The sequence below is a fragment of the Cryptomeria japonica genome, chromosome 4, assembly GCF_030272615.1.
Source record: "Cryptomeria japonica chromosome 4, Sugi_1.0, whole genome shotgun sequence".
Lineage (NCBI taxonomy): Eukaryota > Viridiplantae > Streptophyta > Pinopsida > Cupressales > Cupressaceae > Cryptomeria > Cryptomeria japonica.
Genome location: NC_081408.1, coordinates 708,001,636 through 708,073,724, shown reverse-complemented (window position 1 = coordinate 708,073,724; position 72,089 = coordinate 708,001,636). Strand labels below are relative to the sequence as shown.

At 35.9% G+C, this 72,089-nt stretch overlaps 1 protein-coding gene across 1 annotated transcript; it reads left to right on the top strand.

Moving 5' to 3' along the window:
* The first annotated feature begins 22,012 nt into the window (after positions 1 to 22,012).
* LOC131875339 (uncharacterized) lies at positions 22,013 to 59,504 on the top strand. Its single transcript, XM_059219434.1, has 4 exons — positions 22,013 to 22,342; positions 44,255 to 44,452; positions 58,998 to 59,138; positions 59,328 to 59,504. The coding sequence occupies exons 1-4, from the start codon at positions 22,013 to 22,015 to the stop codon at positions 59,502 to 59,504; spliced, it is 846 nt and encodes a 281-aa protein (XP_059075417.1).
* Positions 59,505 to 72,089: the final 12,585 nt, after the last annotated feature.

The following is a 72,089-nucleotide window of genomic DNA, read 5'->3' as shown; positions in this document are numbered from 1 at the left end:
TCCCATTTATCCTTGTTGAACTTATGACCCTCTTTCTTCATCATCTTGACTGCCTCATAATCTTTTCCTCAAGCAGTTTACCTTTTTGCACACAGAGGACCAATGCTTTGATACTAATTGTTAACAACATGAAGATCCGGTTAATACTAAGAGGGGGGGTGAACCAGTATTAACAAGAACTGAAACTTTAAACTCCAAAACAAACTTATCACAGATCTGAAAAACATTCAACACATAAACCAATTCTTTTAACAAATTTCTCAATTTCCTTATCAGATCTAGACAATCATTTCCCACTTATGCAAACTCATTAATCATATTAGCCATCAACTCAATATCAGATTGACAAACACTTTTACCAACTTATTAACTGATCATAATGCTTCATCAACCAATTTACCATCAATACCGATAATCACTTTAAGATTTATCATAAACAAACATAACTTGTCTTAACTGGTAATCAAAAATAAAACATGAAAAATATATGAAAAGCATTCCACACATGAACACCATAAATTTTTGATGTGGAAACCCAAATGTAAAAAATCATGGTGGGAGTTGGTACCCACTAAAACTTTTACTATTTTGAAGTACATTCTGTTAGGAGCTTAGCCCTATTAGGATCTTATGATATGCTTGGTTAGGAGCAGACCCTATTAGGAGTCACTCGGTTAAGGGATTTACCTATCACTCTAGCTAGGAGCTTAATGATCTGTTAGGATGAACCTAGTGATATGATTTACCACCCATTTTAAGAGCTTCCCTATTAGGGGACTTAAATGATTAAGGCATGTTAGGACCTATTCAATTAAGGGATTTAAGCTACTATAACTGTTAGGGAACAATAGTAAAAATTGATCTAAAACTTTGCACTTTTAGCTTGCTAAATCAGATCCAGTTATACTTCAAAATCTACAACACTCAGGAAGATCTCTCTCTTCTCCAGTACGAAATCACTCTCTTCTCTTAGATCACTAACACATAAACCATCAACTGTGTCATCCTAAATAGATATTTCAACTAGGTCAACCAATAAACCCTAATTACATCTTGAAATTACAATAAAAATCATATCAGATCTTCATACAAATTATTACAACAATTTACAATTCAATATTAATCATTGGTTGATCATAACTTATCATAAAAAATTGATCTATACCAAAGTCAAAACCTCAAAACACTCCACTAAGTTTTTCCCTATTTCCCAAGAATTGCTTCCTTGAATCATGCCAAAAGAACATTCAAATTATCTACGCGGGTTGTGCCATGTTACCTCTTCCATGTAGGCTCACCATCAATCACCATCATAACCAAACTCATTACCATTTGAGTGATTTTATCACCGGTCCTAATTAAACCCTACTAAAACCCTAGTGAAACTTAATCATAAATTGAAAACATGCCTTCTAGTAAACATCATAGGATGTTGTTTCGATCACATACTCCAATCCATCACACAAGCTTATACTTGAAACAACAAGTCATCAATCATCATCAATCATCTAATTCAATCAAAATATCTATGCATTACCAGTTAAAGTCCTAATTTATAGTCTTGTCGATTAAACCCTGTCAAATTGTCAAACTCCAACACCAGTATACCAAATCACTTAGCCAACAAATAAAACATCAAGAACCATCTATAAACATCAACATTGATCAGTTGACACTAGTTTCCATGAATGACAACACAAATAACTAATCATGTCAACTACTCACAAAATCTCAGTCTTCTTTCCTCTACTGGTACAGTCACCCATCATCATCTCATCTGCATCATTTATGCCAATCATGCCAATATTCTCCCCCTTTGGCATTGATGGCAACACCAATCAGATATACAATCAGAGTAATCATTATTATAGCCTATCATCTGCAACTTGTTTACCAGTAACACATAAACTGTCAATTCTCCTCCTTTTGTCTTCTCCCATATCTGATCTTGTTCTTCTCCCCCTTTCTGATAGACTCCTTTTCTTCTCCCCAAGGATGATTGTGAACTTCTCTCATATCTGATTTTATTTTCTTCTCCCCCTTTAACAACAATGGCAAAGGTGGAAATGCATCACTTATCTTCAATTCTTCTATTGCCACTTCCATCATCTTTGTTGAATAAATCATAACACCAAATTATTGCATTAGAGTACTAAATCAGGACTTTACTTGTATTAGAATTATATCATTTTATCATATTAGATTTATAAATCAGAACATCATATCAAACTTGCATCAAAGTTGTCCCCCCTATGGAGTAGCCTACATCTTCATCAAACCTTCGTGAAAGATAAACATGAAATCCACAAGATTGATGCATCTCCATAATCTCAATTTTTTGATGTAGGGGTCTAACACCTAATTTACCTCTAAGAAACTCAAAGGTTGTCTTTGGTAAGGTTTTAGTAAAGATATTAGCTAACTAATCTCTACTCTTCACATATTCCATCTTCACCTTCTTCTCCTGAACTCTTTCTCTTAAGAAATGATACTTCAACTCTATGTGCTTGGTTCTAGCATGAAGTACATGATTCTTAGAAATGTTTATTGCACTTGTATTATCGCAATAGATAGTCAATGGTTTAGACATATCTATCTTGAATCCTTCTAGCACATGTCTCATCCATATGGCCTGCGTGCAATTCATGGATGTGACTACATACTTAGCATCAACTGTAGATTGAGAAACACATTATTGTTTCTTGCTTGTCCATGCTACTAGTCTTCCTTGAATTAGAAAATCTCCACCGGTTTTTATTTTCCTATCATCCACATTACCTGCCAAATTTGCATCAGTAAAGACATCCAAAGTGAAATCTCCTTTGCAGGGATACCATAATCCATAGTCTAATTTCCCTTTGAGATATTGAAAAATTCTTTTTACAACCATTATGTGACTTTCCTTTGGTTCCTTTTAAAAACTAGCTACTAAGCCAACAACATCAGCAATATTTGGTCTACTATGAACAACATAATGTAGCTTTCCAATCATGGATGTGTACTCCTTTTCACTAACATCAGGGGAATCATTTGTCTTGGACAATTTACAGCATGTTACCATAGGTGCACCTACCAGTTTGCATTCTTCCATATCGAAAGTTTTCAAAAATTCTTTGATATACTTGATTTGAAAAATAAAGATACCATCATTTAGTTGTTGGACCTGTAAGCCATTAAAGAACTTTATTTCACCAATTAGAGATATTTCAAATTCCTTTTTCATCTCATCAAAAAAATTCATACACATATCATCATTACCACCAAAACTTATGTCATCTACAAATACTTCTGCAGTTAGCATCTTGTCTCCATTAGTATTCAAGTATATATTACTGTCCTCACTGGTACATTGAAATCCAATATTGATCAAATGTGCATGAAGTCTCTCATACCATGGTCTCGGTGCCTTCTTAAGACCATATGAAGCTTTATGTAATTTACACACCATGTCCTTATCATCAGTGAGGGAAAATCCATCTGGTTGTTCCATATATACCTCTTCTTATAGGATTCCATTCAAGAAGGATGACATGACATTGATTTGGTAGACTTTGAAACCTCTATATGAAACAAATGCTAGCATCATCCTTATAGCTTCTAATCTAGAAACTAGTGCAAATGTTTCACCATAATACTCAGCTTCTTCCAGTACATACCCTTTGTAGACTAACCTTGCTTCATTCCTTACAAATCTTCCTTCTTCATCCAATTTATTCCTAAAGACCCATTTTGTTCCAATGACATTCTTTTCATTGGGTCTAGGAACAATTGACCATGTCTGATTTTTCTCAATTTGATTTAATTGTTCATTCATTGCATTCACCCAATCATTATCTTTCAGTGCTTCCTTAATTGTCTTGGGTTCCATTGTAGAGATCAAACAAGAATTTTCTCTAATCTTTCTCCTAGTCTTCACACCTGCATTCTTATCATGAATTATCTTCACTTGTGAGTGATTTAATTTGACATATTTATGTATAGCCTGTGTCTGTTCTGCATCTTCCTCTTTTGATTCTCCATTTTCATCCTCATTGTCATCACTTATGGGTTGAGTACCTAATTCTGTGTTTGCCAGTTGATTGTTGTTTTGTGCTTCCAGTTTAATGATCACAAGTTTTTCCTCATTATCATCCTTTTTAGGTTCTAATCTACTTGTACCTTTAGACTTATTTGACAAATCAACCACCTTCACATTAGCACTTTCAACAATTTTCCTAGTTCTCTTATTGTAACAGTTATATATTCTTAGAGGAGTAACCAAGAAAAATACCTTCATCAAATTTTGTTCGCATTTTGGAGGAATTGATTATGTGTTGCATTGATGTTTTTTAATTGATGTCAACACTAGCTGTTATGGTTGGTTACTGACAGAAGATCTAATGTTACTGATAGAGGAGACTATCTGTTGGACACTTCCGACATGTTTGGATCAATGGAATGTGTTTGGTTACACGTGGTACATGCTTCTGGAGCATGTCTTGGTTAGATGGTATTGACTTGGTAATCATATGATATCATACACTCTTGTAAACCCTTACCAGCATAGGTTTAAGGCTCTACTGGTAGAGATTTCATTGAGAATTCTTGATAGGATGCATAAGTGGTGTTGGTGCGACTTTCAGGATGCTAAAGATGTTCTTTGATCGTGCTTCAATCAATTGGAGACATTGTTTTGGTGTGGTGGACTCATAATAGGTCTGATGCCTATCTAGGTTATGGACCGGTATCATGTTAACGTGTTTTCTACATGTTACAAGGATGTTTTATGGATTGGTCAATATTGTTTTGGTCTAAAGCCGATATGGAATATCATTGTAATATGAATATATGTAATGATCTTATTGTAATATCTTTTAGGTGGCCAACCTGATGGGTTTAGGTCTTAGGGTTGGTATAAATCAATGTAAGATCTCATTGTAGATCAGGTATCATGGTCATAAATTATAATATCATATGCAAAGGAGTTTAGGTTGATCATTAAGGATCAAATTAGGATTAATGAAGAGGTCAAAGGCCTCTGGTATTGAGCTTAACTGAGACTGTAATCAGACATGGTAGATACTATCTCTAGTAGTTCATTCTACTGGATTGTTGTTCAAATATCTTGAGGTGGTTTTAACCTCTATAGTCAGTGATACTCTTTTGTAATGAGTAGTGTGCTCTAGGCAGTGTGCCTTCCTGCATGTGCAGGCCCCTCATTGTAATAGATACTTTCTATAGAAGTATCATCTGATCGTGGGTAGGCTTCCCACCGTGGTTTTTCCCTTTACCATTTTTTCCATGTACAAATCTTGGTGTTATGTGGTATGGTTGCATTGCATTGATTATTTGTTTATTATTAAGTTGCATTGTTTACCGGTATCTGTGTCTACTAGCATATGTTTCTGCTTTACCGATATTTAAATGTTTATGTGCTCTGGTTTAAGGTTGTAATGTGAATTAATTGTTGTAATATGTTAACAAATGATTCACCCCCCCTCTCAGTTGTTCACCTATTATTCTAACAATTAGTATCAGAGAATTGGTCCTCTTTTGCAGAAGCTTAACCACTTGAGGTAGATGCTATGGCAACTAATCCACCAGCAACTATCTTTAGAAGAGAAATCCCTAAGCTTGATGAAACAAATTATGGGATATGGAAGATCCGAATGGAGACTCATCTTAGATGTCTTGGCAAGGATATTTGGGAGATCACTAAGAAAGGTTATACACCTTATAATCCAACATCTAGAAATCCTACTCTTGTAGACTTGGATAAGAATATTGAGATTGAGTGTAGAGCTAGACAAGCCCTCCTATGTGCACTTACTAATCAACAGATCATGGGATTAACTGATAAATCATCTGCAAATGTTATGTGGGATAAAATACAAACTCTGAATGAAGGTGACCCTACTGTCAAAATTTCTAAACTTGATGGCTACTAGGTGAGATATGAAAAATTGAAGATGGATGACAATGAAAGAATTGCTACATTTATGGAGAGAGGAAATGAGATTGTTATGAGAATTTAATGTTGTGGAGGATCTCTGAGTGAAGATGAAATAGTTTTCAAAGTCTTGAGAGCCCTTCCATTGGCTTACAAGATGAAGGCAACTGCAATTAATGAGTTGAGAACAATGGAAAATACTTCAGTTAATAGAGACATTTTGATTGGGAAGTTATCTACTTTGGAGCTTGAAGAATTTGGACATTCTGGAGCTGCAAAATCTAAACTTGCTTTTCATGCATCATCATCATCATCTACCAGAAAGAATGACTAGAAAAACCTATATGCAAAGGAACTAAAAGACATGAGGAAAGAAGATGAAGAATTTGAGCAACTTGAAGCCTTATTTGCTAGAAGAGTACCTAAAGGACCGACAGGAAGTAAGTATGAAGGAAAAACACCTTTTAAATGTTTTGCATGTCATAAGATTGGTCATTTTGCATCTAGATATTCTAAAAGGAATGCAAGATTTGAGGAAAGAGTTAAGAAATATTTTAAGCCTAATCAGAATAGATACAAATTCAAGAGAAACAAAAAATGCTTCATAGTGGATGAGGAAGGAGTAATTGATGACTCCGAGGATGAACCGATAGAAGAATCTGCTAGTGGATCTGACAATGGAAAGGAATGGGTGTTCTATGTCTTAAAAGAACATGAATTGGAACTGGCTATCTTGAATGAAGAGAAGGCCCTAGAAGAAAAAGTTGAAGATAAGGATGAATGGGTAATTGATAGTGGATGTTCACGTCATATGATTGGAGATAAAAGAATTTTTTTGTCCCTGCATGAATATAATGGCGGTCAAGTAAGATTTGGAGATGGCAAAGCATGTATGATCAGAGGTAAAGGCACTATCTCTCTAGATGGTAAGCATAATACTGACAATGTCTATTATGTAGAAGGTTTAAAGCATAATCTTTTGAGTGTTGGTCAGTTGGTGGATAAAGGATTCCAACTTCAATTCATGGATAGAAAATGCTAAATCATTAACAAGACTAGTTTGAAGATTTCTACTGGTACTCAGACTAGAGGTAATATGTTTCATTTGAACATTGGTAATAAGACATGTTTGATTGCTCATGTTGATGAGAGTTGGTTATGGAATAAAAGGTTGTGTCATGTTAATTTTGATTGCACTGTCAAGATCAGTTCAACAAAGGTAGTTAAAGATATACCTAAGATTATGAAGCCTCATTATTCGGTATGTAAGGAATGTCAATTGGGAAAGCAAGTGAGAACTAATTTTAAGAGCATACAAGATAAATCTAATGATGTTCTTGATTTGATTCATACTAACTTATGTGGTCTAGTAAGGATTAAAATCTTTCAAGGTGATAGGTACTTCATGCTGATAATTAATGATTATTCTAGAATGACATGGGTGACTTTTCTTACGGAGAAGTCTAAAGCTTTTGAGATATTCAAGATCTTTAAAGTAAAAGCTGAAATTGGATTGAAAATCAAATGTCTAAGATCAGATCAAGGTGGTGAGTTCACTTCTCATGAATTTGATAGTTATTGTGAGACAAATGGAATTAGAATACAATTATCTGCAACTAGGACTCCTCAGTAGAATGGAGTGGTGGAAAGAAAGAACAGAATGATTTTGGATGTAGCAAGAACCATGATGATGGAATCCCAATTGCCTCATATCTACTGGAGAGAAGCAGTGAGTACAACAGTCTACACATTCAATAGAGTTCACACCAAAGGTGAAACCAGTAAGACTCCTTATGAACTATGGTTTGGACATACACCTACTATTAAATATTTTAGAATTTTTGGAAGTAAATATATCAAAAGGGATGATTCAATTGGAAATTTTTATCCTAGATGTGATGAAGGAATATTTCTTGGTTTTTCTAATCAAAGCAAAGCATATAGATGTTATAACAAAAGATTGCAAAAAAAAGTGGAAAGTGCAAATGTGTAAGTGGATGAGCAATACAAAAATCAATCTATATCATATTATAGGGAATTGACAATGGAAATTATCATAACTAAACCGTGAATACCTCAACCAGTATAGGACACTGAAACTGTTACATTGGCATAGTCAGAAAACTCAGCTATGACTGATGATTAGATTAGCGAACCTGAAGTTCAAAAGAATCCAAGGTATGTAAGATTAAACCACTCTGAAGATCAAATCATTGGAGATAGGAACAAGGGAGTTATGACTAGAAGGAGACTAGAAAATGAAGAGGTATGTCTTATTTCTCAAGTTGAACTGACAACTATTATTGAAGCTTGTAAAGATAAACATTGGTTAAAGGCTATGGAAGATGAATTAGATCAGATAGAGAAGAATTAAACTTGGACTTTAGTTCCCTGACCTAAAAAGAAGAATGTTATTGGAACTAAGTGGGTTTTTAGGAATAAACTGAATGAGTATGGTCAAGTTATAAGAAAAAAAGCTAGATTGGTTTGTAAAGGTTATTCTCAAAAGGAAGGAATTGATTATGGTGAGACTTTTGCACTTGTAGCTAGAATTGAAGCTGTTAGGCTATTTCTTGCGTATGCAACATATAAGAACTATAATGTTTATCAAATGGATATTAAATGTGCATTTTTGAATGGTGAACTTGAAGAAGAGGTATACATTAAACAACCTAATGATAAGGATATGGTTTGTAGGTTAAAGAAAGAATTATATGGTTTTAAACATGCTCCCAGAGCTTGGTATGCTAGGTTGGATACATATCTTTTGAAGCTTGGTTTTACTAAAGGAAGTGCTGATAGTAACTTGTATTACAAAATTACTAATGATGTATTCTGATTATTGAAGTATTTGTTGATGATATCATTTTTGGAGGAGAAGATAAATTGTGCATGGAATTTTCTAACAACATGAAGAATGAATTTGAGACGTCCATGATTGGTGAAATGACATTTTTCTTAGGTTTGCAGATTACTCAAACTGATAAAGGCATCTTTATCTATCAAACAAAGTATTTGAGGGAATTGTTGAAGAAGTTTGGTATGGATAATTCCAAACCGATAAGTACTCCTATGGTGACAACTGATAAATTTTCTATCAAAGATACATCTACACCGGTAAATCCAACAAGGTAGAAGTCTATGATTGGTGGCTTGTTATATCTAACTCAGAATAGACCAGATATTATGAATGATGTGAGTATTGTTTCAAGATATCAAAGTAATCCTAAAGAAAATTATGCATGTGCAGTAAAGAGGATATTGCGGTATCTAAAAGGCACAACTAAATATGGCTTATGGTATTCTAGAGATGACAACTTCACTTTGTGTGCATATACAGATTCAGATTGGGCAGGAGATACTGATGACAAGAAGAGAACTTCTGATCAAGCTTTCTTTATTGAAAAGAAACTGGTTTCATGGATTAGCAAGAAACAACCATGCATTTCTTTGTCTACTACAGAAGTTGAATATGTTGTAGCAATAACTAATTGTACTCAAGTCCTGTGGATGAAGCAAATGTTGAAGGATATCAGGGTAAAATATAGTGAACTGGTAGTTATCTACTATGATAACTTTGCAACTATTGACATGTCTAAGAATCTGGTATTTCACTCTAAGACTAAGCATATATCAATAAAGTATAACTTTCTGAAGGATAAGGTAGAAGAAAAGGAAGTCAAATTGGTTTATGTGAACACTAAAGAGCAGATTGCAGATATATTCACTAAACCACTGGCTAAGGAATCATTTGAGTATTTGAGAGATGGGTTAGGGGTTTCTGCCCCTCCGACAAAGACTTGATTGATATAGTTTGGCATTAGTCCGACATGCATTATTAGGGATACTATTCATTCCAGTAGTGGTGAGTGGTGCTACTACTCAGGGGGAGTAGTCAGTTTTGAGTTTCAATGAATTACATTACTACTTTGATATTTTTGTCATATTTCTAGCATTGATGTCAAAGGGGGAGAGATATTGATGTGAAAAATATAAAAAAGGGAGTTGTATACATTAAGAGGAGAGATATTATTCAAAGGGAGAGTTTTTTTGGTTGTCTTCCATTGGGGGAGACTTGTTTGGCATTCTTTTTGGTACTTAGATGTTTTTCACATCTAGTGTTGCCATCAATGCCAAAGGGGGAGATTGTTAGCATTTTGGAGGAATTGATTATGTGTTACATTGATGTTTTGTCATTGATGTCAACACTAGTTTTTATGGTTGGCTATAGATAGAGAGGTTTTGGTTACCAATAGAAGATCTAGTGGTATCGGTAGAGGAGACTATCTGCTGGACACTTTTGGCATGTTTGGATCAATGGAATGTGTTTGGTTACATATAGTACATGCTTCTAGAGTATGTCTTGGTCAGATGGTATTGACTTGGTAATTGGATGATATCATACACTCTTGTAGACCCTTACCAGCACAGGTTTAAGGCTCTACCAGTAGAGCTTTCATTGAGAATTCTTGACAAGATGCATAAGTGGTGTTGGTGTGGCTTTTAGGATGCTGAAGAAGTTCTTTGATCATGCTTCAATTAGTTGGAGATGTCACTTTGGCATGGTGAACTTAGAATAGGTCTGGTGCCTATCTAGGTTATGGATCGGTATCATGTTAACGTATTCTCTACACATTACCAGGATGTTTTATGGATCAGTCAATATTGTTTTGGTCTAAAGTCGACATGGCATATCATTGTAATATGGATATATGTGTATGATCTTATTGCAATATCTTATAGGTGCCCGACCTAATTGGTTTAGGTCTTAGGGTTGGTATAAATCAATGTAAGATCTCATTGTAGATCAAGTATCGTGGTCATGAATTGTAATATCATATGTGAAGGAGTTTAGGTCAATCATTGAGGATCGAATTGGGATTAAGGAAGAGGTCAAAGGCCCTTGGTGTTGAGCTTAACCGAGACTATAATTAGGCATGGTAGATGCTATCTCTAATAGTTCATTCTACTGGATTGTTGTCCAAATATCTTGAGGTGGTTTTAACCTCTGTAGTCAGTGAGACTCTTTTGTAATGAGTAGTGCACTCTAGGATGTGTTCCTTCCTACATGTGTAGGCCCCTCATTGTAACACATACTTTCTGTAGAAGTATCATCTGATTGTGGGTAGGCTTCCCACCGTGGTTTTTCCCTTTACTGGGTTTTCAACGTACAAATCTTGGTGTTATGTGGTATGGTTGCATTGCATTGATTTTTTGTTTATTATTGAGTTGCATTGTTTATTGGTATCTATGTCTACCAACATCTATTTTTTGCTTTACCATTATTTAAATGTTTATATGCTCCAGTTTAAGGTTGTATTGTGGATTAATTGTTGTAATCTATTAACAACCGGTTCATCCTCCCCTCTCAGTTGTTCACTAGTTATCCTAATAGATTTTGCATCAAATTTCTCAGTATAGTTATCCTTCTTAATGAAACTTTCACTTCCATAGATTTTAAAATAACTTACACAAGGAGTTTTACCATACCATAGATCATAAGGGGTCTTATTGTTACCTTTCTGTACAAGTACTTGGTTTAATGTATATACTACAATATTGACCGCTTCTCTCTAAAACAACTTAGGTACATTACCCTATAATAATATTGTTCTAGCAACATCAACAATTGTTCTGTTAATCCTTTCTACTATGCCATTTTGTTGTGGTGTTCGTGGAGTAGACATTTGTCTCTTGATACCCTGTTCATCACAATACTTAACAAATTCATCAAATGTGAATTCACTACCTCGGTCTGACCTTAAACATTTAAAATTATTACCGGTCTCATTCTCAACTAGAGCTTTGAATGTTTTGAACTTACTAAAATCTTCAAATTTCTCTTTCAAAAATGTAACCCATGTCATCTTAGAATAGTAATTGATAAAAAGCATGAAATAACTATCACCATAATAACTTTTTTTTCTCATAGGGCCACAGAGATTGGTATGTACCAAGTCCAAAATATTCTCAGATGTACACTTATTGCTTTTGAAAGAAATAGAGGTCATCTTACCAATTTGACAATCTTTACAAATCACATTATTTTGTTTAACAATTTGTGGCAATCCTCTTACAATACTTGACTTGCTTACCTTCACCAAGTTTCAAAATTCACATGACAACATCTCCTGGGCCACAACTAGCTATCTTCCATTTTTGTAACCAGACAATTATTGACATTAGAATTCAAATGAAATAAGTTAGCTCTAGTTTGCTTCCCAATAGCAATTAGTTCACCATTACCTCCAAGAATTCTCTAGACTCCATCATTAAACTCAAGCCAATAACCTTTATAATTGAGTTGTCCAACACTTAACAGATTATGCTTTAGACCATCAACCCAAAATACATCATCACCATTACTCTTCCCATTTAAAGAAATAGCACCTTTACCTTTCATCATGAAGGGAGAGTCATTTCCAAATCTAACAACACGTCCATCAAATTCATTAAGAGTTATAAACTTACTTTTGTCTCCTGTCATGTGTTGTGACCAACCATTGTCTATAATCAATTCATCATTGTTTTCTACATGAGAAACCAATGCCTGCTCATCAAACAATTCCTCCTTCATGGCTACAAACACAATCTCTTCATTATCTTCACCATATTTAGACTCTTCATCAGTAGCACCTTTGTCCAATACAACATAACATTTCTTTTTCCCTTTTCCTTTATACCTTCTAAATTTCTCCTTTTTTGTCATTATTAGGGCAATTTGCAGCAATATGGCCAATTCTACTACAAGAGAAATATTTCAATGGTAGATTTCCTTTATACTTACCGGTGCCTCTTGAAAATTTCTTTGCCAACAGTGCCTCAAGCTCCATTGCATTATCTTCATTATCTTCACTTCCCTGATTACCTCCATGACTTGATCTGCATTCATGATTCTTACATACATCTTTAACTTTTCTAGTAGATGAACCAACAACAAAAGCTTTAAAGGCAGATTCACTAGGTTTAGTAACAATGTTATCGAGACTATTAAGCTCAAAAGTAGTTAGCTTATCGATTAAAGAATCAACAATTTGTCATGCCCAAAATTTAGGGCAAGATTGGGATAATTTTTTTTAAAAAACATTAAATCGACAAATATAAAATGCTACAACATGTTTTGTCTTAACTATGCTTAGATTAACTTTATCTACTAGCTCAAATATTCAAAAATAAATAAAATTAAATGTGGAATTCTAAGTGAGTAGTTTTATTGTCTACTCAAATTTAATAAATCAACTAATTTAGATAATTAATTGGTGAAGGCAAAATTAATCTCGGATAGACATTAATTGATTTTAGAAAACTAATTAAAATTATTCTCCTAGCATCCATTTAATCCATAATTAAAATGTGCTTTAATTTAATTAACTAAGATACAATTAAGCCCATGATGAAAAACGTCCCATGAGATTTGATTCCAAAACCTATATCCAAGTATGTTAATTAAATCTCTACCCCTTTTTTTTTTTTAAAGAAATACCCTTAGGTTGATTAAAAATCAATGTTTGCCCACTTGATTTTATATACTTTTAAGAATCTACAACACTAAATAAATATTAAAATCTAAAGATATGCTTTATTCTTTAATTTCCACAGCTTTGTATTTATATTTTCATATATGTGTATGTAAATATTTATATTTATATATAAATATATATATTTAATTACTATAACAGTTTCCCAAACTTTATAAAAATAAAGCCATCCAAACCCTAGTTAGGAATTTTGCATTATAAAACACCCATATTTTATAACTTTACTATTTTCTTATTATTACCCTAGCCCTACCCGGACTAGGGTTTAATATTTTTTTTTGGATTAAAATTTTTGGTGCAGGGCCGAATGGCAACCCCTGCGGCGGCCATGGCAGATAGGTGGATGCATTGTATGCTGGAAAGGGGGAGAGGAAGCGACGGTCTATCCCCGGTCAGCACTGCCCACTGTGTGACCACACAGTGGTGGTGACTTTACTATTTTCTTATTATTACCCTAGCCCTACCCGGACTAGGGTTTAATATTTTTTTTTTGATTAAAAATTTTGGTGCAGGGCTGAATGGGAACCCCGATAGTGGCCATGGAAGATAGGTGGATGCATTGTATGCTGGAGGGGGGGGGGAAGTGTCGGTCTATCCCTGGCTAGCGCCGCCCACTATGTGGCCACACAGTGGTGGTACCACGGGCGCCGCTCACTATGTGTTCACATAGTGGTGGTGCCGAGGGCACCGCCCACTATGTGCTCACATAGTGGCAGTGCCTTGGGCACCGCCCACTGCATGAAAGCACAGTGGGTTTCGGCCCAACTCACCCCCTCTTCTTTCTCCTTGCTTTTAATTATATATATATATATATGTATGTATGTATGTATGTATGTATGTATGTATGTATGTATGTATTTGCTTTCGTAGGTACTTATATAAATTTATTTTATATATATATATAAGTATATACATGAAATTTGCATGTATATAATTATATATTTCTTTATAAATATATTTTATATAACATAGATTATATAATGAATAGACCATAGTATTTTGATTTCAGGAATGTATAAGTTTCCTAAATGCAAAAATCAAATAGATGGATTATGAAAAATTCTAATTTACTTACAGCAAAAGTAAAGTAATTAAATTGTTTACTGTAGATGTTATTTTCTGCATATAAATAATGCCAATATTTAATTAATCCAAATTTCAACTATATAAATGACTAAATTTAATAAATTTACCAGCAACTAAATAAATCTAGATTTTATTTAAATAAAACTATAATAGATTATAATTTTCATTTTCTACAATAAATAAATTGACAGACTTTGCAAATTCTACAACAACTATTTAAATGACCAATTTTAATAAATTTAGCAGCAACTAAATATAGCTATAATTTATTAATCTAGAAACCTTAGAGATAGCTATAAATTCCTTTGCTCTTATTTTCTAAAATTAAAAAAAAATACAATCACAGAATTAAATAAAATGACTTTTACATTTTCCTGGATTGATCTAAATGCTTTTATTTTCAGCCTCCCACATGCATGCAAATCAAATTCATCACTTTCCTAATATTTGTGTTTGAATGCATAAAAGGAATAAATAAATCTCTTTCTTATCCAAATATCCTAAAACACAATAATGTTATCTTTCATAAATTTAGAAAACAAAACCAAAGTTACTTCTTTCTTTTCTACAGTATTGCATGAATAAATATTACATAACTTTAAACATATTCTCAAGTCTCTATAGTCACTTTACAAATAGGTCTCTCCTTTCAATTTAGTGAGGACTATCAAAGAACATTAATTACATTTACAACATTTTTCTACAACAACTAAATCCAGCCACATCTACTTGTCCTGCCATTTTCTTCTAACAACCTGCAATTAAATCAAAAGCTATGACCATGGAGTGCTCACCTCCCAGCCTAGGCTAACTAGTAGCCACCCCCGAGCTTGGAGAACCAAGCCCTAGACAGGTAACACACATGAAAACACAAAAGACAAGGGAAAAACAAACTCAACACAATCCCAACCAAGGCTACACTGCACCACACATTTGTGATGTCTTTTCTAGGGTGGTGGTGGACCAAGTACCCTGAGGAGACTGCAAGTATGGTAAAACATATAGCCACCTCATGGCAAACCAAAACATATATCCACCTCATGGCAAACCAAATACATCAAGTATAACAACCCCACACTCCTTATTCCCCCCAAGGCATTTATGCCTTATTTGCCTACTTATGACCCCCAATGCATAAAAAAGCCATACAGCAAGGGTCACATAAAATCCCTTGTGATCACTCTCATAATGAGAGCCTCTCACTCAAGGGCTGTCACTTCTACCACCCACAAGACCATCCTCTCTCCCAAGAGTAGGAGGCCTTGATTACTCCCAAAACACATAAATTGCATAAGCACAAACACTGAACAAATTTCCAAGGAATACATGCAAGAAGGAAAACTAGCCCTTTACACAAGCATTTCTTTCAATACAACATGCAATAAGAAAACATTACAAGAAAGGTGAAACCAACCTTCAACTACCCAAGGGTATGCTAGTTTTGTTGAGGATGAGCAGCCCAATTCCACAATCTTTGTTTCTCTACCCTTAGCCAAATTTTCTATACCAAATCTATTCTTTTCAAAACTGCATAGTCTCCAACAATGGAGAGTGGGTGATTACTCACAAAATATCTCATTCTTGGCTATATAGACTTCAATGAGAATTCTCATAGGTTTCTAAAATTGAAAAAGGAAAAAAAACAAGAAAAATAGGAAAAAGATCCAAAAAGAAAAGGAAAAAGGAAGAAAGCAATCCAAAAGGATTTCTCAACCAAAAGGGAAGGTTATCCAACCTAGATGGCACTTTCTAATTTTGAATTTTCGCACATCTTAGAAAATCCAATTTTTGAGGTGACTAAACAATCACATGTGAGTTGGCACATGCCTAAAAACACTCCTAACTCATAGATATACCTTATGGGCTTTATGAAACATCTTTAAACTACCCCTAGGAGTCCATTTAAGCCATTTTAAACCCATATGAAGTTAATTTTCGGGTCAAACCTAAGTTGAGTACCCCAAAGATTTTCTACCTAAGGCAATTATGGAATCACATTAAATTTAGTTGAAAAAGCTATAGTTAAACAATTCCCTCCAAGAGACAAATTTAAAAACTCAAACATAAATCAACACATGTGTCAAGTGACACCAAGAAAATACTTTTACAAAATTGCAAATGAAATCTTGTCTCTTGTTGGATTTAAATAAATCAAATAAATAACATTTAACACACATGCATCATTTACTATTACGAATAAAATATGACACAAATGGGGTGTTGTCTCTCCAAATAGACAAACCCTGGTTTTACGAACATACATAAGTCTAGGTTTGGTTCTCCATATTATTTCCATGGTCATTTGGATATCTTTTCTTGTGCCACTCAAATACACATTAGTAATTTCCAATAACCTCGTATAATATTAAACACACAAATTAGAATACACATCAAACACTTCATATACAATTTACATTTGAACAATTCAATATATCTCATATCCAAATAAATCCACATAAGCAATTATCATAATTCTCATAATTTTGATCCACACATAAAACATACATCCTAATTCTATCATCATAGTAAAGTCTTGCAAATCCAATAATGACATACATCATCTCCAATTTATCCTATTCTAGAATCATATAGAGTTCTATATCATAAAGCATATAAATGAAGCATCAACATACATCAATGTTATCCAAATCATGGAATCATATAAGTTCTAAATCCAGACATAGCTGACATACATTAAATGAAGATTATCCAATCAATGGATCTTTTAGGATTTCAAATTCATAACACATCAAAATATACACCACCAGGTGAAATAACTCTATAACTTGGTTCAATTTCTTTTCTCACAGATCTATTGGTCTAACACAGTCCATTGTATTGTATTATATAGCATTTATTAATAAGGTCAAACATGGTCAACTAAGTTAATCAAAGCTTGGTTTGGTGAAGGCCTTACACAATTACCTTATCCTTTGAAATAGATCTAAGTTCTTGGATTGTTGATACTCTAATAGCATAATAAGGTTGAAGGTTTCTGAGCATTTTACTTACCACTACATCATCATCTATTTTACCACCAAAACCTTTTATGCCGCCAACAACATCTTTGATTCTATGACCATATTGTCTAATATTCTCTCCTTCTTGTATTCTCATGTAATCAAATTTTCCTCTCAATCTTTCCTCTTTTGCTCTTTCTACATGCTCATCTCTTTCATATATTGCATCTAAATTTTCCCAAACCTCACCTGTAGTTTCCAATCCTTGAACATCAATATATACTAAATCAGATAAAGTAATTACAATAGCTTCTAAGTCTTGCATGTTCTCTTGTTTCTCTGTGAGTTCATTTAGTGTCAAGGGAGTAGTAGTAGGAGCAACATATTTTGTTTCAACTTGCTTCCAGTATTATGCACCAAGACCTTTAATGTAGATCTTCAATCTATCTTTCTACATCTTCTAGTTATCCTTGTTGAACTTATGACCCTTTTTCTTCATCATCTTGACTGCCTCATAATCTTTTCCTCAAGCGGTTAAGCTTTCTGTGCATAGAGGACCAATACTCTGATACCAATTGTTAACAAAATGAAGATCTGGTTAATACTAAGAGGGGGGGGGTGTGAATCAATATTAACAAGAACTGAAACTTTAAACTCAAAACTAAACTTATCAGAGATCTGAAAAACATTCAACACATAAACCAATTCTTTTTAACAGATTTCTTAGTTTCCTTATTAGATCTAGACAATCACTTCCCACTTATGCAAACTTATTAATCAGATTAGCCATCAACTCAATATCAAATTGAAAAACACTTTTACCAACTTATTAATTAATCAATGTTGCATCAACCAATTAACCATCAATACCGATAACCACTTTAAGATTTATGATAAACAAACATAACCTGTCTGAATCGGTAATAGAAAATAAAACATGAAAAACATATGAAAAGCATTTCACACATGAACACCATAAATTTTTTATGTGGAAACCCAAATGGGAAAAACCACAGTGGGAGTTGGTACCCACTAAAATTTGTACTCTTTTGAAGTACATCCTATTAGGAGCTTAGCCCTATTAGGATCTAACAATATGCTCGGTTAGGAGCAAACCATATTAGGAGTCACCCGGTTAAGGGATTTACCTATCACTCCAGCTAGGAGCTTAATGATCTGTTAGGATTAACCTCATGAGAGGATTAACCACCCTTTTTGAGAGCTACTCTGTTAGGGGACTTAAATGATGAAGGCCCGTTAGGACCTACCCGATTAAGGGATTTAATCTACTGTAACTGTTAGGGAACAACAACAAAAAGTGATTTGAAACTTTGCACTTTCAGCTTGCTAAATTGGATCCAGTTATACTTCACAATCTGCAACACTCAGGTAGATATCTCTCTTCTCCAATATGACATCACTTTCTTCTCTTAGATCATCGACACATAAAACATCAACTGTGTCATCCTAAATAGACATTTCAACTAGGTCAACAAATAAAACCTAATTACATCTTGAAATTAGTTGTTCAGATGAAGCCAATATTGATGCTTTGGCTGAGGAGGTTGAAAAACTGAATGGTGAAAATCTAAATCTGAGGAGAGAGCTAGAAAGTCTTACTATCCGCATGAGTCAGGAACTAGAAGCCAGAAGATATGTTGAAGATATTATCAAGGAAAGAGATCATGAGATTACCAAGATCAAGCAAGAAAATGCTACCTTACATGAACATTTGAATGCTGAAAGAGAAGAGAAGGAGAACCTACAGTTAGATCTTGAATTAGCATCATCTCTAAAAGAGAATCTATCAAACCGGGGTACTTAGAAAAATTTTGTAGATCCAGAAATAGAAAACTGATCAATTCTTCTAAGGATCAGAAAGGAAAGTAGAAAGTTAATGTTGAACAAACTAGAGAGGAAATGAATCGGATATGAAAGAAAAAGAGTGATGACTCACCTGGAGAGGAAATTGTTCCTTCACCAAGTGAAGAGAACCCTGCACCAGTGAATTAAGCCTTTTCATATGGCTAAGAGGATCTTAAATGGTAAATCCACCTCCAGACCCCTTGAGATAAATGAGTAGTAAGAAAATTTTGAATCATGAAATTTTGGTAACCTTTTGCCAATATGTTATCAACTGGTTTTACTCCTTGAGCGGTAAAATTAGGGTTTGCAACCCTAACCGGTGAGCATTTAATGCAGTAGGTAAAAATGATATAAGTGAGTTTTCACTTTTTTATTTTGACCCTAACGCATTCGAGAGAGAAATTTGGAGTGCTTACTAAGCTGAGAAAGATTGTTGGTTGATAATACTTGAAGTTGCATTGTTATTTGTAATCAAGCTGATTTAAAGGTAGCAAAAGATTGAACTGGTGTGCACTTGGGTAGTCAATCGACAAACGGGGCAGCGTGCATGAGAAAAGGTATTTCTTTGAAAATCCTTCTTTGAATCTTGTTCATCTGCAATGGCATCATCTTCAAAGTTTGTAGGGAGATTAATGATTACATCTGAGCCAATGGAATTTGTAGTGGCAGAATGAATTCTGTCATATAATGCATTATCATAGGTTCCTAGTGGAGTTTTGGTTAAAGGATATTTGTCAAGCTATATTGATTGTAAGATAGAGGATCTAGGATCTTTATATATTTACACTTAGTTAAAATCCCTTTGTGATGAGAATGAAAAGATTCAAACAGAGTATGCTAGGGTTTTTGAGAAGGGTTTTCATAATGCCACTTATTTTCTAGAAGATTTTGAGGAAGAGCATATCAAAATCATTTTGAGTCAGATTCATGGTGAGAACATGTACTTAGAGAGAACTCACACTATAACTAAGGAAGCCATTCAGGCTATAACTAGTTATTTCTCAACCGGTAAAGTACCTATGCTAAGGTGAATTTCAAAGGAGACGGTATTCTCTCTAACTAGTTTAACATCTGATAAACGTTCTTTTTCTGTTAACAATATCAGAGACCCAACAGTGAAACTGGTAGCAATGGTGATAGGCTATCGGGTATTTTACTCCAATAGACTAAATAGTGTTCCATCAGTAGTAGTACATACAACTCATAGGATGATAGCTGAAAATGCAGATTATGATCTTTGTGAGGCTATTAGAAGACAATTGTTTCTAAATCTACAATCTATCAAGAAGGACAACAATCAAAAGTTCAAGTATGGACAACTATTGGTTGGGTTGTTCTTTTATTTCCAAAATTTTCTACCAGGAATAGGTGATATTGAATGGTCAAAGGAACTACCGGTATCTTATCAAATCAAGAACAACATCAAGGCTGTAAGGAATACTTTTCTTGCTGCTATGAATAAGTATTTTAATGAGTTTTAGAAGAAAATGAGCATGAGAATGAGATTGCCTGAAGATGTGGTCAGACATTTGGTAAAAGAATTATTTTTCACAGTTACCACTGACTTCTGTTTGATGCAAGCAATTGAGCCAAGAAAAGAAGAAATGAAAGATATGAGTTATGAGGTAAACTATGAATTATCGGTTGGTTATGCTAATAACCTATTAGCATCTCCTGAAGATAAAAAGAAGGCAAAACTGGATATTGTGGTAGTCCAGGATGCACTAGTCGAAACCAGTATTGCTCCTGTCACAAGTGGGAAAGGAAAGAAAAAGAAAGATGAGGAAGAACCTCCGGTGATGAAGAATACAAGGGTGACTTAGACTATCCAAACCAAGAAGGAACTAGAACCTAAGGTCTATGCAAAGAAGGAGAATGTATCAAAGAAGAGAGGCCATAAATTAATTCTACAGGAAGAATCTGAGGGTACTGACACTGAGGAAGAACCCAAGAAGATGAAGGCAACTGAAAAAATAACTAAACAAGTGAAGGAAGTGCCAAAGGAAACTATACCTTTCGATGTATCTACCTACAAGCCTATAACCCATTTTGAAAGGACTATGAAGCAATTAGGAAGGAAGAGATTTGAATTGGTAAAAAAACATTTTGATTCTTTTAGTGAAGATGAGAAAGGGCAAGTTATTCAATAGGTAATCAATCATTTGTGCTTTTATATTAGATTACCTCAAGATATTGAAAAGGATATCTCAAATTATTTATATACTATTCTTGTAAATAAATGGGAGGAATCTGTAAAGTTGGAGAAAGAAATTATTGATTAGATTTTTGTAGAATATTTTCCCAACTTGTCTAAAGATGAAATTAGTGCTTTAATTGATCAATACAAAACTCAATTTTCTTTTAAAGGAAGAAGAATGAAGATTCTTAATGGAAAGAGGTCAATTGTTGAAATTAAGACCCATCAAATAGCTTGTGATATCAAAAGGATGGAAGAACTCATACAATCCTCTAAGAATGAGGACGATGTTGTTAATCGACCAGAAATGGATGAAGAAGAGATTGTACAAGCAGATGTGGTCTATCCTGTCAAGAAGAAGGATGACATCACTATTCATGTTGTTGATGATGTTTAGGACATAATTGATCTATCTGGAGATGTCACTGCACTAGATATGGAGCCACCTGAAATCATAGACTTACAGGTCAAATTAGTTGAGAAACAGACAACTCAACCAAAAGTGGACAATCCACCAGAAATAGAACAAACAAAGAAACCCCAATCTCCACCAGTCTTACATGATACTCAGAAGGAGTCTATGGAAAATGTTTTCACTCATACTTCTGAAAAGGAAACAAAGAAGAATCAAGAGAAAGAAATCATTAAGGTTGCATCCTTTGAACCAACAAAGAAACAACAAATTGATGAGGATGATGATGATTCATTGAGCATTTCAGGGCCTATTGATGATGAAAACATGAGTGCATCTAAAATGATGAATATTGTTAACATCATGCAATCTAGAGCGCATAAGAAGAGACTAAAAGAGCAAAGGATTGAAGCTGAAACAATTCAGAATGCAGTAGATATTCTATCTAGTTTGCTACTGGAAACTTCTACAACGCATATGTCAACCCCTATTAGAAAACTTGGTTAGTTAGTTGTAGATGCATCTGATCAAATCAAGTCACTTGAAGAAGTTGCTCATACCTATGCTGAGAAAACTAATAAGAAGTATGGAGAGAAACTTGTAAAGGACATTGATACTAGCAAAATGGCTCTATCATCTATTGAAACATGAGGAAAGTATCTTGCTTCTACCAATAATGTTTCTTTCTTTTATTCTAATATTTAAAAAAGGTGCACATAAATAGAGTAAGATCTAGAAAGGATATGTAATGCCTATGTCCCACTTAAGGACTCTATTTTTTCTTTCAGCAAATCTGTGGATGATTTGCATAACAGGTTGGATATTTATGATCATGAGAAGGCAAAGAGACTCTAGTCTCTAAAAGAACTCAAAAGTCTGCTCACTTCACAGGTGGACATACTATAAATAGCCTACTCCAATGCATAAGCTATCTTAGAAACTCCAAAAACTAGTACACTGGATTCAATGGAAGAGTTCCATTCACAGATAATGTCTACACTAGAGTACACTGAGAACGTGTTGGAGACATGGACAAATACTTTATCATAGTTGAATAGGAAATTCAATGCTATTTTCATGAGAATTGCTTATGCATGAATTTTGATTCAATTTTTTCAAGTTATTGTTGTATATGCTAAACACTTGGATACAAATTTTCTATATATATATATATATATATATATATATATATATATATATTGCTTTTTCAATTTGGCATTGTTGTCAAAGGGGGAGTAGAAATATGTATGTGTGTTTTTAAAAACTTTCTATAATGTATGTATTAAGGAGGAGCATGTGTATATGTGTAAAGTTATTTTGTATGCACACTTAGCGACATTATTGTAAAATTTTCTAAGTGTTGCCATCAATGCCAAAGGGGGAGATTGTTGGCTTGATGATGATTGTAATATATTCATCATATGTTGTCATTGATGAAACACATACACACACATATGTTCATATTATCTACCGGTGTAACTTCAAGGTGTTTACACTACAACCGGTATACTAAGAGGTTTATCTCTAACCGGTACTTTGTGACAATAGGTATATGCATAAGAGACAACCAATGGATATTCATTAATTGACATCAAGAAGAAGATCAAGTGGAGATTATGTTAGAAGATTCAAGGATAATGGTTTCTATATTTAACTCAAACTGGTATTGATTGTTCCAACTAATATTTGTTGATTGTGTGATGAGTTACCACAAATCGTGATGAGTTATCCCACCGAAAAAATTTTGGTGGTATTTTTATGATGAGTTATGATTACTTGATCAGATACACTGCACCTAGGAAATTGTGTTATGATTTCTTTAAGCCGACATGAAATCTAAATGCCTATATATTGACATCATTGTCAATTATTTTATATGATATGAGCGAAAGTAATTTGTTGTGTGCGAGAGACAGTGTGTTAAGTGAAGAGTATGTTGAACAACAATATTGAATATACTTAGAAGGATCCGATCAAGCGAGTATTTTTCTACTTGGGCAGATCAAACCATTCCTGTTGTCTTCTAACAATTACAAAATAATTCAAATCCCCTAACTGGGTAAGCTCTAAAAAGCTTCTATGTACAAATCCTCTAACAGGGTGATCCATTAGTTTGGATTCAGAAATCCTCCACCAAGGTTAAACCTAACAGGGTACTACCTTTCACAAGGTATAAGATTTTAATCAAGCTTTGGGATCTCTAACTAGATTCAATCCTAGCAGATAACTTTGTAGACCCTAACCGATCAATTATCTATTACTGTAGATAGTTAACTTGTGAGTTCCATCTCACCGTGGTTTTTACCTATTTGGGATTTCCACATATAAATATTTGTGTTATGGTGGATGTTTTACTTATAGTGGATACTATTATATCATTTTGGATTATATGCATTTTACTTAAAAGCTTTGTTAAGTTCATCTACCGGTTACTAGCTGAAGTAGTATCATTTTTGGTGTCACTGATTCACCCCCCCCTCAGTGCTTTTCAAGTCCATCACATCTCACTTTCCCCAAACCTCAGCTACAGTTTCCAATCCTTGAACATCAATATATTATAAATTAGATAAAGTACTTACAATATCTTCTAAGGCTTGTATGTTCTCTTTCTGCTCTTTGAGTTCATCCAATGTCACAAGAGTAGTAGTAGGAGCAACATATTTTGTTTCAACTTGCTTCCAGTATTATGCACCAAGACCTTTAATGGAGATCTTCATTCTGTTTTTCTAGATCTTGTAGTTATCCTTGTTTAACTTAGGACCCTCTTTTTTCATCATGTTGACTACCTCATAATCTTTTCCTCAAGTGGTTAAGCTTTTTGCGCATAGAGGACCAATGCGTTGATACCAATTGTTAACAAAATGAACCAATAAACCCTAATTACATCTTGAAATTACAATACAGATCATATCAGATCATCATCCAGAGTATTACAACAATTTACAATGCAATATCACTCATTGGTTGATCATAACTTATCACAAAAATTTGATATGTACCGAAGTCAAAACCTCAAAACACTCCACTAAGCGTTTCACTATTTCCCAAGAATTTCTTCCTTCAATCATGCCAAAACACATTCAAATCATCTATGCGGGTTGTGACGTGTTACTTCCTTCACGTAGACTCAACATCAATCACCATCATAACAAAAATCATTACCGATTGAGAGTGATTTTATCACCAATCCTTAAACCCTACTAAAACCCTAGCAAACCTTTATCAGAAATTCAAAACATGCCTTTCGGTAAACATCACAGGATGCGGTTCCAATCACATACTCAAATCCATCATACAATCTTATATGTCAAATTGCAAGTCATCAGTCATCACCGATCACCCGATTCAATCAAAACATCTGTGCTTTATTGGTTAAAGTCCCAATTCATAGTCTTGTCGGTAAAACCCTGTCAAACTATCAAACCACAACTTCGGTAGACCAAATCACTTAGCCAACAAATCAAGCATCAAGAACCATTTGCAAAAATCATGAATGATTAGTTGACACTAGTTTCCATGAATGACAACACAAATAATTGATCATGTTAACTACTCACAAAATCTCAGTCTTCTTTCATCTACTGGTACAGTCATCCATCATCATCTCATCTACATCAGTTATGCCAATCATGCAACATTGCTAAGGAAAACTTCTAGAGAAGGCACATAGTAAACAAAATAATGTTCAGAAGAGTAGATGAAGTAATTGAAGAGGGGAAAACAGATTTGAAAGGTAAACTGATCAAAACATAACGAAATAAACATGTAGAATGCTAAAATATCATTAAAAGACCATTTCACCTTGCTGTTTTACCTTCTCCTTCGGATTGAGCTTGATGAAGTGAAGGTGCCCCTTAATAATGTTCCACTTGATGTGCTCCTTTGATTGCTGGATATGGATGGCTCTCCAATATTGTGCACAAATGATAAGGATGAATGATAAAGATGAGATGATCAAGTTGCCAAGATGATTTCCTGGGCTCAAAAGCGTAGCATAAGCTTACTGGATTTCAAGATGTTCTGAATGAAGGGATGGAGCCCTATTTTATAGGAAGAGGAGAGGAAAATGAATGGTTAGGATGAATTCAAGATGAAGGGCTATGATTTACTTGTGAGCTCACACAAGCTCCAAGAGAGGGTGTGGAGACCAAGAAATATGCCCTAAAGGCATTTCGTATCTCTACACTCTACAAGATGCATTGGAGGAATTAAAAATTCTCCAAAAATAAATATTATGGGGATTAGAAGAATAAAAAGGAATTAAAAATTCTTTGGGAGAGGGAAATACCTAGAGGAATGTGAGATTTCAAAAATCTTATATTCATCTAGAAAAAAAGCATTTAAAGCTAGTGGCTGGATGAAAGGATAAAGAGTTGACTTTGTAGCTAATCATGATGATTAGCCATTAATGACTCATTAGGAGGGGGATTAGAGGAAATGTTAGGTGGGATTTATATTTGTAGGAGAATTTGACTAGGAGAGAGAATGAGTGGAGGGAAAAAAAATTAGAAGAATAATGTTAAGTGAGTTTAGGGAGTTTCTAGAAGAATTTATTAGGTTAATGATGAATTAAGAAGATGATTTGTAGGAATCATGTAGGTTAACTAATTAATTGAAATTAATTAGCTAAGAGGAAGATTTGTGAGGATTTGATTTTCTAGAAGAATAAAGAAGGGGATTGATTTATTAAATAAATCATATGCTATAGTGACAATATTAATTATATTTAATTAATATTGAGAATAATTTTAATTAACATAATTAATTAATTAAGTATGTGAGGAATTAAAAATAATTAAAATAATTATTTTTAAGTGTCTACATTTTGCCCCTCTTTGAAGCGAGGTGTGATGACACATTGATTCAAAGAATAATCTTGTTTTGATGTTGATATTGGTTTGATAGGATGCCCTAGCTCTTGATTTATAGATTACAGTATGGTGATGCCCCCTCGGGAGATCAATTAAGGTATTTGATCTTTGGAGTTTTGTGAAATTGATATCCTGATAGATTTGATTTGATTCAATTGATAAGATCTAGATTCAATTTGGCTTCAAGAAGAATTCATCCTATATAAGACAAAGATGATCAAAGTGTCTGGTTTCAGGAAGGATTCATCCTGTATAAGACATGATTGATCACAACGTCTGGTTTCAAGAAGGATTCATCCTATATGAGACATGATAAGAGCGTCTAGTTTCAGGAAGGATTCATCCTGTATAAGACATGATAAGAGCAGCTAGGTTCAGGAAGGATTCATCCTGTATAAGACATGATCGATCACGACGTCTGGTTTTAGGAAGGATTCATCCTATATAAGACATGATCAATCACAATGAATGTCTAGTTTCAGGAAGGATTCATCCTGTATAAGACATGATTAGAGTGTTTGGTTTCAGGAAGGATTCATCCTATATAAGACATGATCGATCACAACATCTGGTTTCAGGAAGGATACATCCTGTATAAGACATGATCGATCACAACGTCTGGTTTCAGGAAGGATTCATCCTATATAAGACATGATCAGATCATAACATCTGGTTTCAGGAAGGATACATCCTCTATAAGACATGATCAGATCACAACATCTGGTTTCAGGAAGGATACATCATGTATAAGACATGATTGATCATAATGTCTGGTTTCAGGAAGGATTCATCCTATATAAGACATGATCAGATCACAACGTCTGGTTTCAGGAAGGATACATCCTCTATAAGACATGAATCAGAATTAGAATTGATTATGTGAGGAAAAAAAAAAAAAAAATAGAGGAAGAAAAATTAGGGTGGAAGGGATAAATGAGGAAGATATATAAAGTAGTCATGAGGTATTTAGAAAGAAGAATAAGAGATGCAAGACCGCAGAGGAAAATGGGGGCAATTGAGAACTCCATGGGATTATTGAGTGTAGGATTTGATGGAATGATGGTGAGATTTTGTGCACAATAAATGTGGAGAGCCAACCTATTTTGATGTTGCCCTGAGTGACTTGCACCACTGATTATAGAAATTAGGATGCCATGAGAAACCTAGGGCATGGACTGACTCTGTAGACAAATGGGAATTTCTTGCACACAACAATGCAAGTGTTAAGAAACACTAATACAAAGTTGTGGGTTCATGCAACGAAATGCTCAAACACACCGATACCTCTTGTACACGAGAAGGTAAGTGTTAATAAACACTAGTACTAGGTCATCAGTTTATACAAGAAGGATCCAAAACATGCCATACTATGAAATATACCCTAGTATGCACCTATCACAACATACCTGGATATGGAAGAACCTAAGCAGTCATAAATAGTGGCAGTTGTAGGGCAAAAGATGCAAGCCTATATGAAAAAATCTAACAAGTCTTTTTCTTGTGACCAAATGATACCTCTTGCCAAGAGTAGAACTAGGATGGAGGATTAGGTTGCTAGGTGAGGGAAGGAGTCATCCCTAGGCAAATCTATATTGGGGAGTGGGAAATCATCTTTAGGACAAGCTTTATTTAGATCTCGGAAATCTATGGAGATGTGGATGCCCCCAACAGGTTTGCCGATAGGTACAATGTTTTGGGAAGAAGGATGATTAACTCCTTGGATGGTTATGACATCAACATGATTGTCTGCAGGTTCAATCAATGCGACCTACTAAAAAATCAAAACCGGTTATGCGATTAGTGTAGTCATAACCCATTGCGTTAGATGATGAGTATTTTCCTTTATCATGCTTCAGGAAAGGTTCCTGGTAAATTTTGAGTTTGTCATTGTTATTACCAGGTTTTGCATTTGCTACTTCAATCTCACCTCTATAAATGAGATCTTGTATGTAGATCTTCAATTTCATACACCTTCGTGTATCATGTCCCTTGATATGATGGTATTTACAATACTCATTTTCATTATACCATCTTGGTTTAGGTTGATTGGGGTCAAATGGGTGAGTGATTGGAAAAACCACTACACTTGCTTGGACAAGTTTTTGAAACACCACTTCAATAGGCTTAGCCAGAGGAGTGAAATCTCTTGGAGTCCTGTTATTCGATCAGGGTGGTCATCCCTGGATTGAGACATTGTTGTGAGGTTTTTGGGATTGATTTTGGTTGTTTAATTGTTGATTCTTGGTGGTGGATGTTGGGGGAGTGGCCACGGTTTGGACCCGCTTTGCATCAATTATACCATCAATGACCACGTTTTTGTTCTTAGCCCAGAATATTGGCTTGTCGTTATGATAAGAGGAAGAACTTTGTGATGACTTCTGGTAATGTTTCAAGGTTGTTCGAGGGTGAGGCCCTTATCGATCAATTTTTGGAAGGATTTGATACATTGAGATATTAAAGTTTTTGAAAGTTCAGGCACCAAGTTCTTTTGAAATAGTTCAATTTGATGTTGTTCTAGCATGTCCCACTAAATTTTTTTGATAAGATGTCACCATCTTTGTAGGAAATTGGCGAAGGTTTCTCTAGGCCTTTGTTTTGTATTACATAGGTCCATCATAGAAACATCATTACCCATGTTGTATGCATAGTGGGCCACAAATTTTTCTGCCAAGTCTAGAAAAGAGACAATGGAACCTTGTGGTAAAGATGAGAACCATGCCAAGACGTCTCCCATGAGACTCTTGGGAAAGAGTCTTTGAAGATAAAGGTCACTATAGGAGACTTCTTGGCATAAGATGTGGAATTTTCGGACATGGTCACGAGGGTCTGCTTTGCCTTCATACTTGGTGAATTTAGGGATCTCAAATCCTGGGGGATATGGTGCAACCGATATAGATGGGTCATAAGGACAAGGGAAAAACTCTTTGAATGAGTAAGATTTCCTTTTATTAGTCTTTTCTTTCATGTTTTTGATAATATTCTTCATGTCTTGAATTTCCTTGATGAGGGCTTGTTGTGGACTTTGATATTGATGAATTGTATTTGCCGCAAGAGTTGGATGAACCAAAGAAGGTGCACCACCACCAATATATTGATATGATGAGGAGGTGGGAATGTGGGATGTGATGACTGATGTCACTGGGGTTTGTGTGATAGTTGGTTGTGGTCTGCCAACTGTTGTGATGGGATTGAATGTGGTCTGGATTAAATTTGTGACATTATTGGGAGAAAGGGAAGTTTGTGGAATAGAAATATGTGGTTGAATAGAAGGAGGTGGTATAGAAGTTTGTTGGAGAATGGATGAGATTGCATTTGATAGTGTTATGGATGGTAAGGAGGAAGAAGGTGGGATGGAGACCGTGGTGGGAGGTGTCATGGGTGGCATTGATTGGGCTTAGATGATTGATGAGGCTGCAATTGATTGAGTTTGAATAGTAGGTTCAACACTTTGTGTGGGAGCGAGGTCTCCTTGTGGTTGTTGGATGAGAGTGGATCTATTAAATTCAGGTGGAAGTTGAGCTCCATGTTCAAGAAGAGTTTTCAGAAGTGCAGTAGGATTGTGTTTAATAAACTTTTCTATCATCTCGTGGTTATAAGAATCCGCTAGGAAAGTTTGCACTTTTAGACAAAGTTCATCTTGGTTAACCATGTCAAGATTTTGGCTTTGATCTTGATCGCTTGGTTGCCCACTTTGTGTATGATCTTGTGTGGAATCTTCATATAGGACACCAATGTTTGGCATGCCATATTGTTGATCAGCGATATTTTTCTTTTCGGATCAAGTTGCGACCATACACGATATTTGTGATGAAAAGACTTAGGAAAAATGTGATGAAATGACTTAGAAAATTTGTGATGGAAGGATTTTAGAAACTTGTGATGAAAGGACTTAAGAAATTTGAGGATGAAACGACATAAGAAATTTGTGATGAAAGGACTTAAGAAATTTGAGGATGAAAGGACTCAAGAAATTTGAGGATGAAAGGACTTAATAAATTTGTGATGAAAGGACTTAAGAAATTTGAGGATGAAAGGACTCAAGAAATTTGTGATGAAAGGACTTAAGAAATTTGAGGATGAAAGGATTTAAGAAATTTGAGGAGGACTTAAGAAATTTGTGATGAAAGGACTTAAGAAATTTGAGGATGAAAGGACTTGAGAAATTTGTGATGAAAGAAAGGATTTAAGAAATTTGAGATGAAAGGACTTAAGAAATTTGAGATGAAAGGATTTAAGAAATTTGAGGATGAAAGGACTTAAGAAATTTGAGGATGAAAGGATTTAAGAAATTTGAGGATGAAAGGACTAAGAAATTTGTGATGAAAGGACTTAAGAAATTTGAGGAGGACTTAAAAAATTTGTGATGAAAGGACTTAAGAACTTTGAGGATGAAAGGACTTGAGAAATTTGTGATGAAAGAAAGGATTTAAGAAATTTGTGATGAAAGGATTTAAGAAATTTGAGGATGAAAGGACTTATAAAATTTGTGATGAAAGGACTTAGGAAATTTGAGGATGAAACGACTTAAGAAATTTGAGGATGAAAGAATTTAAGAAATTTGAGATGAAAGGATTTAAGAAATTTGAGGATGAAAGGACTTAAGAAATTTGAGATGAAAGGATTTAAGAAATTTGAGGATGAAAGGATTTAAGAAATTTGAGGATGAAAGGACTTAAGAAATTTGTGATGAAAGGACTTAAAAAATTTAAGGAGGACTTAAAAAATTTGTGATAAAAGGACTTAAGAAATTTGAGGATGAAAGGACTTGAGAAATTTGTGATGAAAGAAAGGATTTAAGAAATTTATGATGAAAGGATTTAAGAAATTTGAGGATGAAAGGACTTAAAAAATTTGTGATGAAAGGACTTAGGAAATTTGAGGATGAAAGGACTTAAGAAATTTGTGATGAAAGGATTTAAGAAATTTGAGGATGATTGATGAAGAAGGTATGGTAGTGATGGTTTAGAAGAAAACTTGGTGACTAGGTTGTCTTTGGCATGAACATGAAGGATCTATTTAAATGGCAAGTTGTATGAAGGGATATGACCACCCTGATTTGGACGATAGTAGGTGTTCCAAAGGACAAACTTGAATGTTGATGTAGAGGATAAACTCTTAGCTTCTCTCTTAGGCTTATGAAAAATGGGACGGACGGAGTTTTGATGCAATTTTGGACTTGGTGTGGGTAATGACTTGGACAATTTGTTTGTGTCTTGACAAATATTTTTGCAAAGTGTTTGGGGATAGTGATGTGTTTTTAGTCTACTCTTGGCAAGTATGTATCAAACAAAGCAAACAGAATGATTAAATGCATATTATCTCAAAGACACTCATGCTCATATACAACATTCTTAAGGCTGGCAAGGACAATAGTCATTGAATCTTGATTGGTTTCCCATCTACGCTTACCTAGAGTGGACACTTAGATGCTTGACCCCACTGGCTCCCCTCCACGACACTCACTTCTTGGGGCAGCCAAGCATCAATTCCCATGAAAACTCCTCATGGTGAACTTTGTGTCTCTACTAAGGGCCGTAAGAATATGGGCCGCTTCAGAGGTCTGACCTCCTGCACCAATGACTAGAGGGTTTTTGGCCACTATGAACAAGGTGTTTAGTAAGTCTTCCTATTAGGAGCTACCCTTCGAAGTTGCGCAAGTGCAATTGAGGCCTATAGCCCAATGAAGCACCAAGAACTTAGTAGTCATGCAAGCATGATTGAGATCTCTAGGATCCTACTAAGCACCCAATGTGAGAGTGAACTCTCATATAGCCCCAACCATTAACCCTTTCATAGTCAATGCCCTATTTATTATAGTGAGTTGGGAACCCCAGGTTCAGGTGTACTCACTTGGGTTGTTCCCCTCTTACCTTCTCAAAGAGCAAGTTGGGAGGGTAGGCCCGCTAGAGGTAAACACACATTCAAACAAGAAAAGGCTGGAGGGTCTGGATTTCTGATCATCTAGTAAGATGAGAGCATACTTTCCTACCTTTACGCTTTTCTTAAAGACATATAAGATAATGGTTCATTCCATTTTAATTAATATCTACGTGCCTAATTTAAATAAATGCACAATATTTGGTTGAATCAGCTAGGCAACCTGCAAAACCACTTGATTAGTAGTTTGAAAAATGGAGTCTTCAAAAAACGTCCTCCAAAACAACTTGATTAGTAGTTTGGAAAAATAGTCTTCAACAAGCATCTTGCAAAAATCAACAAAATGACAAAAATATTAATTTTTTTTTAATTTTTTGGGAATGAATAGAAAAACATGAATAAAAACTTTTTTACTAATGACAAATGTGGATTTTAAGAAAGCGTTGATGGGTAAATGGGGTTTGACTAGGTTTTTACCACTTTTTAAGGGATAGGCAAGCGAAAAATGAGGATTTTGGAGGAGAGATGAAGGAATGGGAAAATTTGTCCAAGAGGGACAAAGAAGCAAAAGTTGAAGATGGATAATATGGGAAAAATTTGGAAGTGATTGGATGAAAAGGGAAGAAGTTATGGCAAAACCTAAAAATAGAGAAATATGGGATTTTGGGCTTCAAAAAGTAGATTTTTGAGATAAGGCCTCCAAGGAAGAAAATATGGAAAATGGCAATGCGGAGAATCTGGTGAAATTTGGAGGAAAATAAAGTCAAGAAAAAGAAGATTTAATGGGACAGAAACCCTAAATTTAACAGAACAAAAACCCTAAATTTAACAAAACAGAAACCCTAGATTTAACAGAGCAGACAAAAACCCTAGATTTAACAGAACAAACAATCGTGCTAAACAGAATAAAAATAAAAAATGTCAAAGGTCTGGATTTCTAATTGTCTAGATAGACGAGCATACTCTCCTACTTTCACACTTTCCTGCGGGCAGATAGATTATATTTAAACAGAGCAGATAACAGGAAATAAATAAATTAAATGCAGAGTACAGTTAGTACCTAAAAGTTTTCAGACAGATTAACAGAGCAGATAGTAGCACTACACAGATAGAAAAGTGTCAAAGGTCTAGATTTCTAATTGTCTAGATAGACAAGAGCATACTCTCCTATTTTCACACTTTCCTACAGTCAGAGCATACAGTTGTGCTAAACATAATAGAAAAGTGAAAGGTCTGGATTTTTGATTGTCTATTTAGACAAAAGCATACTCTCCTACTTTCACACAGATTATACTAAAACAGAACAGACAACAAATCAACTAACAAATTAGATAACAGATCTGTTGTGTTGCAACAGAAACAAAAACATAAAAAAAAGAAACATAACAGAATAAGGAGCTGTCACGCAGAAATGCAAAGCCATGATTCTGGAACCTATGAAAAAGATATATATATATATATATATATATATATTTCTGCAATCGCAATATTTTGGAACCTACATCTCACAACTCATGAAAACCTTAAAAAAAAACCAACATTAGTTCTCAGGGACGTGAGTCCCACCGGGCATGCCAAAATGAAGAGGGGAAAATAGATTCGAAAGGTAAACTGATCAAAACATAACGAAATAAACATGCAAAATGCTAAAATATCATTAAAAGACCATTTCACCTTGCTATTTTATCTTCTCCTTCGGATTGAGCTTGATGAAGTGAAGGTGCCCCTTAGTAATGCTCCACTTGATGTGCTCCTTTGATTGCTAGATGTGGATGGCTCTCTAATATTGTGCACAAATGATAAGGATGAATGATAAAGATGAGATGATCAAGTTGCCAAGATGATTTCCTGGGCTCAAAAGGGCAGCATAAGCTTACTGGATTTCAAGATGTTCTGAATGAAGGGATGGAGCCCTATTTTATAGGAAGAGGAGAGGAAAATGAATGGCTAGGATGAATTCGAGATGAAGGGCTATGATTTACTTGTGAGCTCACACAAGCTCCAAGAGAGGGTGTGGAGACCAAGAAATATGCCCTAAAGGCATTTCGTATCTCCACACTCTACAAGATACATTGGAGGAATTAAAAATTCTCCAAAAATGGATATTATGGGGATTAGAAGAATAAAAAGGAATTAAAAATTCTTTGGGAGAGGGAAATGCCTAGAGGAATGTGAGATTTCGAAAATCTTATATTCATCTAGAAAAAGAGCATTTAAAGCTAGTGGTTGGATGAAAGGACAAAGAGTTCACTTTGTGGCTAATCATGATGATTAGCCATTAACGACTCATTAGGAGGGGGATTAGAGGAAATGTTAGGTGGGATTTATATTTGTAGGAGAATTTGACTATGAGAGACAATGAGTGGAGGGAATAAAAAATTAGAAGAATAATGTTAAGTAAGTTTAGGGAGTCTCTAGAAGAATTTATTAGGTTAATGATGAATTAAGAAGATGATTTGTAGGAATCATGTAGGTTAACTAATTAATTGAAATTAATTAGCTAAGAGGAAGATTTGTGAGGATTTGAGTTTTTAGAAGAATAAAGAAAGGGATTGATTTATTATTAAATAAATCATATGCTATAGTGACAATATTAATTATATTTAATTAATATTGAGAATAATTTTAATTAACATAATTAATTAATTAATTATGTGAGGAATTAAAAATAATTAAAATAATTATTTTTAAGTGTCTACATTTTGCCCCTCTTTGAAGCGAGGTGTGATGACACATTGATTCAAAGAATAATCTTGTTTTGATGTTGATATTGGTTTGATAGGATGCCCTAGCTCTTGATTTATAGATTACGGTATGGTGATGCCCCCTCGGGAGATCAATTAAGGTATTTGATCTTTGGAGTTTTGTGAAATTGATATCCCGATAGATTTGATTTGATTCAATTGATAAGATCTAGATTCAATTTGGTTTCAAGAAGAAATCATCCTATATAAGACAAAGACGATCAAAGTGTTTGGTTTCAGGAAGGATTCATCCTGTATAAGACATGATTGATCACAACGTCTGGTTTCAAGAAGGATTCATCCTATATAAGACACGATAAGAGCGTCTGGTTTCAGGAAGGATTCATCCTATATAAGACATGCTAAGAGTATCTGGTTTCAAGAAGGATTCATCCTGTATAAGACATGATCGATCACAACGTCTGGCTTTAGGAAGGATTCATCCTATATAAGACATGATCAATCACAATGAATGTCTGGTTTCAGGAAGGATTCATCCTGTATAAGACATGATTAGAGTGTCTGGTTTCAGGAAGGATTCATCCTGTATAAGACATGATCGATCACAACATTTGGTTTCAGGAAGGATACATCCTATATAAGACATCATCGATCACAACATTTGGTTTCAGGAAGGATTCATCCTGTATAAGACATGATCAGATCACAACGTCTAGTTTCAGGAAGGATACATCCTCTATAAGACATGATCAGATCACAACATCTGGTTTCAGGAAGGATACATCATGTATAAGACATGATTGATCATAATGTCTAGTTTCAAGAAGGATTCATCCTGTATAAGACATGATCAGATCACAATGTCTGGTTTCAGGAAGGATACATCCTCTATAAGACATGAATCAGAATTAGAATTGATTATGTGAGGAAAAAAAAAAGAAAAATAAAGGAAGAAAAATTAGGGTGGAAGGGATAAATGAGGAATATATATAAAGTAGTCGTGAGGTATTTAGAAAGAAGAATAAGAGATGCAAGACCGCAGAGGAAAATGGGGGCAATTGAGAACTCCATGGGATTATTGAGTTTAGGATTTGATGGAATGATGGTGAGATTTTGTGCACAATAAATGTGGAGAGCCAACCTATTTTGATGTTTCCCTGAGTGACTTGCACCACTATTATAGAAATTAGGATGCCATGAGAAACCTAGGGCGTGGATTGACTCTGCAGACAAACGGGAATTTCTTGCACACAACAATGCAAGTGTTAAGAAACACTAATACAAAGTTGTGGGTTCGTGCAAGGAAACCCTCAAACACAATGATACCTCTTGTACACGAGAAGGTAAGTGTTAATAAACACTAGTACTAGGTCATCGGTTTATACAAGAAGGATCCAAAACATGCCATACTATGAAATATACCCTAGTATGCACCTATCACAACATACCTGGATATGGAAGAACCCAAGCAGTCATAAATAGTGGCAGTCATAGGGCAAAAGATGCAAGCCTATATGAAAAAATCTAACAAGTCTTTTTCTTGCGACCAAATGATACCTCTTGCCAAGAGTAGAACTAGGATGGAGGATTAGGTTGCTAGGTGAGGGAAGGAGTCATCCCTAGGCAAATCTATATTGGGGAGCGGGAAATCATCTTTAGGACAAGCTTTATTTAGATCTCAGAAATCTATGGAGATGTGGATGCCCCAAGCAGGTTTGCCGATAGGTACAATGTTTTGGGAAGAAGGATGATTAACTCCTTGGATGGTTATGACATCAACATGATTGTCTGCAGGTTCAATCAATGCAACCTACTAAAAAATCAAAACCGGTTATGTGATTAGTGTAGTCATAACCCATTGCGTTAGATGATGAGTCTTTTCCTTTATCATGCTTTAGGAAAGGTTCCTAGTAAATTTTGAGTTTGTCATTGTTATTACCAAGTTTTGCATTTGCTACTTCAATCTCACCTCTATCAATGAGATCTTGTATGTAGATCTTCAATTTCATACACCTTCGTGTATCATGTCCCTTGATATGATGGTATTCACAATACTCATTTTCATTATACCATCTTGGTTTAGGTTGATTGGGGTCAAATGGGTGAGTGATTGGAAAAACCACTACACTTGCTTGGACAAGTTTTTGAAACACCACTTCAATAGGCTCAGCCAGAGGAGTGAAATCTCTTGGAGTCCTGTTATTCGATCAGGGTGGTCGTCCCTAGATTGAGACATTGTTGTGAGGTTTTTGGGATTGATTTTGGTTGTTGAATTGATGATTCTTGGTGGTGGATTTTGGGGGAGCGGCCACGGTTTGGACCTGCTTTGCATCAATTATACCATCATTGACCACGTTTTTGTTCTTAGCCTAGAATTTTGGCTTGTCGTTATGATAAGAGGAAGAACTTTGTGATGACTTCTGGTAATGTTTTAAGGCTGTTCAAGGGCGAGGCCCTTATTGATCAATTTTTGGAAGGATTTGATCCATTGAGATATTAAAGGTCTTGAAAGTTCAGGCACCAAGTTCTTTTGAAATAGTTCAATTTGATGTTGTTCTGGCATGTCCCACTGAAATTTTTTGATAAGATGTCGCCATCTTTGTAAGAAATTGGTGAAGGTTTCTCTAGGCCTTTGTTTTGTATTACATAGGTCCATCATAGAAACATCATTACCCATGTTGTATGCATAGTGGGCCACAAATTTTTCTGCCAAGTCTGGAAAAGAGACAATGGAAACTTGTGGTAAAGATGAGAACCATGCCAAGATGTCTCCCATGAGACTCTTGGGAAAGAGTCTTTGAAGATAAAGGTCACTATAGGAGACTTCTTGGCATAACATGTGGAATTCTCGGACATGGTCACGAGGGTCTCCTTTGCCTTCATACTTGGTGAATTTAGGGATCTCAAATCCTGGGGGATATGGTGCAACTGATATAGATGGGTCGTAAGGACAAGGGAAAAAATCTTCGAATGAGTAAGATTTCCTTTTATTAGTCTTTTCTTTCATGTTTTTGATAATATTCTTCATGTCTTGAATTTCCTTGATGAGGGCTTGTTGTGGACTTTGATATTGATGAATTGTATTTGCCGCAAGAGTTGGATGAACCAAAGAAGGTGCACCACCACCAATATATTGATATGATGAGGAGGTTGGAATGTGGGATGTGATGACTGATGTCGCTGGGGTTTGTGTGATAGTTGGTTGTGGTCTGCCAACTGTTGTGATGGGATTGAATGTGGTCTGGATTAAATTTGTGACATTGTTGGGAGAAAGGGAAGTTTGTGGAATAGAAATATGTGGTTGAATAGAAGGAGGTGGTATAGAAGTTTGTTGGAGAATGGATGAGATTGCATTTGATAGTGTTATGGATGGTAAGGAGGAAGAAGGCGGGATGGAGACCATGGTGGGAGGTGTCACGAGTGGCATTGATTGGGCTTAGATGATTGATGGGGCTGCAATTGATTGAGTTTGAATAGTAGGTGCAACACTTTTTGTGGGAGCGAGGTCTCCTTGTGGTTGTTGGATTAGAGTGGATCTATTAAATTTAGGTGGAAGTTGAGCTCCATGTTCAAGAAGAGTTTTCAGAAGTGCAGTAGGATTGTGTTTAATAAACTTTTCTATCATCTCTTGGTTATAAGAATCCGCTAGGAAAGTTTTCACTTTCGGACAAAGTTCATCTTGGTTAACCATGTCAAGATTTTGGCTTTGATCTTGATCGCTTGGTTGCCCACTTTGTGTATGATCTTGCATGGAATCTTCATATAAGACACCAATGTTTGGCATGCCATATTGTTGATCAATGATATTTTTCTTTTGGGATCAAGTTGCGACCATACACGATATTTGTGATGAAAAGACTTAGGAAAAATGTGATGAAATGACTTAGAAAATTTGTGATGGAAGGATTTTAGAAACTTGTGATGAAAGGACTTAAGAAATTTGAGGATGAAAGGACATAAGAAATTTGTGATGAAAGGACTTAAGAAATTTGAGGATGAAAGGACTTAAGAAATTTGAGGATGAAAGGACTTAATAAATTTGTGATGAAAGGACTTAAGAAATTTGAGGATGAAAGGACTCAAGAAATTTATGATGAAAGGACTTAAGAAATTTGAGGATGAAAGGATTTAAGAAATTTGAGGAGGACTTAAGAAATTTGTGATGAAAGGACTTAAGAAATTTGAGGATGAAAGGACTTGAGAAATTTGTGATGAAAGAAAGGATTTAAGAAATTTGAGATGAAAGGACTTAAGAAATTTGAGATGAAAGGATTTAAGAAATTTGAGGATGAAAGGATTTAAGAAAGTTGAGGATGAAAGGATTTAAGAAATTTGAGGATGAAAGGACTAAGAAATTTGTGATGAAAGGACTTAAGAAATTTGAGGAGGACTTAAAAAATTTGTGATGAAAGGACTTAAGAACTTTGAGGATGAAAGGACTTGAGAAATTTGTGATGAAAGAAAGGATTTAAGAAATTTGTGATGAAAGGATTTGAGAAATTTGAGGATGAAAGGACTTATAAAATTTGTGATGAAAGGACTTAGGAAATTTCAGGATGAAACGACTTAAAAAATTTGAGGATGAAAGAATTTAAGAAATTTGAGATGAAAGGATTTAAGAAATTTGAGGATGAAAGGACTTAAGAAATTTGAGATGAAAGGATTTAAGAAATTTGAGGATGAAAGGACTTAAGAAATTTGTGATGAAAGGACTTAAGAAATTTGAGGAGGACTTAAAAAATTTGTGATAAAAGGACTTAAGAAATTTGAGGATGAAAGGACTTGAGAAATTTGTGATGAAAGAAAGGATTTAAGAAACTTATGATGAAAGGTTTTAAGAAATTTGAGGATGAAAGGACTTAAAAAATTTGTGATGAAAGCACTTAGGAAATTTGAGGATGAAAGGACTTAAGAAATTTGTGATGAAAGGATTTAAGAAATTTGAGGATGATTGATGAAGAAGGTATGGTAGTGATGGTTTAGAAGAAAACTTGGTGACTAGGTTGTCTTTGGCATGAACATGAAGGATCTATTTAAATGGCAAGTTGTATGAAGGGATATGACCACCCTGATTTGGATGATAGTAGGTGTTCCAAAGGACAAACTTGAATGTTGATGTAGAGGATAAACTCTTAGCTTCTCTCTTAGGCTTATGAAAAATGGGACGGACAGAGTTTTGATGCAATTTTGGACTTGGTGTGGGTAATGACTTGGACAATTTGTTTGTGTCTTGACAAATATTTTTGCAAAGTGTTTGGGGATAGTGATGTGTTTTTAGTCTACTCTTGGCAAGTATGTATCAAACAAAGCAAACAAAATGATTAAATGCATATTATCTCAAAGATACTCATGCTCATATACAACATTCTTAAGGCTAGCAAGAACAATAGTCATTGAATCTCGATTGGTTTCCCATCTACGCTTACCTAGAGCAGACACTTAGATGCTTGACCCCACTGGCTCCCCTCCACGACACTCACTTCTTGGGGCAGCCAAGCATCAATTCCCATGAAAACTCCTCATGGCGAACTTTGTGTCTCTACTAAGGGTCGTAAGAATATGGGCCGCTTCAGAGGTCTGACCTCCTGCACCAATGACTAGAGGGTTTTTGGCCACTATGAACAAGGTGTTTAGTAAGTCTTCCTGTTAGGAGCTACCCTTCAAAGTTGCACAAGTGCAATTGAGGCCTATAGCCCAACGAAGCACCAAGAACTTAGTAGTCATGCAAGCATGATTGAGATCTCTAGGATCCTACTAAGCACCCAATGTGAGAGTGAACTCTCATATAGCCCCAACCATTAACCCTTTCATAGTCAATGGCCTATTTATTATAGTGAGTTGGGAACCCCAGGTCCGGGTGTACTCACTTGGGTTGTTCCCCTCTTACCTTCTCAAAGAGCAAGTTGGGAGGGCAGGCCCGCTAGAGGTAAACACACATTCAAACAAGAAAAGGCTGGAGGGTCTGGATTTCTGATCATCTAGTAAGATGAGAGCATACTTTCCTACCTTTACGTTTTTCTTAAAGACATATAAGATAATGGTTCATTCCATTTTAATTAATATCTACGTGCCTAATTTAAATAAATGCACAATATTTGGTTGAATCAGCTAGGCAACCTGCAAAACCACTTGATTAGTAGTTTGAAAAATGGAGTCTTCAAAAAACGTCCTCCAAAACAACTTGATTAGTAGTTTGGAAAAATAGTCTTCAACAAGCATCTTGCAAAAATCAACAAAATGACAAAAATATTAATTTTTTTTTAATTTTTTGGGAATGAATAGAAAAACATGAATAAAAACTTTTTTACTAATGACAAATGTGGATTTTAAGAAAGCTTTGATGGGTAAATGGGGTTTGACTAGGTTTTTACCACTTTTTAAGGGATAGGCAAGCGAAAAATGAGGATTTTGGAGGAGAGATGAAGGAATGGGAAAATTTGTCCAAGAGGGACAAAGAAGCAAAAGTTGAAGATGGATAATATGGGAAAAATTTGGAAGTGATTGGATGAAAAGGGAAGAAGTTATGGCAAAACCTAAAAATAGAGAAATATGGGATTTTGGGCTTCAAAAAGTAGATTTTTGAGATAAGGCCTCCAAGGAAGAAAATATGGAAAATGGCAATGCGGAGAATCTGGTGAAATTTGAAGGAAAATGGAGTCAAGATAAAGAAGATTTAATGGGATAGAAACCCTAAATTTAATAGAATAGAGACCCTAAATTTAACAAAACAGAAACCCTAGATTTAATAGAGCAGACAGAAACCCTAGATTTAACAGAACAAACAATCGCACTAAACAGAATAAAAATAAAAAATGTCAAAGGTCTGGATTTCTAATTGTCTAGATAGATGAGCATACTCTCCTACTTTCACACTTTCCTGTGGGCAAACAGATTATATTTAAACAGAGCAGATAACAGGAAATAAATAAATTAAATGCAGAGTACAGTTAGCGCCTAAAAATTTTCAGATAGATTAACAGAGCAGATAGTAGCACTACACAAATAGAAAAGTGTCAAAGGTCTAGATTTCTGATTGTCTAGATAGACAAGAGCATACTCTCCTATTTTCACACTTTCCTACAGTCAGAGCATACAATCGTGCTAAACATAATAGAAAAGTGAAAGGTCTAGATTTCTGATTGTCTATTTAGACAAGAGCATACTTTCGTACTTTCACACAGATTATACTAAAATAGAACAGACAACAAATCGACTAACAAATTAGATAAAAGATATGTTGTGCTGCAAATGAAATAGAAACATAAAAAAAAGAAACATAACAGAATAAGGAGGAGCTGTCACGCAGAAATGCAAAGCCACGATTCTGGAACCTATGAAAAAGATATATATATATATATATATATATATATATATATATATATATATATATATATATATATATATATATATATATATATATATTTTGCAATCGCACTATTTTGGAACATACATCTCACAACTCACGAAAACCTAAAAAAAAAAAAAACATTAGTTCTCAGAGATGTGAGTCCCACCAGGCATGCCAAAATGAAGAGGGGAAAATAGATTCGAAAGGTAAACTGATCAAAACATAACGAAATAAACATGCAGAATGCTAAAATATCATTAAAAGACCATTTCACCTTGCTATTTTATCTTCTCCTTCAGATTGAGCTTGATGAAGTGAAGGCGCCCCTTAGTAATGCTCCACTTGATGTGCTCCTTTGATTGCTAGATGTGGATGGCTCTCTAATATTGTGCACAAATGATAAGGATGAATGATAAAGATGAGATGATCAAGTTGCCAAGATGATTTCCTGGGCTCAAAAGGGCAGCATAAGCTTACTGGATTTCAAGATGTTCTGAATAAAGGGATGGAGCCCTATTTTATAGGAAGATGAGAGGAAAATGAATGGCTAGGATGAATTTGAGATGAAGGGCTATGATTTACTTCTGAGCTCACACAAGCTCCAAGAGAGGGTGTGGACAACAAGAAATATGCCCTAAAGGCATTTCATATCTCCACACTCTACAAGATACATTGGAGGAATTAAAAATTCTCCAAAAATGGATATTATGGGGATTAGAAGAATAAAAAGGAATTAAAAATTCTTTGGGAGAGGGAAATGTCTAGAGGAATGTGAGATTTCGAAAATCTTATATTCATCTAGAAAAAGAGCATTTAAAGCTAGTGGTTGGATGAATGGACAAAGAGTTGACTTTGTGGCTAATCATGATGATTATCCATTAATGACTCATTAGGAGGGGGATTAGAGGAAATGTTAGGTGGGATTTATATTTGTAGGAGAATTTGACTATGAGAGACAATGAGTGGAGGGAATAAAAAATTAGAAGAATAATGTTAAGTAAGTTTAGGGAGTCTCTAGAAGAATTTATTAGGTTAATGATGAATTAAGAAGATGATTTGTAGGAATCATGTAGGTTAACTAATTAATTGAAATTAATTAGCTAGGAGGAAGATTTGTGAGGATTTGATTTTTTAGAAGAATAAAGAAAGGGATTGATTTATTAAATAAATCATATGTTATAGTGACAATATTAATTATATTTAATTTATATTGAGAATAATTTTAATTAACATAATTAATTAATTAATTATGTGAGCAATTAAAAATAATTAAAATAATTATTTTTAAGTGTCTACAATAATAAAAGATACAAAAGGTATTCTAAGGAAAATTTTGACAGAAAATAACTATTAGGTTTATCGAGAGAAGGATGACTCCCAACTGGAAGGACAATCAAGCAAAGATATTTCTCCTCTAGTAGTTCATGTTCAAACATAAGTTTATCTTTAGTAGCCATCTATACAGATAGATCCGATAGAAATTGTATATGATACCACTAATAGTCAAGTAGTTGGCAACTCTGGTGAAGCTAGGCAGGATCCTTCGGAGATAGAAATCATTGCTAAGATGATGGCTAGAGAGATAGGTGATGCAGGAAAGGCTAAAGGTGATGGTGAGGAAGGAGAAAAAGATGTAAATTCAGAAGAAGCTGTGAAGGAGAAGGTGAAGAGAAGACTGATAAGGCTCCGAGGACCATGACAAAAGCCACTGTTCTTGACAAAGGAAAGAATATTGCAGATGATGAAGATGATTTTTTTCATGCTCTGGTAGATTTAAGTACCCTGTACCCTCTTCAAGTACTGAAGTTAGTCACCCTCATGCAAATAAAGGCAAGTGAGGACTTACTTAAGTTCATGTCTAAAGAGAAAATATTATATCTTTGATGACTGTATTTTGGAGAAAATTTTGCCTAATCTTAAGCTAGTTTCCGGTGACACACCTCTAGTAAGCTTAAGGATATGTCAAACAAAGTTGAATCAAATTTTGTATCATTAGAGAAAGTATCAGATATAAATGTTTGTAAAAGTTTAATGAAATGAGGCTCCAAACCTATTTGAAAACGATTGAGGCTGATAGGGAATTTTAAAATCTGTAGTGAAAAGTGTTGAGGATGCTTTGGATGAAGGTGGTAAAATCTTGAAGTCGTGTCTCTTTTTTCCTAAGTTTTCTATAGACACTGACAAGAAAATAAGAGATCTTGAAGGGAAATTAGTCTATATAGAAAAATTATTTGTCCCGCATTCAGTCTTTCCTAGTACCCTTGAAGCCTAGGTAATGGATCTCACTGATAAAATAAAGGGCTTGAATAAGGAAAAGGAACAAATGATAAGTAGAGTGAGCGAATTGAGAAGTTTAATCACTCTGTGGATGGATACTTGGAGCTCAGCAGGATGTAGTAACTTCTTTAGGTAAAAATGTTCCTATAAATCTTAAGGGTGTAGAAGTTCATGCATACATGTTTAGCACCCAAATTAATGTTTTGGGTTGTTTCTTGAGAAGATTGAATGAGTATTTGAAGTATTTGAAGGCAACTTATGTAGATGTTTTCAAGTTTTTGTAGATCACTATACACATTATTTTGTATATAAGTTTTGGCATATTCCTACCTTTCCCATTGACGCCAAAGTGGGAGAGAGGGCAGTGAAAAATGGTACACATTCTTAGGGGGAGTTAGTTGAGTATACATATTTTTCAGATTGATTGCAGTTTTGGATTCTTGGAATACCTGTCATTTTTTACAATGCTCCCATCAATGCCAAAGGGGGAGATTGTTGACATGAGACACTATTCTGGTGATGCTTTGATGAAGATTGATGATGTTAGATGTTGGAATCCAATAACACTAAGAGGGGCGGGGGGGGTGAATTAGTATTATACCAGAATGATCAATTTTAGCCTTAATAAAACATGCATACACCAACTGGTATATTGGTGCATACATAATTGAAAAAAGTAAAGAAACCAATAAGCCAATCACATAAATGAGAATCATAACACACATGATTGTATGTGGAAAACCTCAAAGAGGAAAAACCACGGTGGGATTTGTGACCCACAATATCAATTCACTAGCCATATGAAGAGATATTACAAAATTTGAGGGGCCTGCACTTGCAAGAAGGTTTACAACCTAGAGCACATTGCTCAATCACAGAAAGGAGTTTCACTGACTATATAAAAATCTAGACTACAATCTAGAGAAGTTATGAACTACTAAGATATCATCTTCTATCCTTGAATACAGTTCTAGTTTAATCTCTGTCTATTCCGGTCTAAAACCCTAAACCTTTTACCAGAATAACCCTTACATAAATATCCTCACATACATAATCTCTCTGATATATTTCACATTATATTACATTCACATATCCATAATCTCCTATATAAAAAATGATCTAATCCAACTGATCGATATACCCTATGCCATTTTCATGCCTTATGTCAACTTACAAAGGTTATTACAATGTCAAATTATATGTCAGCCAGATAACATAAATACATGAATATCAAAATCAATTGCTGATGCCAGATCCAAGAGATGTGAGCCTTCAATACCGATAACCATATTCTAAAGCATGTTAATCTACATTCCTAGTAACCAAAGAAATACTTTTATCCTATCGGTGTCGGTACCAGTGTAGTATCTGCGAAATGCCTCCCGATACGCAATTGAAGCAAAACATGAAGTTGGAACACAATACCATGTTGCCATCAATGACAACATAGTGAAACCAACCAATTGAGTGTCAATTTTCAACAATCTCCCCCTTTGAAATTGATGGCAACACTCATGTGAAAAATGGTCAAGGTTTAATTTGTCGGTTTCATCTTACGTACTCCACACTCCCCCGAGCTGAATATTCATTAATGCAAAATAATCCATACTCCATATCTCCATATCTCCCCCCAATGTATACAAATATTTCTAATCTTTTTCACATCTATATCAACTCTCCCTTTGACATCAATGCCATCAAAAATTCTAAAAAGAATGTCAAAGATTCAAAAAGTTGTACAATGAATATCCCAAAAATATCTTACCGGAGCTTAACAAATTTAAAAATTTATGGATAAGCCTTTTCCAATAGCTCAAGATAAGTATCCCAACCAGTTTTGAAAGTGTCAAAAATGGATACAAGTCCATTTAATATATGTGCAAAAGTCTCTTTCTCATTTACCTTTGTCGGTATGGGCTTTCCCACCATATCCATACATTCTTTCTTATGTGCAATGAGTGAATCCAACCTGGGACTCACCAAGCCTCTCAGACTTCTGACTCTTCTTATAATTTTGTCTCTTTCCTTTTGAAGAACAGAAATTTAGTTTTCCAAAATCAAATTTTGACCATCAATGGATGTAGTCAATGAACTTAATCCATCAAAAGAATTAGCTATATTTGCAATTTTCTCCTGAAGTTCTTTTATCTTCTTATCCACATTGACTATAACAATATCAATATTACAAAAAACCCTATGAATATTTGTACACTTCTTTAAAGAATTATCTATTAGTTTCAATTTTTCACCAATCTTCTTCTTCTCAAATTCAATCACCTAATCAAATGTAGCTCTCTTAGCCTGAGTGAATCTCTCCAGTGCTTGCCTATTTGAAATTTTTTGTAAGGATTGAAAATCCTTTGAGGTATGCTCAGTGATCATCTTAAGCTTGCCGGATGGGCTTGATTCATTGTTAATCTTGCACTCCAGGACTAGTCTGTGTAAAACAATGATTGATTGATCAATAATCCCTTTATCCGTAGGTCCTTCCTTCATTAGTTCTTGTGCTTCCATCATCATGAGTTTAGTAGGATTCATCTCTATTATGTTTTTATTTTCAACATGTGAGGTGTCAATTGATAAAAATGATGGACCAACTACCGGTTCCCTGCTAGATTCTCCTTTCTTCTCCTCTGATGATTTTTCCTTTATAGCTTCCTCACTTGCACCCATGGCTTCACCACTTGGTGTAGTTTCTATAACTATTGGTTCCTCTGTAGGAATTGTAACCTCAACCTGTACATTTTTGTCTGGAGGACTAATATTGAGTATTGAGTATATTAGCTGGTATCTCAATATTTGTATGTACACTGGTATCTACCGAGGGCTTGATTTCCAATATCTTAATATTTTTCAAAACTGAGGGTGAAGTACCCATAATCCCCTTTCCTTTTCCTTCAACCTATTGGATATTATTGGCATATGATGATAATGTATGTTGTCATTGATGTCAATAAGTTCAAGTGAACTGGTATGAAGAGGTATGAGGAGATGCAGTGAACCGATGTCAGGGTTTCACTAAAGTGTGACTACCGGTTTGTAGTCTCTAATCTAGGGTTACCAGTTTGGCGATCTAGCTTGTGAGATGCAATCGATGATATTATGTGATGAGTTAGCCAAGAGATGTGAATGAGATTGAGGTTGTTGGCAGTGGGCCAATGTCCCTCATGGAGATTTGTGACATGGTTTAACAGCCTCCTATGGATTCTATAAGTCTAGTGGTTGTGATGGGCATTGACAGGTCGAAGGTCAATATTTTGGTGCAACGGCAACTCTAGCTTGTAACAAGTGGATCAAGGATTGCTCACAAGTTCGAATTATGCAAGCCACAATGAGTGATGCTAGGAGGGGGATTGTTGGTAGTGGGCCAGCGTCCCTCGTGGAGATTCATGACATGGTTTAATAGCCTCCTGTGGATTCTATAAGTCTAGTGGTTGTATCGAGCATTGACAGGTCGAAGGTTGATCTTTTGGTGCAATGGCAACTCTAGCTTGTAACAGAGGTGCCATGTCATCTTGGTGCACGTGAAGGATTTCCTTGAGGATCTCACATGAGAAGATCTACTGCATTAGATGTCTACCTCAGGAATGATCATTCCTCTTAGTGGTATGAGAAGAGAGTGTGATGGGTTACTGATTCCCATGTGCGGTGATGAATGAATGATGCAGATTGTCTTGTGATCTGTTTGAAATTGTAATACTCTATGAAATGTGTTTGGATGGTCAGGATTGGACCACCTATGTTATAAACCTAAGATGCTTAGGGTTTAGGGTTTATGATACCGACCTAATTGTTGTCTATAAGGTCGATGATGTTTGTTATTGTAAAGTTATTGGCAAAAGTTGTGTGTGTGTATCCGAGTGATGAGATACTTGCCTGACCAGTGAGTGGAGAACTGCAGAGTGTGATTACAAAGTAGAGGAACTGAAAAAGGATCTACCTTAGCATGTTATGCTGTTATTAGATCAGAGTTTTACCTATTGTCATCTAACATTTCAATAGTTGGAAAATCCCTTTACTGGGTAGCTTTAACATGCTTATTATAAAACCTTTAACCGGGTGACTCAAGATCATTGAGTTCTTCAAATCCTCTAGTGAGGTAACCTTTAATAGGGTATATAGCCATCCCTTAATTGGGTGATCTCTAATAGCATTGGTTCATAGCAGAACCTATTATAAAGTCTTTAACCAGACTAGGCTCCTAACTGAACGAGCTACAAAAGAGTTAAAAAACAAGCTTGTGGGTATTCATCCCCACCGTGGTTTTTCCCATTTGGGTTTCCACATGAAAAATCTATGTGTTATGTGTTATGCATTTTTCATTTGATGATTATGTATTCTTTGGTTGAAAAATTATGCATGCAGACTTAATAAGTTATGGTATTACTGGTATACCACATGCATACATTTATGGGTGAAGTTATTATCAAGTATTGAATGCATTTGAGGTGTACAAACTTATCAGTTTATGGTGTCTGATATCTTACTGTGTTTAACTGGTATTGCCATGGTTAAGTTCAGTAATGATGACAATTAGTTGGTATTTCTTTAACTTGATAAGTTGTTGAGAACATTTTTTTTTGTACTGATTCACCACCTCGTCTCAGTACCAGTTAGGGTATCTGTCGTTCATCATTATTCATCAATTGGTACTAGAGTGTCTCCAGGTCCTCGGTGATATAAGCTTAACCACTTGAGGTAAAATATCCTGTTGTAATGATGAAGAGGGAAGGTCCTAAGTTCAATAGAGATAACTTCAAGATATGGAAGGATAGAATAAAGATTTACATCAAGAGTATGGGTTCTCAACACTGGAGCTATGTTGAGAATGCCTATGTGACTCCTACTGGCACTTTGACAGATGATCAAAAGAGAGAGATACAAGAAAACTGGGTAAGTCATGGAAGCCCTTATCAGAAGCCTATCAGATATTGAGTTTATTGATGTAGAAGACAAGGACACACTTAAGGATGTATGGGATGCACTAGAAAACATTTATGGTGGTGATGAGCATGTAAAGCAAGCTAACGAAGAGAGCCTTAGAGGTAAATTTGAGGATATGAGGATGGTTGAAGGTGAGACCATTCAACAATATGTCATTAGGATTAAGACTATGGTTGGTGATATCAAAAGCGCTGGTGGAACCATTGATGATAGCACCATTGTTAGTAAAGTCCTTAGATCATTGTTACCAATCTATGCAATCAAAGTTGTTGCTATCCAGCAACTAAGTTCTATTGATAAAACCAAGGTATCCTTAGTTTCTATTATTGCAAAGTTAACTGCATATGAGTTGAATAGCTATGATGGCAATGTTCAGAAGACTTGGTCCACCTTTAAAGCATCTATTGTACCATCCAGAAAAGGAAAAGAAACTAGTACCAGTTATGAGTCTAGACAATGCAAAGATATGGATGATGAAGAGATTTTGATGGAGTTTGAAGCTCTTCTTGCTAAAAGACTTTTGAAGGGAACTAGAAAATATAGAGGTAAGCTTCCTTTGAAATGTTTTGTCCTGCAACAAGATAGGACATATAGCTATAAATTATCCTAACAGTGATAATAAAGATAAACCAAAGTAGTTTAGAAAGTATAAAGGAGGAAACATAAGAAATTGCCTTGTTGCTATGGATGAAGGTGTCACTGATGAAGAATCAGAGGATGAAGAAAATGAAGACATAGTATTTGTAGCTATAAAGGAAGAAGTGTCTGATAAGAAAGCACTTGTCTCTCACATTAACAACTCCAATGAGTGGATTATAGATAGTGGGTGTTCTCACCACATGATTGGCAACCAGAGAAAGTTTCTATCTCTAGAGGAATATGATGGAGGTGTTGTCAGATTTGGCAATGATGCACCATGTTTGGTGAAAGGTAAAGGATCCATCTCACTGAATGGAAAGAGCCATGCAGATAATGTCTACTAGGTAGAAGGTCTTAAGCATAACCTATTGAGTGTTGCTCAAATAAATGAAAAAAGACTCATTCTAGAATTCAAAGGTGGAGTCTGCAGTATAATTGGGAAGAGTGGTGAACTTACTGCCACCGGTAAGCAGACCAGAGGTAACCTATTTCAGTTGAATGCCAAGATAAGTCGGTGTCTAATGGCAAAGTTTGATGATAGTTGGATATGGCATAGGAGACTCTGTCATATGAACTTTGACAATATTGTTAAAGTTGGTAAGATCAAGGTGGTAAGAGGATTACCTTTGCTGAACAAACCTAAGAATTTTTTGTGCAAAGAATGTCAACTTGGGAAGAAGTCTTCCTCAACTTTTAAAGGTAAGTCTTTCTCAATAGAAAATTTACTTGATCTTGTGCATACTGATTTGTGTGGTCCTATGAAAACTAGATGTATTTAGGGAGATAGGTATTTTATGATTCTTACTAATGACTACTCAAGAATGATGTGGGTCACATTCTTGAAAGATGAGTATGAAGCATTTGGAAAGTTCAAAGCCTTCAGAGCATTAGTAGAGAAAGAAAGTGGTAAAAAGATAAAATTCCTGAGAACTTATCAAGGAAGAGAATTCACTTCTAATGAATTCAATAAGTACTGTGAAGATAATGGTATCAAGAGGTAGTTGTCTGCCCCAAGGACACCACAATAGAATGGCATAGCAGAGAGAAATAACAAGACTATAGTTGAAGCGGCTAGAACAATGCTGATCCAAGGAAAGGTTGCTCACACCTTTTGGAGAGAAGCGATGAGTACTACAGTCTATACTATGAACCATGTACTTATAAAGAAAGGAAAAGATAAAACCCCTTATGAGTATTGGACTGGGAAAATTCCCACTGTGAGTTACTTTAAAGTGTTTGGTAGTAAGTGATGTATCAAGAGAGGTGAGCATTTGAGCAAGTTTGATGCAAAATGTGATGAAGGAATATTTCTGGGATATTCCTCTAAGAGCAAAACTCTCAAGTGCTACAACAATAGAACACATAATATTGTTGAAAGTATCGATGTCAGGGTTGATGAATTCATTGAAGAACCCGAGAGAACCTGCAGTGAAGAAGTGGAAGATGGACTGGGTATAGCCTTCTGGGAACCAGTTAAGAAAGAAACTTGTAAAGATCTCAGTGTTCCTGTAGAAGCTGCAACAAGAAAAGAAGAAGAGGTAAGTGAAGGAGAAGAAGAAAAGATAGTAGATCAAGCTAGAATCATTCCTAGATATGTGAAGCTACATCATGATCCGAAGAAAATCATAGGAGATAAAGATGCAGGGATACTCACAAGAAGAAAAGTAAAGGAGAACTCTTGCATGATTTCTGAATTTGAACCCAAGACTTCTAGAGAAGCTCTTACAGATGAAGACTAGATTAAAGCAATTAAAGATGAGGTAGACCAGATAGAGAAGAATGTAACGTGGTCTTTGGTGCCTAGACCAGAACATAAAAATGTCATAGGTACCAAATGGGTCTTTAGGAATAAGCTGAATGAAGAAGGCATGGTTGTTAGGAACAAGGCTAGGCTTGTATGCAAAGGATATGCTCAGGAGGAGGGAGAAGACTATGGAGAAACCTTTTCTCCTGTGGCTAGAATAGAAGGTGTCTGAATGCTACTTGTATTTGCAGCATTTAAGGGATTTAAGGTTTATCAGATGGATGTGAAGTCTACTTTTCTGAGAGGAAGTGTATATAGAGAAACCGGAAGGGTTTTCCTTATCAGAAGACAATGACATGGTGTGTAGATTACACAAAGCTCTATATGGATTGAAACAAGCACCTAGGGCATGGTATGAAAGATTACACTCTCATCTTGTGAAGATTGGATTTCAGAGAACAAGTGAAGATAGCAACATCTACTTGAAATCAGAAGGTGATCAGATTCTGATCTATGAAGTGTTTGTGGATGATATAATCTTTGGAGGAGATGATAAAATGAGTCATGCATTTGCAGATGAAATGAAGAAAGAGTTTGATATTTCTCTGATTGGAGAGATAAAGTTCTTCATTGGTTTATAGATTCATCAAATGAAAGAGGGTATCTTTATTACCCAGTCCAAGTATGTCAAAGAGGTATTGAAGACTTTTGGCATGGAGGAAAGCAAACCGGTTGATACACCAATGGTGATTGGCTGTAAACTGACTAAGGAAGATGATTCAGCACTGGTGAATGAAAAGGAGTACCGGTCAATGATCACTAAGCTGTACTATGTGGTGCACATCAGACCAGATATTGCTCATGCACTGGACATAGTAGCTCATTTTCAGAAATGTCCTAGAGAATCCCTCTTGGTAGCTGTCAAGAGGATTCTTAGATATCTAAAAGGAACAGTTGACTATGAATTGTGGTATCCATATAATGGTGACTATAATCTCAAAGTATATACTGATGCTGATTGGGTAGGTAATGTGGATGACTGAAAGAGCACAACCGATGGAGCGTTCTTTCTCGGTGGAAGATTAGTATCATGGACAAGTAAGAAGCAAAGCTATTTTTCCCAGTCTATAGCTAAAGTCGAATATGTGGTAGAATTTATGAACCGCACTCAAGCAATTTGGATGAAACATGTATTGGAAGGTTTCAAAGTACCTATATCTGAACTGATGAATATATTTTGTGGCAACACAAGTGCATTAAATATTTCCAAGAATCTGGTATTGCATGCTAGAACTAGCGAATTGAGCTTAACTATCATTTCTTGAGAGAGAAAGTTCAGAATAAGGAGGTTGTATTACAACATGTTTCCAGTAAGGAGCAGCTAGCAGATATATTCACTAACCCCTTACCGAAGACTACATTTACATATTTGAGAGGTGAATTAGGGGTTCTTCCCCTTCATGAAGTCAACTAAAGATGTGTGCTCTGCATCAATCAAGTACTACAGTGACAAATGTTTTAGGATTGATGAGTTGAAGGATGCTACTCCATAGGGGGAGCAGCATAGTAGAGTGTGGAAGCTTGTGCCTCCACTTTGGCATTGTTGTCAAAGGGGAGAAGATATCTGATGTATGGGGGAGAAGATATTTGATGTATGAGGTGAAGATATCTGATCATGAAGATACACTGGTCTATGATGTTTATAGTTGCAATGCTACATTGAGTATTGCCATCAATGCCAAAGGGGGAGATTGTTGGATATTATTGGCATATGATGAACCAGCATGTTGACATGATGATAATGTATGTTGTCATTGATGTCAATAAGTTCAAGTGAGCTAGTATGAAGAGGTATGAGGAGATGCAGTGAGCTGGTGTCAGGGTTTCACTAAAGTGTGACTACCTGTTGGTAGTCTCTACTCTAGGGTTACCGGTTTGGTGATCTAGCTTGTGCGATGCAACTAATGATATTCTATGATGAGTTAGCCAAGAGATGTGAATGAGATCGAGGTGCCACATTAGCTTGGTGCACGTGAAGAATTTCCTTGAGGATCTCGCATAAGAAGATCGACTACGTTAGATGTCTACCTCAAGAATGATCATTCCTCTTAGTGGTATGAGAAGAGAGTGTGATGGGTTACTGATTCCCATGTGTGGTGATGAATGAACAATGCAGATTGTCTTGTGATCTGTTTGAAATTATAATACTCTATGCAATGTGTTTGGATGGTCAGGATTGGACCACCTATGTTATAAACCTAAGATGTTTAGGGTTTAGGGTTTATGCTACCGACCTAACTGTTGTCTATAGGGTCGATGATGTTTGTGTTGGCATTTTTGATGTTTATGTTGTGATTGTCATTGATGGACACACACTTGCATTGAGATCCCCTTTATATGTATGAGCTAGAGCTCAACCGGTATTTGTTCCAAACCGGTATGTTGCATTATAGTCTTTAGAATATTGGTATTTTGCAGAATGTGTTTACCGGTCTGAAGCAGCATGTCGACCACAAGCGGTTCGTGGATCCCAAGCGGTACGAAGGAATAAAGTAGCATAACACATTTTCACCAGTCTTCATTTTTGTCTAACCGGCAACCGGTATTTTTTAGGAACCGGTAATACTTTGTGATGAGTTACCAATCGGCATTTTGTGATGAGTTACCATCCACCGACTATTTGATGGTGCTGACACTTAAACGGTGCTTTTTGTGTCGAGTTACCAAGTATGCCCAGGTTCATTAAACCTAGGGAATTGTATTGAAAGCCTTGTGGACCGACATGAAATCAGATTCCTATATAAGGACATCATGTCTAGGGTTTTTTGTGTGTGGAGCATTTTGTTGTTGCTAGGGTTTAAGGTGGTTGACGAGTTATTGTGAGAGTGATCTTATCTGAGAAGATCAAGCTATTATAGAGTGAGAACTATAGAAGACTGAAGTAATGCTGGAATGCATTAGCAGTGAGCTATAGTAAATCTAACCAAGCAATCTATGCTATCTGATAGATCATATACTTGTTGATTACTCACCTCTTTGACAAGTTCTTAGCCCTTAATCGGGTAGGCCTAAAAGCCTTTGTAAAATCCTCTAACAAGGTGGTTCACCTTTGTGAATCTAAAATCCTCTAGCAAGGTAGTCTTTAACCGGACTTATCTCTTAACAGAGATTGAGATTCCTAACAGGATCTATTCTGGTAAAGAACATTGTAAGACCCTAACCGGTCTAACCTTAACCGGTCTGGGTTCTATTATGTAGATAGTGGTTTGTGAGTTTCACCTCACCGTGGTTTTTCCCATTTGGGTTTCCATGTCAAATATCTTGTGTTATGGTTGTATTGCTTTTGTGGGTGAATGCTCTATTTGCATTTTGGTTTGCATGTGTATTAACCAGTTTGTCTGTTAAACTATTTTATCGGTTTACTATTAGTCTTACAAAGTATTTGAGTACAGTGTTTTTCAGTATACTAATTCACCCCCCCTCTTAGTATTCATCAGTTTGTTATTGTAAAGTTGTTGGCAAAATTTGTGTGTGTGTATCCGAGTGATGAGATACTTGCCAAACCAGTGAGTGGAGAATTGCAGAGTAGATGAACTGAAAAGGATCTACCTTAGCATGATGTGCTATTATCAGATGAGATTTTTACCTGTTGTCTTCTAATAATTTCAATAGTTGGAAAACCCCTTTACCAGGTTAGCTTTAACAGGATTTTACTAGGGGAATCAAGCATCTTTGAATCTAGAACCTTGAAGGACACTCTTTGTAAGTTTTCCTTTGCTTCTGGTCAGCTCATTAATTGGGTCAAAAGCGAAGTTTTTTTCATCAACACCCCAGAGAGAAGACAAGAGAGAATCAACAGAATCCTGGAATGTCAAATTGTTGATCTTCTTACCACTTATCTTGGCCTCCCTTTGGGAATTGAACCTCCTGATTCTTTCTGGAGCTCCTTAGTGGAAAAATTTCACAAAAAGATAGCTGGTTGGAAAGGAGCCCTTTTAAGTCAGGCTAGAAAGCTACAACTTCTAAAAGATTCACTTCAAAGCATACCTATCTATGCCCTAAGCCTTTTCAGAATTCTAGTTAAGTATGCTGATGCATTTGAGAAAATTCAAAGAAATTTTCTATGGTCAGGGGTTGAGGACAAGAAAAGAATGTCTCTTGTGGCTTGGGATCAGGTATGTAGACCGAAAAGTAAAGGTGGTTTGGGCTTGAGAAGAATTCAGACCTTAAATGAAGCTCTCATGTCCAAACAGGTTTGGAGAATGTTCCACTTAGATAATGAATGGTGTAAAATCTAGAAAAGTAAGTACTTTCTTCTGTCCTCCTCTCTTTCCTCTTTTATCAATTTTGGAATTAGTATTAATGGGTCCCACATCTGGAACCATGCCTCTAAGTGTAGAGATAGCATTGCTAAAGGGATTATTTGGAAAGTAGGAAATGGTAGGAAAGTTAAATTCTGGGAAGACCCCTGGATTTTTGATAAACCCTTGATTCAATTCCTAGAATGGGCCCCTTATGCCTCCTCCTGTATTAGAACTTTTGTTCCTTTAGTTGAAGGGTATTGGACAGGCAATAAATGGCAGAACATTGAAAGTATTCACCCAAGCCTCATTAACCTTAAAAACCATCTGTCTTCAGCCTAGTTGAATAAAGAGGAAGACTCCCTCATTTGGAAGTATGAACCCAAAGGTATTATTACCGTCTCTTCAATGTATGGTGTTCTCTCCCCCACCCCTTCTGACAATCCTTTTTGGTCTAAAGCTTGGGTAAAGGGTCTGACCCCCAAAATCAACTTTTTCTATTGGATTATTCTTCAAAATAAAATCTTGACCTTAGATAACCTCAAGGGTAGAGGATTTTCCTTTCCTAATAGACGTTCTTTGTGTCTCAAAGAGGAAGAGTTAGTGGACCATTTGGCTATTTGATGTTCCTATTTTGCTTCGATTTGGGAAAGATTTCTTAAGAGTTTTAGCATTGCTTGGGTGTTTCCTAACACTATCAGTGAGTTGTTCTACTCTAGGAATTACCATTGGTCTAACTCCTTTTTGAGATCTCTGTGGCAGCTATCACTCCCTCACATTCTATGCGGATTATGGAAAGAAAGAAATAGTCATATTTTTAGGGACACTTCCCTTACTCATGATATTGTGTTTTAGAAAATACAATGGGCGATTGTGGAGAACATTGGGATCATTGGGGGTCCCTATTTTTCGACCAACCCATTGGAATCTCACATTTTAAGTTCTTGGAATTTGAAGAATGCTGGAATTTATGACCCCAAGCAAAACAAAAGACTAGAAGCAAGATGGCAAACTCCCCCTCATTGTTGGTTCAAAGTCAATTTTGATGGTGCTACAAAAGGTAATCCGGGCCCTGCGGGATGTGGAGCTATTCTTAGAGATGACAAAGGTATATGCAAGGAAATGATTGTTGTTCCAATAGGAAGTCAAAGAAACCACAAAGTAGAAGCAATGGCAGCTCTCCAAGGTATTCTCCTCACAAAAAGATGGAATTTCCCCTACATATGGATTGAAGGGGACTCAAACAACATCATCAAATGCCTCAAGGGGACCTCTAAGCCCTCATGGTCTATCAATAACATTATAAAAGCCGCTAGAGACCTCATTAATACTTTTGAGAAAAGTTACATATCTCATATCTACCATGAAGTTAATGGGTGTGCTGACTGGACAGCCAACGTGATGTTCAATCAAGATGAAATGATTACTTGGAAGGGAGAACAAGGCCTCCTTGAGGATGTCAAATTAATCATTTTTAAGGACTGATATAATAGCATCCCAAAGATTTTTGATGTACAAAACAATAATGAGATGGATTAAAAGGAGTGCTTCAAGAAATTATAATATTGTTAGCACCATTTTTATAACACTCAATCTATCACTTCCCATGCTTTATGGGTAAATTTGGTAGCTCCGAGAAACTTTTTGTCTAAAGTTCTCTGGAAGCTTTGACATTTTGCTCTGTATAGCAAAAATATGGGTAGAAATAGACGCTAATACGAACCTAGCAACTGCAAGGAGTGGAAGCAAAAGGAGGTGGTTTGGAACATACTACAGAAGGGTGGGTTCTCAAAATTTATGGAGAGGCTCCACGGGCGGGATGCCACAGTCACCAATTTTTTTTGTAAAAACTAGAGAAAGGGCATTTTGAAGATGGGAGACTAGTCTGTTGTCATAGATGAAGACCTTATTACCCAGGCCATGGGTCTTTGAAGGGAAGGAAGTAACTACTACAGGGATAGGAAAGTGAGAAAGGAGGCTATTGAAAGATATCTTGAAATTGAAAAGGAGAAAAAATGCCTGGTGAAGCTAAGTAAAACTTACTATCCCCCTAGGGATTTTGTTAAACCATGGAGGAAGGTCCTTTTTGTTATAATGCGCTATATTACTTTGGAAGGTAGATTCACTAAAGTATACGGCTACCATTTTGTTTTGCTAAATCATTTTAGGCATGACGAGAAGGTTAACATTCCATATTTTCTATTATGTTCTATGAATGCCACCATTAAGGCCTATAAAGAGAACCCTATGGGGACACTGCCATGCATCAAGGCTTAATGGTTCTTGTTTATGACAATCTGAAGGCTAACCAGATAGCCCACCTGCAACCTTCTATTTCAAAGTCTAAGGAGGATGGGTTGGACTCTGTTTTCTCTTTGGATGAGGGTTCTGACAGTGATCCAACGAGTGAGTCTGAGGAGAGTATGGATGACTCAGAAGTTGAAGTAGGTAAGAAGAGGAAATATTTGAAAACTAGGTCATCCTCCTCAAAAGGAAAGAAAACTAAAGGCAAGATTCTCCAGATCAGTTCCTCCTCCTTGGAGGACGTCTCTGAAGATTTAGAGAAGGAGAAACCCCAGGGTTCTCTGAAAAAGAAAACTAAAGTCCATATAGAGACCAAAAATAAATGAAAGAGAAAGGATGAGAATGTGAAGGAGTTGGAGGATCACAAGCAGAAAAAGAGTCCAGAAGCTGACCAGAACTTGGAGGAGGTGAACACTGGAGAAGTTCAAAGGGCTGATGACAAAGCTACTGTTGGTGACACCCCAAATAAGGAACATGACAACTCTGGTAAGATTGATCTCTCCTGAAACCCTCCTCCTGAGGGTATGAAAGGTTTTATGGACACCATGGAATGGTTAATCACCAGTTACAAGAAAGTTGTGGATGACAACCAAAAACTCAACCACAAAATACAGATTGTGGAAACTATCAACATAGGGGAAGGTAAGACTATGGTAGATTATATGGAGGATTTGACAAATACTATTGCTAAAGCTGAAAATATAAGAGACTCCTTCAACCCTAGATTTGAGAAAAATGAGAAAGACCTGCTGGAGAGGAAAGCAAATGCTAATGCTATGGATCAAACTATGTCAGGAACTATTAGTAAAGTCAACAAAATTGAGGAATGTCTCAAAAGTATCGCAGAGAAAAGCTTAAACATTCTGAAGGTCTTTGCTGGCAATACCAAAACTCTCATCAGCAAGTTGGATGAGGAGAACGATACCCTAGATATTGACCCTGACACTGAAGGCACATGAGAAGTCCAAGGACCCAGAACAAGAACCAGAGGTAAAAATAAGGAGAAGAAGCCTAATAAGGACCTGGATGAACTCAAAGTTGTTGCAGCCTCCTATGACCAGTTAGTGATTAAGGTGGAGCACCTTCTGAAGACTCTTTAACTGTGCAATGTTTTCCTGGTTTTTGTTGTTTTGCTATTTTTATCTTTAGCTGTCCTTTCTATTTACTAGATTTTTTGCCAGTCATTTTGTAAGTAGTTTTTATGCTATGGACACTCTATGTTGACTTTTATTAATCTCCTATGTTAAAGTTTTCGAGTCCTGAATTTTTTTTTTTCTAATTAATCAGAACAGGCTTATTGTAAAACCTTTAACTGGGTGACTCAAGATCATTGAGTTCTTCAAATCCTCTAGCGAGGTAACCTTTAATAGGGTATATAGCCATCCCTTAACTGGATGATCTCTAATAGGATCGGTTCCTAGCAAAACCTATTGTAAAGTCTTTAATTGGACTAGGCTCCTAACAGAGCGATCTTCAAAAGATTTCAAAAAAAGCTTGTGGGTATTCATCCCCACCGTGGTTTTTCCCATTTGGGTTTCCACATGAAAAATCTATGTTTTATGTGTTATGCATTTTTCAAGTGATGATTATGTATTCTTTGGTTGAAAGATTATGCATGCAGAGTTAATAGGTTATGGTATTACTGGTATACCACATGCATACATTTATGGGTGAAGTTATTATCAAGTATTGAATGCATTTCAAGTGTCTGATGTCTTAATCTGTTTAACCGATACTGCCTATTAGAGTAATTGGGTCTTTACTTGATTAATTAAACAATATTTGTTTAATTCTTTAAGTTTTCAATTATCTTTTTACACTTAAGCTAACATTAGGTGCATATAATTAATTATTTTAATTAATTATTATGTGCAAACCTAGGTTTTCCCTTTTTAGGGTTTCTTGACCTTTTAAAGGTTGAGTTCTTTCTTTTCATTGTATTATGATGAAGAAGGATTATTATTGACAATACTTTTTTTTTGGAGAATATTAAGCTCTCTCTTTTTGAGCATATTTTCTGTGTATTCTTTCCTTCTATGATTTTGCTTCGTTGCTTCTCCTTGTAACAAATTTTTCATCTTGCAGAGATTATTTGGGCTCCTGTGGTGTTGTATTTTCTCAACTCCTATATGGTATCAGAGCTTCAGATCTGCAGCTACCTATTCTTGTTTTGAGAATTTTGCTTTGGAAGCAGATCTGGGGTTTCAGAAAGTTTTTATGTACCTAGGGTTTGACCTTTTTTCTGAGCACTTTGGGCCTAAACGAAACTCACCATTGTGCTCAGAAGACCCAAAAACCCCTATGGTCATATAAAATTTGACCTATTTTGGTTCTTGAGCCTCTGGGAGTATTTTTTTCTTAGATCCAAGCCATACGGCCCTCGAATTCAGATTGAGAAAAAAAATTTTTTAAAAAAATATTTTGCCTTTTTACAGCATGCAGGCCGAAATTTACTTTTAAAAAAAAAATTTCTTTCAAAAAAAGCGAAAAAAAGGGATTTTTTGTTTCTTTTAAGAAAAATTTTGGGGAAAAAGTTTTTTGGGGGGGTGTCCCCATGGTACGCAGGGTACCGTGGGGCGACTGTGTTGCTGTGTTGTTGCAAGTCTTGGGCCTCACACCTCCAGTCTTTGGCCCCCTTCTAGCTCTCAGTCCCCTACCAGCCTCCTTACGCCCACCAGTCGCCGCTTCCCAGCGGCCCCTGCTGCCGCCCGCTAGAAACCTCCCCACTCAGCCCGGCCTCCTCCACCACCCGACCACCCAGCCAGCTCCACCACTCGCCGGAAACCACTCCCTGCAGCTGCCGCCACTGGGAACTGCTCCGGCGACCTCCCGCCGCTTGCTGCGCCGCCAGGAACCGCTCTGGCCACCTCCTACCGCCTGCTGCACCACTGAAAACTGCCGCAAGCCTTGGGTGCCACCTGGACTCAGCCACCCAGCCACCGGGGGCCACCTGACTGCCACCCACTGGCCACTGGACCACCAAAGAGCCACTAGACCTCCTTTTTTGGCTTTTTCAGGGGGGGTTTGGTTTTTTGGCTCTATCTTGGACATACGGAGTCATTTTTTTAAAAACAAATAGGCATCAAAAAGCTGGTTCCGAGCTGGACCTCATCATGTTGGTAATTTTTTCCAATTTTTCTATTTGATTATGTTTTTTTCCAGTCAAAGTGAGGTCTTATTTTTGCACTCCGGGAGACATAGAATGAACATTCGACCTCAATTTTTTGAAAACTTTATATTTTCAGAAAGCATGTGTTGTTTACTTTCTAGCCATCTAAGTTTTATTTCCAGATTCTACTCCATACATATTTTATTCAATTTTTTTCTTTTCAGCACTCTGGTGGATATCTTGGTTGTTTCAGGTCCTGGGATCTCTTCTCTGGGTAGGATGTCTCTATTTTGGTTCTCATTTCTATTTCCAATCTTGTTATCATTGTAGCTTGTATTTATGCAAACACACTAAGATAAAGTGCCATCATGCATTGTTTACTTGAGATCTTGCACATCGTGTGTCTTGTTGTACATGCACTATTCATAAAGTGCCATGAGGGGGTTGATGTTTGCCTTGTTTGCCTTCTGCCTTTGTCCAATGAGTGTTCCTTCCAGGACATTCCCCTCATGCTGTGTGTCAAGTGAGTGTTCCTTCCACGACACCATGTACTTTTCTTAGCACCTTTGATGTTCCTAGTTCTTCATCATGTAGTTCTTGTTGGCCATTCTTTTCAGTGTACCTGTCCCTCTCCCTTTTCCGCATTATGGGGAGGTTTATCCTGTTGGTTCTAATGCTTCCATGGTTTGATTGATCAGCTCTTCAGGATTTGGTGTCTTATGCCATCTGTATCTTCAATTGCAATTATTTGCCTTGTTTGCCTTCTGATTCGAGTAGTGTCATTTGAGGGCACTCATACATATTATAGTCTTCTCTACCTGGTCATGTTCTATTTCAGTGGAGGTTCTTCATATCAACAACTTCTTAGAGACAGTGTTTGCATTTATTTCATGCTTCAGTGGTATTCTTTTCCATCTCTTTTTGGAGTAGAGTTTTTTTCCCACGTGGTTTTCTCTATTTCTCCAGTTCATAGAGATTTCATTGTATTTGGGTACCTGATCAGGCCTTGTTGTTGGGACCCATCTTTCATGTTTTTAGTAGCTGTTCTAGGTTTTAGCTTCTCCCTAAGTCTAGCCTAAGGGGGGGTGTTAGAGTAATTGGGTCTTTACTTGATTAATTAAACAATATTTGTTTAATTCTTTAAGTTTCCAATTATCTTTTTACACTTAAGCTAACATTAGGTGCATATAATTAATTATTTTAATTAATTATAATGTGCAAACCTAGGTTTTCCCTTTTTAGGGTTTCTTTACCTTTTAAAGGTTGAGTTCTTTCTTTTCATTGTATTATGATGAAGAAGGATTATTATTGACAATACATTTTTTTTTTGGAGAATATTGAGCTCTCTCTTTTTGAGCATATTTTCAGTCTATTCTTTCCTTCTATGATTTTGCTTCATTGCTTCTCCTTGTAACAGGTTTTTCAACTTGTAGAGATTATTTGGGCTCCTGTGGTGTTGTATTTTCTCAACTCCTATACTGCCATGGTTAAATTCAGTAATGATGACAATCAATTGGTATTGCTTTAACTTGATAAGTTGTTGAGAACATTTTTGTCTGTACTGATTCAGCCCCCTCCTCTCAGTACCAGTTAGGGTATCTTTTGTTCATCATTATTCATCACAACTGGGGTGTCTACAGTGTTTGTCTTTGATTTCGGTGAAGTAAAGAATCCTCTGTTCTCTTCAAAGAACTTGACCCAGGGGTTTTGAGTTTCCTTTATTATTTCATTTACCCTTCCTAGCATCAGACTAGTTATTCTATGTTTGCTATTAAATGCTTTTCTATCTGCCACCTCCATTTCCTTTCCATTTCCTCTAGGGCAATAGTAACACAAACAGATAATAAATCTTGAATTTTAATATGCTTATCTTCTTGTATAACTGTCAGTCTTCTAGCATCTAACATATTATACAATTCAACCAATATTTGATTTTCAATTTATATTAAGGCTTTCTTATAAATATCCAAATATAATAAGACTTCTTCCTCTACCTCTCTTTGCTCATCATCCTCTAATTCTTAGTAATAAAATTGTACATTCTTTAATATACCATCCTTAGTGATTTCATCTATTAATTCTACAAAAGTTTTAGGTGGAACATTACCAGATTGAATAGCTGTATTAGTTTCATTCTTCTTCTTTCTCTTTGCAGTACCAGATGCAGCTGAAGGTGTTGCATTTGGTGCTTGCTTCTGTGCTGGTATTTTGAGTGTGACCTTCCTAACCGGTTTCTTTTTAGCTTCTACTTTTTTTTCCTCTATTTTCTTCCTTACAACCCTCTTGAATGCCAAGGGTGTGTCATCCTCAGATTCAGACTCTGTAGTAACAGGTTCAATGTGTACTTCTAGATTCTTCCTCTTCCTTCCTTTCTTCGAGACTGCATCAATTAATGCTTTGATATCTTGTGAGATCTTCTCAACAAATTTGCTAGCCTTTCCTTTCTAATTCTCTGTCTATGTCTCATTGAGCTCTATTTCAACCTCATGTGACTTCTGTTGTGCAGTCCTACAGGGCTTTTGTGCCTCATCTATAGGTGCAACAATCAACATTTTTGCATAATTATCAAGAATCAATGCATCCACTTCATAGCCTATTTACTTAATCCAAATCTTTCGAGGCTTAACTACTTCCATAAGTGTTTCATCCTTCTTCACCATGAAGCATATGTTAGTTGAATATTTTTCTATAATATGCTTAGGAACCCTTACCCTAGACTTCATAGATTTTTGAAATCCCTTGAAATATCCCCAAACTTTATCATCTCTCTGACTTCCTAAAGCAACAATTGACTATTTCAATTGTCTCCCTACCAGAATGTTAAATCCCCATTGCCTTTTACCAAAACCTGGTGTATCATTCATGACAAATAACATTAAACAGACTATCAAGTTGCCATACCGAAAGGTTCCCTTCTTTTCTCCCTTAATCTTTCCTAGGTTTATTAATAACTCATCTAACATCCAACCATATAGATCCAATTTCATATTTTCTCTCATCATTTTGTATGCAGCCAAAATGCATGGACTAGAAAAATAATTCAGTTGGTTTGACCGAGTTACCTTATACCCGATGATCATGCTACTGAATATGTTGTCCATGTTGATAATAGTGCTTATCCTCATTGATCTCCTATCAGATATCACACTGGTGATCTTGTTCAAGAAATCATTTGAAACCTTCTTATCTAGATGTTGCCCAACTGATGGTAAACTACTAATTACCCTGATGAATTCCTCAGTGATCTTGTAAGGTCTATCTAACCAGATAAACTCCCCATGTACTCTACTCAAAACATACCTAATTATCTCATCTTCAAATTCTGGAATTTCCAGAATGTCGGTAAACCCTAAGTCTTCAATGTGTTTGTATGTCGGTTTGATATTTCTAGATTCTCCCATTAGCTCGCTCATATACATTCCCTTAATTTATAATGTTCCCAAGACCTCAATATGAGAGTGTATGTATGCCCTAACATTCTCAACATAGACAACTCCCTCGGGAACATAGGAAAATGCTCCAACCAAATTTTCTAGGGTAGCCACATGTGAATACCACTTGAAAATTGGCTTGGGGAAGTCCTTGACCTCTACCATAGTCAGATTTGAAACAAATATAGGAATATAAGATGATCCCACTTCCATGTTGAAAGATAAATACCTTGTGATCGCTCTTAGTGAAAACCCTTAACAAATTATTCCAATCACCAATGAAATCACTCAAGTAGAAATCTGATTGCTCTGAAATGCCTTGATCTCTCTTAGTCACTCTTGATCACTTTGAAATCACTCTGAATGCAAGATGATCAATAATGAAGTGAATATGACATTTTAACCTCCATGAAAAACCCTAATCTTCCATTGACATAAATGACTACCAGTGAAAGATACCGGATCTCAAACAAAACATATCCATGCCGGATAAGAATCTCCAATGTTTGGAACATCTTCTAGAACCTCTTCCCGGGGCATATGTAGCATCTTCATGAATTTTTCATACCCCTAAGGCATCTTCCTCAGTTACTGGATGAGCTACCTACTAGTGTAGGAGAAACGTCTTCTGTCGGATAAGTAATCGATGGATTTCCATCTGATCGTTGTTCTTCAGTCTTCCTAACCCATCTCTAAGTATGATCTTGCCAGATTTCACTAACCTTCTCTTTCCCTTTCTCACTTGATCCTCCATTACTAACTAGTAGATTTTTGCTTCTACAAAATTTAGCAATATGTCCAACCACATTACATGCATAACATGTAACATTGTTCCTTTGAAATGCTTTGCTAAAACCACTGAAATTGCTTGACCTGCACTGATTAGCCATATGTCCAAAATTTCCACATGCATAGCATTTAACATTCATTCTGCAATCTTTTGTCTTATGACCATACTTATTGCATTTAGAACATTTATCAGGAGCAGAATCAGGGTTCTGATTTGCTTTGTTTCTACATTGTCTAGCCATGTGACCAAATCTATTGCAAACAAAACATCTACCATTGAATTTATAAGCATTAAATTGCCTTATCAGTGCCTTATGGTTTTGATCTTCATTAGCAATACCAGAACTCTATCATTTCTCAAATCCAAGTCCACCAAAATCTCTAATCTGCCTTTGTCTCTTCAACAACTCATCTATTTGTGTTGAACCAATCTTGAATTTTTCTTTATACTCACTTGCAGTAGTTAAATATTCTCTCAAAATTATCATTTGTCTCTCAAGATCTTGTTCATTACTCTGGGATTGTGCTAAATCAGTTCTCAACATATCATTCTCATGAACCAACCTCCCACATTATTCAAATTTTTTCTTCAGGGATACAACAAGATTTTCTTCCTTTTTCTTCTGGTCCTCAATCTCCTTTGACATCCTCATAGTTATAACTTGCATTTCATTTTTCATAACCATGTTCTCCTGACTCAATTTCTGACATTGTTCCTTAAGTGCATCATTCTCTTCATCATCCTGACTTTGCAAAAGTTCCTTTCTCCTAGCCTGAACAAAAGATAACCTCTCTTTTAGGACAAGAATGAATTCCTTAGCAGAATTCAATTCATCTTGTATCTTTAAATTCTTCAACCTTTCGACATCATAATCTTCAAGTGTCATCTGAAGTTGCTTCTCTAAGGCCATGTCCATGGATTCCGGATACAGGATATTCCTCAAGTTGTTGAACCTCCTCTGAGGCACAAGGCTCTAATTCCAATTGTTGGAATCCAATAACACTGAGAGGGGGGGAGGGGGGGTGAATCAATGTTATATCGGATAATCACATAAATGAGAATCATAACACACAAAATTTTATGTGAAAAACCTCAAAGAGGAAAAACCACGGTGAGATTTGTGACCCACAATATCAATTCAGTGGCCATATGAAGAGATATTACAAAATATGAGGGGCCTGAACTTGCAAGAAGGCTTATAGCCTAGAGCACACTACTCAATCATAAAAAGGAGTCTCACTGACTACATAAAAATATAGACTACAATCTGAAGAAGTGATATACTACTAAGATATCATCTTCTATGCCTGAATACAGTTCCGGTTTAAGCTCTGTCTATTCTAGTCTAAAACCCTAAACCTTTTACCAGAATAAACCTTACATAAATATCCTCACATATATAATCTCTCTGATATATTTTGCATTATATTACATTCGCATATCCATAATCTCCTATATAAAAAATGATATAATCCAACTGAGCTATATACCCTATGCAATTTTCATGCCTTATGTCGGCATAAAAAGATGATTTCAATGTCAAATTATATGTCGGCTATATAAAATAAATACATGAATATAAAAATAAATTTTTGATGCCAGATCCAAGAGATTACAACCTTCAATACCGATAATCATATTCTAAACCATGTCGGCCTACATTGCTAGTAACCAAAGAAATCCTTTTGTCCTGTCAGTGCCGGTGTAGTATCTGTGAAGTACTTGCCGATACACAACTGAACCGAAACATGAAGTCGGAACACAATACCATGTTGCCATCAATGACAACATAGTGAAACCAACAAATTGAGTGTCAATTTCCAACATTAGATGCAGTGAGCTCTAAGTAGTTGGCCTTTCTACATGTGCAGACCCCATATTGTACACACATACTATCTGCAGTAGTATCATTTGATTGTGGGTAAGGTTTCCCACCGTGGTTTTTCCCCTTACAAGGTTTCCACTTACAAATATCTGTGTCATGTTTTGTGGATGTTATTTGTCTCTCTGTTTGATGCATTAAATGTTGGCATTTTTTATGATTATGTTGTGATTGCCATTGATGGACACACACTTGCTTTGAGATCACTTTTTGTATGTATGAGGTATGCTCAATCGGTATTTGTTCCAAGCCAGTATCATGTATTATAGTCTTTAGACTATCGATGTTTTGCAGAAAGTGTTTACCGATCTCAAGCAGCATGAAGACCCAAGTGGTATGTAGACCTCAAGCTGTTCGAGGATCTCAAGCAGAGCGAAGGAACTAAAGTGGTAGTTATCATTTTTCCAGTCTTCATTCTTGTCAACCAGTAATTGGTTTTATACTTGAACCGGTATTACTCTATGATGAGTTACCAATCGGTAATTGACAAAGTTGTATGAACTAGTAATACTCTGTGATGAGTTACTATCCACCGACACTTTGATGGTGATTTTGTGTCACGTTACCAAATGTGTCTAGATGCATTGAACCTAGGAACTTGCAATGTAATTTTGTTGGACTGATATGAAATCATATTCCTTTATAAGGACATCATGTCTAGGGTTTTAGTTGTTGTTAGGGTTTTTAATATTGCAAGAGTTTTTGTGATCATAGTAGAGAAGAGAAATTCTATGTGAAGTAACAGAGGGTGGAGATTTTGAAGATTGAAGTAATGCTAAAATGCATTAGAAATGAGCTATCATGGATCTAATCAAGCTGACTGTGCTATCTATTAGATCATTCACTTGTTGATTACTCACATCTTCGACAAGTCTGAAACCCTTAATTATGTAGGCCTAGAAAAGCCTTTGTAAATCCTCTAACAAGGTGGTTCACATCTGTTGATCTAAAAACCTCTCACAAGGTAGTCCTTGATCAGACTTATCTCCTAATAGAGATTGAGATTCCTAATAGGATCTGTTCTGGTGAAAAACATTGTATGACCTTAACCGGTCACCCTAAAGTATTGAACAAGTACTTTGATGAGTTCAGATGCAAGATGAGCCAAAGGGTGAGAATATCCGGTGTTATTGTCAAGAAGTATGAAGAAGATATCTGCTTTACCATTAGAATAGATGAGTGCATAATGGAGGCAGTTGAGCCTAGACAAGAAGAAGTGGAACCCATGGGATATGAGGTGATGTATGACATGCTAGATGGGTATGCCTCTACCCTACTCGCTTCGTCTCTTGATCCAAAAGGGAAGAGAACAGACACCTATTTGGAAAGGGTTACACAGGTTGAAAAACTTTTAGTGAAGAAAGGAAAAGAACCCTCAGTAAAGAAGGGAAAGGAAGTGCCATCTGTATTGACACCAGTTACTTCAGCAAGTCCTAAAGTGACCAAGCAGTCACCGGCTAAGAAGAAACCAGAAGTTGCACCCGCCAAAGTATTTGAGAGAAAGTGGAAGACAAAAGGAAACACACCGGACTCAGAGGACACTATATCTGAAGAACAGCCTAAGAAGACTAGGCAAACAAGAAAGAAGACAAAGACAACCAGCAATGAACCGACAACATCAGCATCAGTAAATATTGATATTTCCTCTTACAAACCATTGACACATTGTCAAAGGACTATCAAGAACATAAGAAGAAAAGTTCTTGGCAATTTGAAAGAATGCTTTGATGATTTTAATGATAATGAAAAGGAAGAAGTTGAATAGGAAGTCATTAAATATTTATGTATTAATGACAGGTGGCCATCAAAAATTAGATCTCAGACACCTGATTCTTTGTATAATTCTTTAGATAAAAAATGGCACATTGCCATAGAGAAGGAACAGGAAATAAGAGAGGAAGTATTTGGTTAATATTTTCCTAATGTCCCTAATTTAGAACTTTATGAAGTTGTGGAAAAATATAAAGGCCTCTTCTTCATGAGAAGAAGGAGATTCTTGTTACTAGAAGGAAAAGTCCCTAAAGTGGTAAAAGATACCCACTCCCTTGCTCAATCCACTCTAAGGTTGCACCAAGTGGTTGAAGCCAACAGGAAAGCTGAGCAAGAACTGGAAATCAATAAACCGGATGAGGTATATGACAGTGAAGGAGAACCGGTCACTGATCAAATGGACCCTATTGATTTTGATGCCTTGAATAGTGAAAATGATACTCTTGATACACCAACAAAAGTGGCAAGATAGGAGAAATGGGATAAAGAAAAGTCTGACAAGGAGCAAGTGGAGAAAAGGAAAAAGAATCAAGAAGAAAAGAGGAAATAGGCAAAAGAAGAGAAGAAGCAACAAGAAGAAGAGAAGAGAAAAGAAGAATCGAAGAGAAAAGAAGAGGAGAATAATAAATAAGAGGAAGAGAAGAAGAGGAAGGAAGAGGAAAAGAAAGAAGAAGAGAAACAGAAGAAAGAAGAAAAGAAACAGGAAGAGGAGAAGAGAAAAGAAGAAGAGAAGAGGAAGTAGGAAGAGGAGAAGAAGAAGAAGGATGAAGAAGAAGAGAAGTGGAAAGAAGAAGAGAGGAAGAAGGAAGAAGAGAAAAGACAAAAAGAAGCAGAGGAGAAAAAGAAGGCAGAAGAGGACAAGCTAAGAGCCAAAGAGAAGGAGGAAGCAACATAGAGCACACAGGTGGAGACCCCAAAGGCAACTGGTAGTTAAGCCAAATCGACTGACATTACCAATCCCATTGACCTCCAATCTACAAATGAATCAAAGCTACTACAAAGCATTAAGCTTTCCCAAGAGTGACTGGAAGTGCTAAGGAGGAAAAAGGAGCAAGATGTTATTCAAACTATGGTGGAGACCCTTACCAGTTTGATTCCTGGTACCAATCTCCCAAGTACCGATTCATCTCTAGCTCAATTGAAACTCCTATGCACAATTGTAGAAGACCAGGTGTAAGGCCTAGAAGAGGTTGCTGAAGCCAATGCACAAAAGAAGCATCAAAAAGGCTCTGAACACTGCCTTGGTGAAGAAGTTAAATGAGCTCCGGTCCAAACTACAGAAAGCACAAAAAGACATAAGAGATGCTCTGGATGAGGGGAATCTACTCCTCAGTAAGAAATGCCAACTCCATCTATTATGTGATGATGTGCTTGCTCAGAAAAACAAATTGCAATCTGACTTGCAGTCATTCATAAGCACCTTCAAGATGCCGTATTATTCCTTAACCACCTATGGGCAAACTGTTCACAAGTTTCGACTCCAAACTACAAGAATAGAGGTAGAGGTTAGCAACCAAACCAAAGATTTGTAGGAACTTCAACTAGTTCTACTACCAAGACTGCAAATACTTCAGAAATGCTATCTCAATCTAGATTCTTTAATGGTCACTCAAGAGATGAGTACCATGGACACTATGGAGGAATAGGTATCCCAGATGCAAACAGAGAGTGAGGTTGCTACCTCATTGCTTGAGTCATGGTCCTTATCCATGAAAACATTTATGCAGGACTTTAAATCAGTTTTTGACAAGTTTCACTCTTTATTGTCATAAACACTTATTATTTTAATGCTAATGGAAACAGGGGTTATTCAGCTGTACTTTGTCATAGTTGGCAAAGGGGGAGTAGTATTCTGTATTTAAAATTTTGTTGCATTTTATGTATACTTTCTTGTTTATGTCTATAAGGGAGTAGTATACATTGTATTTTTTGTAAAAGGGATAGTGTATATGCTTAGGGGGAGCAATTTTGATTATGGCATATTTTTGCTGTGAAACACCTAGATGTCAAAATTTTCCTAAGTGTTGCCATCAATGCCAAAGGGGGAGATTGTTGGCATTTTTGATGATTATGTTGTGATTGTCATTGATGGACACATACTTGTTTTGA

Coding starts and splice junctions, on each gene's coding strand:
- LOC131875339 (XM_059219434.1), top strand. CDS start 22,013: ATGGAGCCACCTGAAATCATAGACTTACAGGTCAAATTAGTTGAGAAA. Junction 44,453..58,997: donor AAGAAGCTGTGAAGGAGAAG/GTGAAGAGAAGA, acceptor GACAATCTGAAG/GCTAACCAGATAGCCCACCT. Junction 59,139..59,327: donor TGGATGACTCAGAAGTTGAA/GTAGGTAAGAAG, acceptor AATAAATGAAAG/AGAAAGGATGAGAATGTGAA.